General features: G+C 34.2%; 5 protein-coding genes across 5 annotated transcripts in view; 3 read left to right on the top strand and 2 right to left on the bottom strand.

Moving 5' to 3' along the window:
* Nucleotides 1-5,133: 5,133 nt before the first annotated feature.
* On the bottom strand, nucleotides 5,134-6,597 carry LOC124886716. The gene is made up of 4 exons (XM_047395656.1): nucleotides 6,403-6,597; nucleotides 6,252-6,307; nucleotides 5,878-6,166; nucleotides 5,134-5,742 (listed from the first exon to the last, which is right to left on the bottom strand). Exons 1-4 carry the CDS (start codon nucleotides 6,595-6,597, stop codon nucleotides 5,134-5,136), a joined length of 1,149 nt encoding a protein of 382 aa, XP_047251612.1.
* A 5,366-nt stretch (nucleotides 6,598-11,963) lies between these two features.
* Nucleotides 11,964-12,661, bottom strand: LOC124886502 (E3 ubiquitin-protein ligase RSL1-like). The gene has a single exon (XM_047395157.1). The coding sequence runs from the start codon at nucleotides 12,620-12,622 to the stop codon at nucleotides 12,014-12,016; it is 609 nt and encodes a 202-aa protein (XP_047251113.1). The 5' UTR covers nucleotides 12,623-12,661; the 3' UTR covers nucleotides 11,964-12,013.
* A 28,045-nt stretch (nucleotides 12,662-40,706) lies between these two features.
* On the top strand, nucleotides 40,707-41,231 carry LOC107879552 (uncharacterized protein K02A2.6-like). Its single transcript, XM_016726576.2, has one exon. The coding sequence runs from the start codon at nucleotides 40,707-40,709 to the stop codon at nucleotides 41,229-41,231; it is 525 nt and encodes a 174-aa protein (XP_016582062.2).
* Nucleotides 41,232-51,847: 10,616 nt separating this feature from the next.
* Nucleotides 51,848-55,178, top strand: LOC107840457 (E3 ubiquitin-protein ligase RSL1). Its single transcript, XM_016684322.2, has 2 exons — nucleotides 51,848-52,581; nucleotides 54,841-55,178. The coding sequence occupies exons 1-2, from the start codon at nucleotides 51,977-51,979 to the stop codon at nucleotides 55,016-55,018; spliced, it is 783 nt and encodes a 260-aa protein (XP_016539808.2). The 5' UTR covers nucleotides 51,848-51,976; the 3' UTR covers nucleotides 55,019-55,178.
* A 15,300-nt stretch (nucleotides 55,179-70,478) lies between these two features.
* Nucleotides 70,479-72,089, top strand: part of LOC107880007 (E3 ubiquitin-protein ligase RSL1) — a 3,510-nt gene continuing 1,899 nt past the window's right edge. Inside the window, exon 1 of the mRNA XM_016726930.2 lies at nucleotides 70,479-71,344. Within this exon, the coding sequence (XP_016582416.2) occupies nucleotides 70,725-71,344 (620 nt within the window). The 5' untranslated portion in view covers nucleotides 70,479-70,724. The remainder of the gene's footprint in view (nucleotides 71,345-72,089) is intronic.

The following is a 72,089-nucleotide window of genomic DNA, read 5'->3' as shown; positions in this document are numbered from 1 at the left end:
TATATTTTTTTTAATCATAGATTTGGATATACGAAGCCTTTCCCGCGCTCGGCAGGGAAAATGGTAAATCAACTGAAGACCCGCTACCCATTCCCGGATTGCTCAGATGGCACACCTCAAAAGGCGATAAACTAATCGAAGGTGATCCATATTTGAACGGATGGAGCACAAAGGTATGAAATATTTCTTCTGATGAATAATTTTACCAATATTGTGTTGCTAATCAATCACATTTGTCTATTTATCTGTAGAGAGTGCACCCGTACCTTATCCCTACAGTCCGTGAAATGAAGCAGCACTACATGAAAAAGTTTAAAGCATTTACAGACGAACCAAACTGTGCATTCATTGATGGCTTGAAGGCCTGTCTGGAGGGTGTGACTGTCATCACCTCATTGGAGAATGGTGAGGATGGGGATGATGATCGGGATTTGGGTGGAAATGATGTTTCAAAGCATGTCACTCAGGGTGCAGAGACAAGTAAGCCGAAAGCATCGGGAAAGACACCGATGATTGAAAATCTGGAAGAGCACGTGTTTAGGGTGGAGGACTCGATCAAGGACATCGTTGATTTCGTAAAAGAAGAGAGGCTGAGGAGAGAAGAAAAGGAGAGGCAAAAGAAGAGAGATGAAGCTAAAGATAATATCTGCTCTATATATTATAGAAGATGCATATTTTATATAATCTCTTTTACTTATAATAATAAAATCTATACCATTCTTCATCAACCAATATCTTAGTTTATTATAAATGATAAATACTTGAAAATGCAGGTGTGCAGGTGCAAAATCGGCATTCAGCGGCGAGGGCTGGCCGCGATGACAGCAACACCAAAGAAGCCCTCCTTGAGGTAGCAACTTTGGAACATGCCTCCATCAATACTGATGAGGTAATGATCCCTGAGGTTGCAGCTGTTGTAGAGAAGAAAAATTTGGATGAAGGTGATGAAGAGAAAGAAGAAGAAAAAAATGAAGAAGTTATTTGTGAAGAACAAAACAAAGCTGATGGATTAGCTGCTGTGGAGAAGGAGGATCATGATGAAAGCGGACAGGATGAAGATGATAAAAATGAAAAAAATGATTGTGAAGAAAAAAATAATGAAGGAAATGGAGAGAAAACAGAAGAGAAGAATGCACAGGAAGTAGAGAAAGAACCGCATAGAGAAGAAGGAAAAAGTGATGCACCAGAAAAAAAAGACATCGCGGAGAAAGATAACGAGAATGAATTTTCAAACTTGGATGAATTTCTTAATGAAGTTATTTAGGAAATCGACAAGATGATGGTGGAAATCGAAAATGTTGAATCTTTAGACAATTATTAAATTTTTATTTGTGGCTGATGATTATTTTTATTTTACTAGATAATGTTAACTTCTAACTTTCAGCTCGGGATGCGTAGAACTGAACAATTTTATTTTCTAAACTGCCTTTATAGTTTATGATAAACATTTTTCATTTCATATAATCTACGTATCATTGCTTTTACATGAATTGTGTTGATTATAGACTCTGATTAAAAGGTAAAGCATATACAGTAGAGTGATGTGTAGTCGATGAATGAAAAAGGTAAACCATTTATAATATAAGTAAAAAGTAGTCGATTAATAAAACATTCTAAATACATTCAATCCCATTACACCCCCATCACACCTTTCCAAAAAGCTAAAACCAATAGTAACCATAGACTATAAATTTCATGCCCTTTTCTTTTTCTTTAGTCATAGCCAACTTATGCTTAAGTTGATCCCTCTCAATTTCAACATATTTCAACTATCCTTTTAAGTGATCAATCTTGTGTTCCGATTCTCTATATAATGTCATTAGAAGATCTCTATTTTCTTCGGAATCTCTAAGCCTTTGAAACATTTCAAACTTTGCAATGCCTTGAAATTTTGACACCTCAGAATCGAAGGAAATCCACTTGAAATAAGAGCATCCACCATTATCCTAAAATAACAAGGATAAATTAGTAAATTGAATTATGAGATGAACACAAATAAATTTTTATTTAAATAAAAACAAACATTTCTAACTGCACAACTGTAGATTTTTTGCCCCGAGTTTCTGTCGGCGTGTGATGTTTTCAACACCGCAGGATTACCACAACGGTATAAGAACTTTTGTAAGTTTGAGATGACTGTGACATTGTTATTGTTGATGCAAAACTTGAAAGTCATGAATAAATGAACATGGAGGAGTCCAAAGGGATCCCTTTAATTAATATAGTAAGGCTATCAAAATCTGACCATTGAAAAATTCTACCCGTTAGAATTGTACTGTTGGAGAAAATTTAAATGGATTATCTTTTTTACTTCAAAGGTTCTCTAATGAATGCATATGTATTCTATTATCGACTGGGTGACTTATGACTTATATACTGATGTCAGTGTTGATTATCCTGTGTATTAGAATATTATCGATTAAGACTACAGTTGATTATAGACCTTTTATACTGTCTATGATCAACTTGTTGAATATATGGACGGCTTAAAATAATGGAAAAAAAAGGAGAAATTAAATAAAATAAAATTAGAGTTTGTCAATTAACACCAATAAAACATTGTAAAGAAATTTTGATGCATCAATTGTGACTCCCAATCACTTTTGGACGTGATCAAGTGTTATCTTAGAAACGGCGTAATCGTAGATCATTGAGATGACATAAAAATAAGAAGAAATAAAATAAAATAAAATAAGTATTAATCATACAAGCACTAATGAACGACCACTTATCATGACAAGAGATTAGACTTGTGTAATGACCATAAGGATGAGTGGTGGTTGTTACTTGTGTTCAATGGACAAGTAGTGTATGAGAACAAGGAGTCCTTCTCAATAGAGATGCTTGTTCTAGGTAATTGGTTATTACTACCATTGCCCTCCCCTAGACCCATTTGATCGAGTGTCCAATTGATTTGTAATCTTATATTATGATATTTAGTCATTTTACATTGTGTGAGTGATGTTAATTTATTTTATTTTATTTTATTTCTCCCTTTTTTTAATCTCACATTCTTTGAAAATAGACTTCTTTGGTCGATACATGACTAATAATAAAGTCTGATATAGATAAATCTATTTATCTATAATACACTCAAGATATCATAACAAGTCTATTTTCAAAAGAGGTGAGATTAAAAAAGGGAGAAATAAAATAAATTAACATCACTCACGCAATGTAAAATGACTAAATATCATAATATAAAATTACAAATTAATTGAACACTCGATCAAATGGGTATAGGGGATGGCAATGGTAATAACAACCAATTACCTAGAACAAGCGTCTCTGTTGAGAAGGACTCCTTGTTCTCATACACTACTTGTCCATTGAACACTCACAAGTAACAACCACCACTCATCCTTATGGTCATCACACAAGTCTAATCTCTTGTCATGATAAGTGGTCGTTCATTAGTGTTTTGATGATTAATATTTATTTTATTTTATTTTATTCTATTTCTTCTCTTTTTTATGTCATCTCAATGATCTACGACTACGCCGTGTCTAAGATAACACTTGATCACGTCCAAAAGTGATTGGGAGTCACAATTGATGCATCAAAATTTTTTTACAATGTTTTAATGGTGTTAATTGACATACTCTAATTTTATTTTATTTAATTTCTTCTTTTTTTCCCATTATTTTAAGCCGTCAATATATTCAGTAAGTTATCATAGACTATATGAGTGGTCAATAATAGAATCGTTTATAAGACGATAATCTCTCAATATACAGGATCATGAACACTGATTTCATTCTATAATTCACCCATGACACAGTCGATTATAGAATGTGTATTTACCGTAGTCTATTATTTATTCCTACTGTATTCAGAATGTAAATAAAATTTGCAAATCTTAAAACAGGGACTACTGAAGAAACACTAACAATGAAAGCTTTCATTTACATAATCCTACCATGAAAGCTTCATTAAGCAATGAACTACAAACCAAACAAAAAGAAACAACACTACACTAGGGGGACGAAGGGGGGGGGTGATGAGTTCACGGGGGTCCAGGTTGAGCCTCTCGGCTATGGCCCGAAGAAAATGAGCCATCCGGCGAAGCTATCTATCCAGTCGTCGTTGATCGGTGGCAAGACTCTCGAAAAGGAAATTCAAGTCACTCCGAAGCCTTAGCAACTCTATGTTGTTTATTGTTGACATTCTGTGCAATGGCCGTAGTGAATGCGTCCTCCTAGCCATCTTCTTCTCCCTTAAGTCTTTTTTCTTCAGAAATTGTGTTCAAAATCGACCATGGTCTCTCTAAATAGACCAGACCATGAGAAAATCGACCAATAAAAGCTTTACATGTGTTGATTGAAGGGGAGAAGCCGTGTGAGAATAAGAAATGAAAAGTCGCGGTGGTTGTGACAGTCGAGGCATTTACAATCCCGTCGTTTCGTGAAGTGTAATAATTACATTGAAAGGTTGAGTGTATGAGGAATAGGGTTTATGTAATAGACTACACGACTGATCGATGACAGACTATGTATTTTACACTATACCCCCTAGACAATGCATCGATGCATTATATATTTTGAGTCTAGTCGATATATAATGTGTATAGTCGATTTCAGAACTTGAAAAGATAGTTTTTGAATATCCACCCATTCCAATGCGTCAAAATTATTTCTAATTCAACATTATATGAAGAAAAGGGTTTGTTCAATAGACAACCAGATAGGTTTATTATATACTACGTACTGAACATTTACTTAATAGACCAAACACTGATATATTATATATTATGAGTCTTGTCGATTATTTAAGTCTAGAATCTATTTAGTACGTAGTATATAATATATGAACAGGAATCGATAATGCACAATAAAAAAAGTTGATTTTAACTGCAGTTCAGTGGTTTTCAAAACAGAATACACATTATATATTGTCCAGTGCATTTGAACGAACAAAAACATTCAATACAATGCCAATCATATTATCCTACGTTAAGGCTGCATGTTGTCTCTTATGTCCCGGCTTTTTGCACTTGGAGCATTTGTTTCTTTCCTTGTACCTTGAAGGCTCCAACACACCCTTAACGCGTTTCACCTTTCTCCGTCCGAGTTTGGGATCGAAGTCGGCTAAAAGAACTTGTATTTCAAGATACTCTCGCGCCACACTCCACTTCTACTCAAGTGGTGCTGCACAAATAGGTTCCAAGTATGCAATGAGGTATGATTCTTTCGAATATATTTGCGAAGAGTAGTTGTAAATACTAGTGCCGTATTCGTCCCCATGTTTCAAATGCAACGCTGCCATTGCATGAGCGCATGGCAATTTCATCAAGTCGTACTTTATGCAAGAACATGACCTTCTCGAAAGATAAACTTTTTTGGAACGACCGTAGCCAAGCACAGTGAATTCATCGGTGCTTCTGTTTATGTTGTTCACATATAATTTGTCTCTCTCGGTCATGTTTTCCCTCAAGATCGTCTCAGCTACGAAAACGAAGGTTGTCTTTGAATTGTTTACCTTCGCATACCTCTTCCTGAATATTTCTCCAAATTTATGTGCAATTAAATTGAAAATGGCCGCCACTGGATACTCTCCTTCATCGCACAACATTGAGTTGAGCGACTCGGCGATGTTTAAGGTCATGATGTTGAATCGATTGCCTGGAAAGTGAGCCCGACTCCACTTTTCAAATCCTACTTCATGCTCGAGGCAAGCTGCTGCGCTGGGGCATCTTTCTTTAAGGGCGTTGAAGTAGTCATTAAATTCTTCCAACGTGTACGCCTTGGCCGCATGGTAGTACAAATAGAGAGAATCGGAACAATGATGATTTATTCAAAGATTTTTACCGAGATGCCTCATACAAACACCGTGATGCGCAAGTGGGTAATGCCTTGCGAGGCCGTTGGCTATGCTTACGTGTCTATCGGAGATAATGCACAGCTCCGGTTCGTCGACAACAAAGGCCTTAAGCTTCTCAAAGAAGAAGCCCCACGACTCATCGTTCTCCTTATCCACCACACAATACGCTAAGGGATAGATATGATTCTGCGTATCTTGAGTGACAACGGAAAGCAGAACGCCTTTGTACTTGCCTAATAAATGCGTGCCATCAACGGCAACGACCTTTCTCATGTGTGCATATCCACGGATGGAAGCTCCAAATGCCATAAAGTAGTAAATAAACCTGCCAGACTCCTCATAGAACCTGAGGGAATTAATAGGCCCGAGGTTGAGGCCGTTGAAAATATATAAAAATACGGGAAGCACTGCATATCCATGCTCGGACGTACCTCGAACTATGTTCTTCGCAATGACGCCTGCCATCCAACACTTCTAATAACTCAGCCTGCAATGTAGCTCCTTAAATACAATCATCTCGATCTCTTTCGGGCTTGGACCTTTGTTGTCGACGAAAAAGTTCAAAATAAGTGAGGCAATGACCTCCACGGTGATATTTTTGTGCTTTTCCGTGACATGATCAACGCCACAAGTATGCTCTCCCACGTACTTGTGGACGTGAAACCAACTCGATTCTTCGATAGCACATGCGCGCAGCATCCACCGGCAAGTACGATCTACACACCTCACCCTCAAGTATTTTTTACTACTCTTCTGAGTTGTGTAATTGAACGACATTTTCACCGACGCCTGCTTCAACAAAAGTTTTAATGTTTTCTTATCCTTGAATGTTTGTCCTAAAAAAAGATTGGTGCCGTCCTAAAAAGTGTGGCTTCTTTGTGGTTCGAGTTGTCTGTCCTCACCCCCTCCACACTTTTCTTCTTCATAATCTTCAATATTATCCCATTCATCACAACCCATGAAATCGTATTCCGTTGATGTATCATCCATATTCGGGGGGTAGGGGTGGGGATGAGGGTGGGGGTGGGGCTGATGTGGAAGCTTCTTCTCGGGATCTTTCAAAAACTTTAACCCGCAATATAGGTCTGGAGTTATTAGAATCAACGCAAAGCATATATAATTCCACGTGTCTATTATTCCTTATGAACGTTGGATGGATTTTACCCCTCCCGTTCATCAAGTAACTAATTAACACCTCGCTTTGATCACAACTTAATTCACCTCTCTCCATTACGCTTTTAACCATGTCGGCGTGAACCGTTGCGACGAAGGGCAATGAATGCTGTCTCTTTAGATGCGATTTTTCAAACCCAACATTTAGGACTCTCCTCCCATTCACCAGAAAATGTATCACCAACAACCACGTAATCTATAATAGACATAATATACCTCGATAATAGTATTCAATAGAATTGAATAGTGGTTTATGCGCCTAGACTTAATTGACTGAAGTCGTTTTCTTCTTAATTGCTGTCCGTACAGTGCACGGTTGACCCTTTTTCGACGACCACCGTAATAATCCGACGAATTTTAGCTTACAAACAACCTAAGGAGTATTTGAATATTGCTATTGACCCAAGAATCGATTTTGAAATGTGGGACTGAATTTTAAGCTTTTTGTATGAAAGTGGAAGAAAAATTAGAGCTAAAAATAATCGAAAAAGGCTTATAACAATGGAGATAATGTCACTTTCCGATGGATGCCAGAAATTCGTTTAAAAATGACCGAAAAATTAAGAAAATTGCGCCAAAATAGGGTGGTTGCTAGTGGATTGGTTGAGAAGATTTGGAATTTTTTTTAATTATTTATCTAATATTTATATTTTTCAAGATGGACTAAAGTGTAGTTTTAACAAAATTAGGGCTGAAATGGAAAAATGAGCTAAAGTGTAAATTTTATAAGTTAAGTGTTAGATTTACATTTTATTTTTGTGGTCCCATAAAAATGTCTATTCTTCAAATTAAAAAAACTTGATGGATAAATGTCAAAAAAGATTTGGGAAGTGGACTTTTGTTAAACTTCCCAAGAGACATTATTAATGTATCCAACATCTTTGGCAATTAAATATTTACCTTGTCTTTTTAAAAAAAAAAGTAATACATCAATCAGTAATTATTTTCAAATTATAAATGTTGAGTTTCCTTGATGAGAGGAATTATTTTTGGTAAAATTATGATTAATATAGTATTTTATGGAGAAATTCCTCGTGTTCAATTTTTTGCCTAAGAATTTTTAGTCTTCCGTATGGCCATTTTTGTCCTCATATGTAGAGATTATGATACCAAATTCCAAAATTAAGAAGAGTAGATATATAATTACCCTACTGATGTCGGCTGAGATTTTTAAAAAGACATCTAAACTTTGAATTCAATTCATTACCCTATGATTTTTACTTAATTCGTTCAAACACACTATTTTTTGCTGAATCTCAGTCACAACAAGGAGAGTGAAATACATGCGCCAATCAGGTGCTGCCATGTGTCAAATACATTTTATTTATATTTTTTTATTGTTTTAATAAAATTTTACTTTTTATTTAATTTAACACCCCACCCCACTCATCCAGCAGCTCCCCCCAGCAGCTCTCCTCCACTCCCCACCCCCCGTCCAACACCCCCACCCCATCAGCATATCCCTCAAACACCCCAACCCCCCCTGTCACCATTCTCTCTCCCCATCTATTTTTTTTCAAATTAATTCAAAAAATAATTTTATGATTGAATTGAGAGTTTTATGATTGAATTGAGTTTTAAAGATAGTTAAATGATATGATTTAACTGAAAAATTGAGCTTTAAATGATATGATTTAAAAAAAAAAAAAAAGCTTCAGTGGAGGAGCTTTAATGGTGACATTGTGTTGAAGAGCTTTAATGGTGTTGAAGAAGATATTGTGTTGAAAAAGAAATGGTGAGTAGTTAAATGATATGATTTAATTGTAAAATGGAGCTTTAATGAATGATTTTTTTTAAAAAAGAACTTCAATGGAATTTTTAATGGTGAATTGAGTTGAAGAAGAAAGAGTGGGTGGATTGTGGGGGGGGGGGGGGGGGGGGGGGGGGGGGGGGGGGGGGGGGGGTTATAATTGAAAAAATATTACTTTTTTTGAAAAAAATAATATAAATTATAAATTAAATTATTTTACACGTGACAACTTTTAATTGGTCAAAAAAGTCAAATTTAAGCCCTTTGCGCGTGTATACACGCAGAGGGTCAAAATGGTGTGTTTGCAACGAAATAAAGAAGAATCGTGGGGTAATAGGTCGAAGTTAAAATTTAGGTATCTTTTTGTAAATTTCGGACAAGATCAGGGGTAAATTAAAAATAAGTTTCAAATTTAGTTTCACTAACAGTATGCACGTACAAGTTTTGTTTTGAAATTCAATAAAACACTATGGAGAATACTTACGATAGAAAATTACTTCCGAAAGAGGTTAAAGGTGCCTTTCATTAAGACAAATTGCAAATGCTAATTAAGTATAAGACTAAGATATGATAAAGCGTTTATTTTTTTGGTTAGTTGATCCATTTTAGTATAGTGTAGATTTAAAAGGGATCGTAGTTTTAATTCAAAATAAAATAAAATTTATATATCTTTTGTTGTTACTCATTTTGTTTGCTTTTGTTTGTGACTTTGTACGCTCCTCAAAAACAATTATTGATATGATTTAGGATTTGGTCGGTCTTGGAAAATAAATAATTAATGTTAATATAATCATGCAAAAATTAATTATTTTTCTTGACATGTTAAAGTAAAAGTGAAAATTCTATAATGGACAAATAAAAGTGAATGGCGGGAGTATTCCCCTATTCTTAAATTGCTGATGTAATGTACCACAAATATAATAAATTATAATTGAAAATTAAATGAACAAAAATTGAGTAAATAAAACTCAAGTTGAGGCATGAATATCTTGCTCTCTTTAAGGAGATTCAAGCTGCGACATAATCTACACCGATCAAACAATATATGAATATCTCTTACTATTCGTCGTATAACTCAAGCAACTTATGATTTGTTCAAGAGTTCAAAGCTCCATCAAAAAATATCTTCGTTCAGTATATGATTAAACACTTTCTTTCAGTATATGATTACTTTTTTTTACTCTTTTTCTATAGTGAATATAATTGAAGACTTAGAATATATTCTTTATCTCAATTTTTTTCTCTCACTATTCTCACTATAATATTTTTCCACATTTCTCATAGTATTTTTTTTCTTACACAATACAATCTTTCTCATATCCAACATAAAAAAATAAAAAAATAAAAATTAAAAGAAACATCACTTTTTATAAGTGAATAATTCTTCCTTATATTGAACATAGAGAAAGTGGGGTCGTTGTAATGTAGTAAGGTAGATCGATATTATAAGAGTTAGAATTACAATTCGGTAGAAAATGGATGATGAATAATGACTTAATAGTTATAAGAGTTACTATAAAGAGTTAATACATAGGCATGACCTTAAACTTGACACCAAATTATAACTTTGATTCTAAACTTTGATAGTGCACATGACCTTTAACTATTCAAAACTATACAAATATGACCTCCAATCTTACATGGCAAAACGCGTCTTCAACACACAAAACTGCGCGCGTCCAGTTTAAAATCTAAGGGCATAATACATAAATATGACCTTAAACTTTGACAGTGCACAAATATGACCTTTAACTATTCAAAACTACACAATTATTACCTTTAAATGACTCTTCATTATTATTTTTTTCATTATTTTTGGCTCAAAAATGAAAATGGCATCTAATTTCTTTTGTCATTGTGGAAAAAGAGCAATATTAAAGATTTATTAATTAGGCGGGTCAGCCTCATACAAAAAAATCGAACGGGTATGTATATATATATTATAAAGCAGAGGACGAATTTAAGTTATATAATATATCTAAATATTATTTATTTAAATATTAAATTAAAGATGAAACTATACTAATAATAAAAAAAATTATAGTTTAATAAAACGTTATTAAATTAATGTTACGAAGGATAGTAGTAGTAGTATATTAAATTAAGGTTATCAAATTAACGTAATTAAAATGTTATTAAATTAATGTTATTAAATTAACGAGGGGCGGACCTACGTGATTGTCATGGGATTCACCCGAACCCCCTCGGTAAAAAAATTACGTTGTATATATATAAGATAGAAAATGTATATTTATGTACGTATATTAATGTTGAACCACATAAAACAAGGCACTAAGATAGCCCAGTGATGTTATTTGCTCTTATTGGGTGCTTCCTTCAACCTACTGTGCGGGTTCGATCCCTGCTAGTGACTGTTTTTTTTTAATTAAAAAAAAATACCAAGTGTTGTTGCTATAGAAATAAATAAAATAATAATAATAATAATAATAATAATTTTTTTTTTAAATTAAAAAAAAGTTAGGTGCTGCTACTATAGAAATATATAAAAAAAACTATAATAATAATAATAATAATAATAATAATAATAATAATAATAATAATTAAAAAAAACGACGTTGTTTTAACACAAAAAAAAATAAAACTTTGACAGTGCACAAATATGACCTTTAACTATTCAAAACTGCACAAATATAACCTCTCCAAGTCAGCTCTTCTAACGACGTGGCACCGTGTGATTGGATTACCTTTCCACGTAGGCGCGAGTGAGACTCACGCATGGGGTTGCAAAATCGGAAGTCATATTTGTTCAGGTTTTGAATAGTTAAAGGTTCTATTTGCGCACTATCAAAGTTTAGGGTCAAAGTTATAATTTGGTGTAAGTTTAGGATCATCTTTATAATGTATTAACTCTACTATAAACTAATAACCATATTCACAACTAATTCATGCAAATTAAGAGTATTATTATTTTAAACATAAACATATCAAAAAAGCTATGAATGAAAAAAGTAGTACTAGTCCAAGACAGTTGATGATCATTGAATCAGGAGAATCACAACCACAACCACACAAGTGAATTCGAACTTGTCTTCCACACTCGTAGCAGAAATTAGCACTACACCTACATATGGATATACATACATGAAAACACAATCAGTAAAGTATACACTCAGGAAGATTTTGGAACAAATTTTGTCGTCAAAATATTTTCAAGTTCCTAATTTTTACCACAGTACTAACATCTAACACTAACCAAATTAGTAAAGATAAAAATATTTTGTTAAAAGAAGAAACATAGGAAAGTAATAGCTAGCAAACTGACCTGCATTTCACTATTTTGCAACCATCAGTTTTGCTAACAAACCTTCGACAGTTAGGACACCTCTTCCACTTGTTACGTTCAACAAGCACACCAAAAGCGACGTCGTTTATATCCATCAATTCCCCACCCTCCTCACACTTAAATCCAGCATGCCATGAAAGCTTGCACTGTAAGCAAAAAAATCTCTTGCAATTTGGACACTGCGATCGCTTCGCATTCCCTCCACCACACTCATCCAAAATCAAAGCAGAACAATTCCAATTCGGACAGTAACAATGTGTCAACCCTAAAACATACGACTCACACAGCTTGTCGGACCATTTAACAAACAGTTCAGGACCCACAAGATTCCGGCAACAGATTGGGTCCAAAAATTGGTTACAACTTAGATACGGACATGGAATTTCAACGACGTTGTCCTCAAGTTTAACGGAGATGTATTTTACTATACAGTCGATACAGAATGGATGGACGCAGCGATTCTGATTCTTAAATTTTTTATTAGGTAACAACATAGACTCCATACAAATTTCACAGCTGAATGGTTGGGGTTCATCTAGCAATTTTTGGCCTAGTTTCTGCAATGCGTTACCCATGGTTATATAGAACAATTTTACAGAGAATAAGTCAGGGTATAAAACCTGGTACAGTAAAAATCCTATTTATAATAGATAGATAGAATAAAATAAAAGTAGACTGAGGACTTAGAAAATCTATTTTAGTATGACTCTGACTCTGAAACCTATTTATATATGACTCTCGACTAGGAAACTTATTTTTTAAAAAGTCACATGTATTTAAGTTCATATTACTACGACGTTTTAAAATATCAGAAGCAAGAATATGGCTACAATAATAGTAGATGAAAAAATGGTTCATATTTGGTAATTAAATATTTATATATTTTCTTTCAAAACAATTACTAATTAATCAGTCAGTAATTATTTTCAAATTTCTAGGACTATCTAATTTATGGAGAGTTGAAAGTCTATCTATCGATTGTCAATATTTTTGTTCGGATGACCATTTTGTCCTTATAAGAGGTTATGATACCAAACTCGTGAATTAATTTCACTAACAATATGCATGTACAATTTACTGTGACTCTAAAATCGACTTCTATATGACTGACCAGGAAACCTATTTTTAAAATGTCAAATGTCTACCTTGAGTACATATTATTAGTACGCTTTAAAATATCAAAAGCAAGAATTAATTCCATTTGTTTGGTGTATGTTAAAAAGTGAATGAGATCACCATATACCAAATAGGATGTAAATGAACAAAAAAAATTGTAATGTAAAAAAAAAAAATTGAAGGCAAGAAAAAAATGTAGTTTTTCTATAAACGAAAATAGGATTAAATTAGTACCAAAATAGGCTTAACTCACAAAAATGTGAGTTATACCTTTTGTAGACACGTAATTTTTGATCCTCCTCGGATTCTAACTTATTTTTCGGTATTTATATTTATATTTAATATAATATTATTTAAATTCTTATTTTTATTTTTATAAATTTTAGTTAAGAAGTAATAATTAAGTAAAGTTAATTTTTAGATATTAAAAATAATAATATATGTTTTTGTTTTCTAAATTTTAATAAATAAATTAGTATTTATATTTATTATTGCTATTATTATTATTCTATTATCTTACTCATTCATTTATTATTAATAGATTTATTTATTTATTTTTAATTAAATAAAAAAAATGGAAAATTTTATTTTTAAAATTTAAATTACCTACCCTATCTGATAATAACTGTTCCCTCCTCTATTTTCCCCCTCAAAAATCTTGTATAAAAGGACTTTTCCCACCCAGACAAAAATTACGTACTATTCCTATACCATCTGAAAAACACTAAAAAAAAAATTATCATAAAACACAGAGAGAGAAAAAAACACAGTGAGAAAACTTGTAAGGAGAAAAACAAAGAAGGAAAAAGTGAAAGTCTGAAGTTGGAGTTTTCTATTCAAGTTTTTGGTGACAATATTCGAATCTTCTGTTTTAATTATCAGCAGGTTCTTATTCTATTTGTATCATCCACTTTATGAATTTTATAGTAAAACTGAATGATGTTTAAATTTATGTTAATGATTATATCCGATTATGTGAACTTTTATTATCATATATTATACTGTGAATCTAAATGTTTCTACTTATTCAGTAAATGTGTGTCAAAAATATAAACGCTATATGTTAATATTTAGTAAAATTTTAGAATGAAAGAAGAGCAGATGAATAGAAAATAGATAAAAACTATTATATGCACAAACAACATTTTTTTTTATAAGTTATATCCACCACATTATGCTCTAATTCAACACACTATTGATACAGCATCACGCATTATTTACATCCATATTATTATACACTGATACACTGGATTTAGATATAACTAAAAATAAAAAATGAAAAAATGGTAATAGAAAAAGAACGAGAGAAGAATGTGGCGAGGAACAATAAAATCTATCAACCCTTTCGTTGGAAATCCCCGAAATTCGCTGGAATTGACTTCCTTTAGCCACAGGCGTTGCCCTTTTTCCGATACCGGCCAGATCTGGCCGGAACTCCATAGAAGAGAATCAACCAGCCACGCTCCGCCTCCTTTCCTCTCCCCTTTCCCGTCGCCAACCCGCGACTCCCCTTCCCCGCGCCGCTCCGACCATCATCGTCCTTTTGTTTTTTATTGCAGCTTGCCGGTAAAATAAAGGAATCATCACCGAAAATACTATTTTCTCCGGTCGATACACCATTAAAAATTATTACGACTCCATTTTTGTTCCTTCACTAATTGATTCTGGCCAACAACTGACAGATCTGATTGGAATTTTTCCTTTCTCTAGCAAAACCTTTTAAAACCGGATAGTATTTTGTTGTATTTTTATTTATTTTGTTATGTTCTGTGTCGTGACTTTAGTATGAAAAGAAAGTGGAATTGTTTTATATCAAATCTCTTGTTATTTAAGATAGTCAAAATAGTAAAATAAGATTTTAAAAATGGTGAAAAAAAAATCTTATTATTCTATTTTGAAATTATCAAAACGTGTTTTCAACTTCAAGAAATGAATTATTTTATTCATTGTTACTATTAAAGTTTAATTGTTTATTAGTTAACTACTTTAGTCAAATTTTCTTTTAAGGTCAAATCACATTTCGAATAAATAAATTATTATGAGTTTACAAGAGATAAGTTTTCGTTTTCTAACGCTAGATAACTTTTAGACACAGTTTTAATTTTCGTCTCAGTTAAGAATGCGGCGTACGCATCTTCTCAAGACATTTAATATGTCAAGGATGCAATAATGCACCTTCATAAATTTTTTCTAAAATTAAATTTTACCGATCTATATATAAGACAATAGACATGTTTTAAAATGATCAAACTTAGGCCTCAACATAATTTATCAAAAATAGTTTTAGTCAAGATAAGTCAATAAAAGAGACCGTGCTAGAACCACGGGACTCGAGGGGTGCCTCACACCTTTCCCTCGGTCAACAGAATTCCTTACCCGGTCTTTTGCTTTCGCAGACCAAATAAGAGTCATTTCCTTTTGATTAGGGATTTAATAAGGTGACTTGGAACACCATTACTCAATTCCAAGTGGTGACTCTATTAATAAATTAATCCTTATTCAATACCGTCACTTTAACTAGAAAAATCCTTCGACCTCGAATCCGTTCGAGCAAAAAAAGGGTGTGACACCTCTGGCGAATCCATTGGGGAATAAACTAGAATTCGAGCTTTATATATTGACTTATATTTGCTTTAACTATTGTTGATATTGTGTTTGTTGGCCTTGTGTGCTACTTGTTGCTCATTTACTGCTTTGATATTATTTGAACTGTATTATATATTGTCTTCTCTCACGTACCCCCTCTGAGTCTCTGAAATAGGATAGAGAGAATGCAGCATATGCATCCCATCTTCTTTTTGAGATAGCCAGAGTGTCAAGGCACCTGGTGAAGGATATAGTAACCCATGTTAGGAGGGGTTTGGATCGACAACGAAGGTGGTGTTGCCCTGCTACCGACCAAGTTGTCCCTCCCCGGCTCGAATGTCCGCTCGGGTAAGCCAGTCTAGACACCTATCCCTATTAGGCATAAACTTAGAAGAACTAAAAACGCAGAATCTGATTATCCCTATTAGGTACCGCTTTATTTGCATCATATGCATTTGACTTAGCGGGACTCGGCACAAGGGCCGAGTCTGTCTAGGACAGGTGACCTAATTTCTAAAGACCAACATGTGTATCCTACGTGCTATTTGACATTTGCTTGGAAGGTTATTTATTTGTTGACCGGCTTTAGGCAATTTTAAAATGCGAGAGATTAATTTATCCTCAAATTTAGTCAATCATTTTTGAAAGAAAATTTTTACTTTTAAATAAAGAATATTTTTTTTAATTTTTTTTTAAATATATAGCAATACAATTTTTACAATCTTTATGAACTACGAGGGTCTGATTCTCACATTTTAGTGGGATATGTAGGAAGTCCTTCCCAGGATACGACCGTATATTTTGAAAAATTATTCATAGATTTATTGGGGAATATTTTGAAAATATGATTACTTTCATAATTATTTTTCTAATTCTCAAGTCCAATTTTTATATATATTTTAACAGCCCTGGATCTTTAGGGATCATGAGAGTAAGCTTTTTTTTTTTTTTAAAATAATAATAATAATAAAAAAAATATATATATATTTCAATAGCCCGGAATCTTTAGAGATCATAAGGCTTAATTTTTACAAAATAAATAAAAATAAAATATGTATTTTAACAGCCCAGAATCTTTAGGGATCATGAAGCTAAGTTTTTACAAAAAATATATATATATCAATTTTATACAACGTCATACATAAAACGGTTTTTCTATTTTTCTTTATTTCTGAGTCCTTTTATTTTATTTTTGTACGTAGAGAATATTGTCTTCAAACATATAGATAAAATTTTCTAGAAGTCTGTTATAGCAAAGTTTTTGATAGAGTCAATTTAAATAAGTATTTTTTAAAAAAATATTATCAATCTTGTTACTTTCACTTTGATTTTTGATAAAATTGTTCTTTGCAACTAAGTCCAAATAATGGTCGCACTAGGTTTTACAAGTTAAGTTATAAATTCTTTTCAAAATTAATAAATTATGTTATGTCTAAGTCTAGATATTTATTAATCTTATGTCCCTATCAATAGGTATAAAATGTTCCCCCCTGTTCGTGGAAAGCGTCCAAAGAGAAACAGAGATGGGAGTGTACCGTCTCAGGTTGTGGATTGTACCCCTTTGTAGCTTTGGTTGTGGTGGAACGAAATGGATACATTCGATTATGACGAGATACATAAGTATTTGGGTTTTTTGACGAGTATCATGAGAATCAACCCTAATAGGGAAGTGATTGTTGCATTATTGAATTTCTGGGACCGGAAGAATAATGTATTCCACTTCTCAGATTTTGAGTTGACACCTACTTTAGAAGAGATAGCGGCCTATGTTGGATATGGGGATATGCATCGAAAGAAACTTATAGCCCCAAGACTTATTTCAATAAATAGATTTTGCAAGCTCATGAACATACGGAATACGAAAGAAGAATCAATGAAAAAAGGTTGAGTTTCCTTGCAATTTTTGTATGAAAGATACGAAAGGCAAGAGGGGTTTGAAAAGTATGGTAAACAACTTTGTAATAAGGGGAGTTTTGAGGGTTTGAAAATTCACAGACGATTTGCATTCATGATAGCCTTTTTAGGCACTATGGTCTTCCCGAGAAGAGAAGAAAAAATCAATATTCGTTTAGCGGGAGTGGTACAACTACTGATTAAGAAAGATTACACTGTGATACCAATGATCCTAGCCGATATTTACCGTGCTCTGACTGTTTGTCAGAAGGGAAAAAGTTTTTTCTAGGGATGTAATATCTTGTTACAGATGTGGATTGTGGAGCATCTTTATCAATGTCCTACATTGACAAGGTTCGATCCCGAGTGATTTAATCGTATCAACAATTACTAGGAAAGGATGGAGAAATATAAATGTCCAAAAGAAATTGTCGATTGGGTTAAGCTTTTTTGTTCTTTGACAGAAGATAAAATCACTTGGAATCTCCATTGGCTCCCTTGGAGGCAAGTCATATATAGTTCTGTCATTCGTCCATTCTTGTAATTAATGGGTATTAGAGGTGTTCGACCATATGTTCCATTGAGGGTTCTACATCAGCTAGGTAGACGTCAAATAATTCCCATAACGGAAAACATGACTGAGTTTGTATTTGAGTTCAGACCAGAGATTTCACTTCCAAAAGATTTGGCCCAACAGATTTGGGAGGGTTGCCGTATTATGGGGATTGAAACGATAGTCATAGAGCGTGAGAAAGGAGAAGTGCACTCAGATTACCATGAATGGTTTGAAGAACAGTCGAGTCCGCCAGTCAGACCAAAAAGATCGGTTAGGGGACCTATAGATCAGGAAACTGCAATAAGGATAGGAATTGAGAGATCCATGCGAGAACATCATGAGGTCAACCAAGCTTTAAGAGTAGAATTAGAGCATGCCAGGGCAAAAATAGACAAACAACAAAGGGAATTAACTGAAGAGAAAGCTAAGTCAGCAGATATTGAGGTTGCACTTCGGGGACAAATCAAGCTTGCTATCACTAGGGGGTCACACGTTGCAGAACTTACCGCATCTCGCCGATAACAACTGCAAGAAGTTGAAAAGAATATGCAAGAAGAATTTGATCGAGAGAGATCTTAGTGGATCCGTAAAAGAGGAATATTGCGAGAACAGTTGGAGGTTGCTTCTACTCGTGAACAACGTGCAAGAGAGATGGTTGATTTCCGAGATCGACAGGCCCAGGAATGGGATCAGGCTTTCAGTTCCCTTCGAGGGAAGTTCCGCTGTGTAGCACAGGATACTGCCAGAATGGGTTTGGATTATCAGTAGTTGGATCGTGAGGACTTTTTGGCACAAGTACCAGCTTTCGTACAGTGTCTCACTACTTCATTAGAGGACATATATTTGAGTTTGGGAGGACATATTAAACCGAAGTCTCCTTGAAGGGATAGTTTTTTTCTTTGTCATAATTTTTCATTTTTTTTTAGTTTTAAAACTTCTTGTTTAGATATTATGTCTTTTAGCTTTCAGATGTCAATTAGTAGGTTTTATTTTGGGAGTTGATGCCGTTATTTTGTTGTATTTATATTATAGAATGTAATGAAATTGACTGTTTATTTCTATATATATTACATATGTTTTACTTCACTTACTTTAAATATTTTATTTAATAAAAAAAAAAAAGACAAAACAATTTTGCTAAATTCCTCTCGAACTACGCAAGAGCTGATTCATGTCCTAGTATGATACGTAGGCAACCCTCCAAAGGGTTCGATCATAATATTTGAAAAAAAAAATACGCCTAAAAAGCCAGGATGAAACACAAAGCCTTCCATGATAGGTTGGAAAATGCATATAGAAGCATGACATATAACGTGGCATTATAATGTGTTAAATATATAACACTCACCCGTTTGCTACTTGGTCACAGAAAGATAAAGTTATTGGTGGTTGGTTTGTGGTTTAAACTGGTATCACATCCGTATAACACCAGATACAAGGGTAAAAGAAGAATGACCCACAGAGAACGTATAGGGTCTGATAGTGAAGAAGAGCAGAATCAGTTAATTTCACAGGAAGTAGCATCAATGGAAGAAATAAAGTCATTAAAACAATAGATGGCGGAGATGTACCAAGATTGGTTGAATGGACAAGCCCCGCCTTCTTCAATCCCTGAACTTTCAACTTTAAATTATCCAAATTCTGACCTAGCTCATACTAGCGATCCATTTTACCCACCAGGATTTGACCCATTTGTTAATATGTCTGGAGTTGCTGGTACTTCTACCATGCGCCCACCAAATTCGTCTATCGCAAACAACCCGCTTTTTACTTCTGTAGCACCAGTTACTGCAGGTACTCAACCGATAGTACCAAAGAATATGGGGAAACCAAGTCATGATATGTTATATCCTCCTGAAGTGACTTTCAAATCCCAAAATCCATCTTATCATGTTCATCAACATGATACTCCTATCGTGATTGGGAAGATTGCAAAGAATGAGGAACACGAAGAGATGGCTAGAAAAGTTAGAAGCCTAGAGCAGAGCATGAGAAATATGCAAGGATTAGGTGGACCAAAAAGTGTTTCATACAAGGATTTGTGTATGTTTCCTGATGTCCATTTGCCGATAGGGTTCAAAATGCCAAAAATTGACAAATATGAAGGACACGGCGATCCTGCAGCTCATTTGAAAAAGTTTTGCAATCAATTAAGGGAAGCAGGAGGAAAAGAAGAATTATTAATGGCTTACTTTGGACAAAGCCTTACAGGGATAGCTTCTGAATGGTTCATCGATCAAGACATTTCCTGTTGGCACGTATGGGATGACATGGCTTGAGATTTCGTTCAACAATTTTAATATAACATTGAGATAGTGCCAGATCACACTACGCTTGCCAACATGAGAAAAAAGATGACCGAATGTTTTTGAGAGTATTCCATCAAATGGAGAGAGCAGGCTTCAAGATTCAGACCATTGATAAAAGAATCTGAAATGATTGATATTTTTTTGCAAGCACAAAAATCTGATTATTTCCATCATTTGCTCTCTACTATCGAAAGCACATTTGCCGAAGTTATCAAAGTTAGAGAGATGGTAGAAAATGAATCAAGTCAGGAAAGATCATCAGCCAGGCCGCTTTGAAAGCAACAACACAGGCAATTCAAAGTGGTGCATGAAGTTTTGGGGGAAAGAAAAGAAAAGAGGATATAGCAACTGTTGTGATAGGTCCATGACAAAATTGGAGAGGTGCACTTCAACCATACGCACAAAATCCATTATATTTCGTTCCATCTCCACAATATCCTATTTACAATACACAACCATATGTTTGGGCTCCTTTTTACCCGCAGTGGGGTGCACCAGCAATCCAAAATCATCCAATGGCCCCGCAAGTTCAAAGAGGCCCTCTGAGGTCTAATTTTTGGCCTAGAGGAGATTTCAAAAGGGATAACATGGTAAAAGATAATTTCACTCCTGTTGGAATATCTTACATCGATTTATTTCATAGGCTGAGAAAAATGAATGTTCTAAACCCAATTGAGAGAAGGATCCCAAAACCTCCTCCGAAGAACTTGGACTATTCTAGAAGATGTGAATACTGTTCTGATGCCCCAGGGCATGAGACAGAGAAATGTTGGTATCTAAAAATAGCCATTCAAGAGTTGATTAATACCCAACAGATTATGGTAAAAAGTCCAGGCGCTCCAAATATCAATCAAAATCCGTTGCCAGATCATAATGAAACAAACATGCTCGAAGTGATACTCAGTGGTGAAGATGCTATGATTTTCTTTAAGCCATTCATTAAAATTAAAACTGATTCGGAAAAATTAGCAAATGTTGTAGATTTGACAAAAGAAAAGATCGCAGAAGCGGAGGTGGTGATAGAAAAACCCAAATCATCGAATGCTCCCTTGGGTCAAGTCAAATAAAGCCGAAACTTATTATTCCCGGAAGATCCAATAAGCCTCTCTTAATCATAAAAGGAGCTCCCATAGCTCCTATTGTTATTAAACCAGTGTCACAGCTGCCTATGGTTGATACCAAGGTAGTCCCTTGGAATTATGATCGTGTTGTGGTGATGCACAAGGGGAAAAAAGTGACTGAAGATGTAGATAAAGTGGGTGGATTAACTCGATCCAGAAGATGTTATGCTGCAGTAGAGTTAAGAAAGAATAAACAAGGCGGTGAAAAACGAATGACGTTCAAGAAACCTGTTACTGATGAAAAAGCTGAAGATTTTTTAAAGAAAATGAAATTGCCAGAATATTCTGTTATAGAACAGTTGAAGAAGACACCAACATAGATTTCTTTGTTGTCTTTATTGATACATTCAGAGGAACACAGCAAGGCTATAATGAAGATTCTTAATGAAGCATGTGTTCCCAGTGAGATTAAAGTGAAATCAATTGGAAAAAGTTTTTGAAAGGATCCTTGAAGCAAATAAGATTACTTTCTTAGACGATGAATTGCCTGTGGAAGGTACTGGACATAATAAAGGTCTCTACATTACTGTACAATATGAGCAGTCCATCGTCACTCGAGTGTTAATTGATGGAGGATCAGGTGCTAATATTTTTTCTATGTCAACTTTGCAAAAGTTAAATGTTAATGTGGAGAGAATTCGACCTAACAATGTATGCATCAAGGGTTTTGATGGATCAAAAATTGATTCCCTTGTGAAATAGAACTCATATTAACAATCGAGCCTGTGGATTTTGCTATGGATTTCCAAGTGCTGAACATTGATGCTTCATATAATATGTTATTGGGAAGGCCATGGATTCATAGGGCTAAAGCAGTCGCATGGGAGCTATGGGAGCTTTAGCCCTATGAATCCATGGCCTTCCCAAGAAAATACTCCGAGCAGGTTATTATTGGCTCACCATGGAGCGATATTCTATCAATTTCGTTCGTAAATGTCATGAATGCCAGCTACATGGAGACTTGATACATTCCCCTCCATCTGAGTTGCATACAATCACTGCTCCATGGCCTTTTGTGGCTTGGGGATGTCACACCCCTTTTTCACGTACTCAAAAAAATGGATATTTTAAGTTCGAAAGGGTTTTATTATTTAAGTGACAAGAAATGAAAATTTGTTTCGGAAAAAGATTATTTATATTTTTTATTCAGAGTCGCCACTTGGCATAATCCGGTGTGCCAAGTCACCTTTAGAAAATCCCTTTCAAAACCATTTGACTCTTAAACTGGTTTGCGAATAGAGATTTCGGGTAAGGAATTCTGTTGACCGAGGGGAAGGTGTTAGGCACCCCTCGATCTCGTGGTTCAACCACGGTCACTTGGTAGAGCGTATTGGCTAAATTGACGCTACAAAGGCATAAACCACACAAAAGCACGCAAAATAATCAAACAATACCAAAACAAAACAAAAATGTAAAGTCCAGTTCAATTATTACATTCGAAATAAAAATACTGAAATAACCTACACTAGTCCTAAACTATGCTTTACCCGATGCCTCGGGCCTTGATCATGAGCATCCTTTGCGTACAAAATTCTTTGGGGAATTCCCCGGTGAATAAATACAAACTACCTCGGGGCATTCCCCGGTTAACTGAATACACATTCCAAATACGATAAATAAAACATTCAACAAATATTCCAATCATTCCCACATTACACCAATCCTAAACTTGCCTACCCGAGCTTACCATTTGCATATCCAATTAGCGACCTAAAATCGTGACACTATCGAGTTCATCAACATTATTCATGTTTATTCCGAGTTGAATAAAAAGTAACAATAAAACCATCATTAACCCAAATTCATCATTTTATCAATATCGTAATTCCACCCCAATTTCTTTTATCAACCCATTAAAACATGATCAAACTCATTCCTCAAACCAACATAGCCGAATCACCAACGTCATGATCAATATCAATTAAATAAACCGATCAACTACGATAACTAAAGAGGCTCAAACTCACTGTCGAAAATTAACCGTCAAACTCAAACATGAACCACATAAATCAAGGATTCATCACAGATAAAATGAGAAAGATAGAGTTGAAGAATTTGGACCTTAATTTTATTTCAAATCAGATCGTTTGACTGAAGCTTCTTCACGGACTCAACGAATCTCGACTCTACAACCCGTCAGCCCTCAATTTGAGGAATCAGTTTTCATTGAACAGAGGAGCTTTGTCGTTCTGAAACCTTGAGCCAAACCTCAACAACGACCAAACTCGACCCCAAACAGTCTTATACCACTCGGCATCGCAAAGCAAAGCCCGAATCTAGCCCAAATAAAAGACGGAGATAACACTGATACGACCCTGTTAAAACGAATGAGACTAATTTCTAGGATTTTCGCCCATTTAATGATTTATTTTGCTGAAACAGGACAAAAACGTCGACTCAAATGCTTTTCCGGTAGATACCCACCGTTGGACAGTGACAGTGATGGCAACAGAGTAATTGGACACTAGTTTTATCGGATTTTAGAAGGGCTTTGGAGCTGGTTATTGTTGCTGCTGTATTTCCTGCTCTCCAGTGAGTTTTCTCGACAGATCTCCGGTGAGATCTCACCGAAAAACTCTAAAATCCCTCTATCCCGATCAAATCGTTCTTCTCCTCCATTTCTCCGTTTCTATTCCTCTCCGTTTTTCTATTCCCTCTCGATCTCTCTTCCTCTCTCAATCTTTCAACCTTAATATTCTCTCTGTGTGTATGCGTATGTGTGGATTTCGGTCAGCTGTGAAGGAATTGAGCTAACGAAAAGTGTCAAAATCCGGTGATTGGGTCGCCGGAACAGTGACCCAAAATCAAAAATAACTATCCCTCCATTTTTTTTGTCTGTGTATCGTGTGTGTAATGTAAATCGTGAAAGGGAGTGTAGATCGGAAGCAAAGAAGAAGATGAGTGTGTATTGTGTATGCTAATGGAGTGGTCCGTTTATGGAGAAGAAAGGCAAATAAAATTTTGAGATGTGCTCCTTTTTTTTTTTTTTGGTTCCTGATGGTCCTTTTTTTTGTGATTGTGAGAGTATATATTGTAGAGTGAATTGTGAGAGTGGGTGGGGTAGTGGGGTACACGCGGGTAGGGGTAAGGGGTAGGGTATGGGGTGGTGAGGTGGTGATTTGTCAGTTTCTTATTGGAGAAGGTTGTTAGGGTGTTAAAAGAATAAAAGTTTGTTAGGGATTTTGTTGAGAGTTACTTTTTTTTGTATTTTTGTGGGATGTAATCACGTGGGTGAGGGTACATGATATGATAAGGTAAAAATGACTAAAATTGAACTTTTGAGGGGGACAAAATCACGTGTCTACATCATGCCCCCTTTGAATGTAAACACGCAGTGTTTTCAGACAAAGAAGTAGACAACGAGACAGAATTTTGTCCCGACCATTATTCAAAGGAAGAAACAGAAGAAAGAAGGACTACCGGGTCTTGAATTAGGATAGCCTACCCACTCAAGTTATGAGGGGATCAAGTGACACGTATCTCCGAGGATTGGAAGAGGTGGGCTATACCGAGTTGGAGAGTCGAGTGAGGTTCCATCGAGGTTTCGGTCCGCGGATCTGTTATTACATTAAAATGAAAATTACAAGTTAAAACATAAATGAAATTACAAAATCCTATCTATACAGCTTCTGTTGGTTCTTGACTCGACTTTCATCACCCTATTCTTCAGGTGGGCTCCTGAATTGCAATTTCTTCCAACTTGTTGCTTGGCTTTCAATTGCTTCACTTTGTTGCTTGACTTTTCGTTTCTTCACCCTATTCTCCAGGCGGGCTCCTGACTTGCTACTTCATCACTTTGTTGCTTGACTTTTCATTTTCTTCACTCTGTTCTCCCGGCGGGCTCCGGACTTGCTATTTCATCACTCTATTCTTCAGGCGGACTCCTGACTTGCTATTTCATTACCCTGTTCTTCAGGCAGGCTCCTGAAACCCAAAATTAAAACTAGAAAAAAAATTATCCCAAACAAAATTATAGTAAAGTAGTATTTCATTTTGAAAGCGTTGTCCCATTTTCCAGGAGGGTCCTGAACATAAAGTAAAATCCCATTTTTCAGGAGGGTCCTGAACTGAAAGTAAATTCCCATTTCTCAGGAGGGTCCTGAACAGAAAGTAAAATCCCATTTTTCAGGAGGGTCCTGAACAGAAAGTAAAATCCCATTTTTCAGGAAGGTCCTGAACATAGAGTAAAATCTCATTTTTCAGGAGGGTCCTGAACTGAAAGTAAATTCTCATTTTTCAGGAGGGTCCTGATCTGAAAGTAAATTTCCATTTTTCAGGAGGTTCCTGAACAGATAATAAAATCCCATTTTTCAGGAGGATCCCGAACAGAAAGTAAAATCCCATTTTTCAGGAGGGTCCTAAACAGAAAGTAAAATCCCATTTTTCAAGAGGGTCCTGAACATAGAGTAAAATCCTATTTTCAGGAGGGTCCTGAACTGAAAGTAAATTCCCTTTTTTCAGGAGGGTCCTGAACTGAAAGTAAATTTCTATTTTTCAGGAGGGTCCTAAACTGAAAGTAAATTCTCATTTTTCAGGAGGGTCCTGAACTGAAAGTAAATTCCCATGGATGTGCATTTCCAATGGTAGCTAAATCAAGTGAAACAAATTTGCCCCTGTTTCAATAAAGAAAATTTGTCAGTTAAAGACTTAGTGATGGTTTGCAGATCTTGGTTTCTCAGGTATCTGCCCAGCACTCGTTCCTTTCATCTTTGTTCTAAATCGCTAACACTTGCCCTGTCTTGCCGCATCATCGACCCGGATCCAGATTGAGGGAAGTGAGTTCTGACTCGAACAATAGGCTTCCATTTTACCATGCCTCTAAGGTGCACCCTTTTCCCAAATCTGAATGCTTCCACGAATCCAACAGCCAGTCGGTTGATAGACTTCCTTTGTTTCGTGTTGAATTACGATCATATTTCTTTCTTGTGCTGTTCCTTGTTTTTTCCTCATATAATTGGAAAGGCTGGTCGTAAATTTTGAAATCCTTTCTCGCTTGTGTTGACACAGACTTGACTCAAAACATAAAGAAATGATGGTGACTTTTATTTTGATAAATGACATAAAAAGACAAAAAGCATGAATATGTAAATGAAAGAAAATGGCAATGTCCCATATTTAAAAAGAAAACTTATCTGAATACGACAACCAACTCCTATGAGTATGACATACATTTTGGATTGAGCTGCCTGATCTTCTTATCCAGACTCCCCATTTGTTGTTGAGTTTGTACCTTTTGCCACTGAGCCACTTCTTCAAATCCATTGGACTCATACATCACATTTGATTGACGATATCTTAAAAGGCTTTCGCCAATAAATCTCTTTCTTCTCACTTTTCACTTTTCTCTTGAACTCTCCATCGCCTTACGGTGCCCGTGAGGGTTTTCACCAATAAGACTCTCTCATTTTTATTTCTCTCCATGCACCATCGCCTTATGGTGCCTGCAAAGGTTTTCACCAATAAGAGTCTCTCATTTTCATTTTCTCTCAACTCACCATCGCCTTATGATGCCCGCGGGGGTTTTCACCAATATGACTCTCTCATTTTTGTATTTTTTTCCTGATTTCTTATGCTGAGGGAGACAAGCGGTATTTCACAATGTATCATCATATCCATCGCACGCTTAGCCTTAACATTATCAAAAATTGATCTGAAGGACTTTCTTTGGTTGTAACTCTGCTTTTGTTTAAGGTTAGAAAAGATGGTAAGAGGCTCAAACGATACTTGAAGTGGGGGTGAGACTTACAAATTTTGGAATCGACTCAAACAACACATTAACTCATGCCCCAGTTTTGTTGACTAGGTGAATCTTAGATCTTTATTTGGTTGGACCGAGCTCGAAATAGGGCAGCCTACGTATCTCACTCCCTAGAGAGGAGAATCAGGTCGCACGTAGTTCCATTAGACTGTTCTTTGTTTTGATTTAATTTTGATTTTTTTTCTTTTTTTTTTATTTTCAAACTCTTTTTTTTATTCTTATTTTCTTGACACTTATCTTTGACTCTATTTTGATTCCAAAAGAGAGATATGAAAAAAAAAATAAAGCTCAAACGGGTAAACAAGGGATAACACAATGTTTGGATAGAAGAACAAAATGCCTTCATCATATCAATCTTAAAAAATGCAAGTACTAAACATGCAATAAAATCAACAAAGGATCAAATATCATACATAGTGTCTTTTGACCGCATCAGCATTGAACCTTCAATATCTGTCAAATATAAGGCTCTATTGGGCAACACTTTCTTCACAGCGAAGGGACGTTGCCGGTTAGGGGAGAACTTACCTTTCGCTACAACCTGGTGAGGAAGGATACGTCTCAATACCAACTGACCAACTTCAAAATTCCTGGGACGGACCTTTTTGTTATACACTCGAGCCATCCTCCTCTGATACAACTGGCCATGACACACAGACGTTAGCCTTTTTTCCTCAATCAAACTCAAATGTTTCAGTTGGATTTTTACCCTTTCGTCATCATCAATCTCTGCTTCTACCATAACTCAAAGAGAGGGAATTTCAACTTCTGCAGGGATGACTGCTTCTGTCCCATACACCAATAAATATGGAGTTGCCCCTGTTGAAGTGCAAACAGTGGTGCGATAATCTAGCAATGCAAACGGCAATTTTTCATGCCATTGTCTAGACCCTTGTACCATTTTTCGCAGTATTTTTTTTATGTTCTTATTGGCGGCTTCTACAGCACCATTGGCCTTTGGGCGATATGGAGTAGAATTTTGATGTGCGATCTTAAACTGTTGACATACTTCTTGCATCAAATGACTATTGAGATTGGCAGCATTGTCTGTAATGACCGTCTTAGGAATTCCAAATCTACAAATGGTATTGGCATGAACAAAATCTACCACAGCCTTCTTTGTCACTGACTTGAAAGTTACTGCTTCTACCCACTTTGTGAAATAGTCAATGGCTATCAAAATGAATCTATGCCCATTTGATACCTTCGGCTCAATCGGTCCAATCATATCCATTCCCCAAGCCACGACGGCCATGGAGAGGCCATTGCATGCAACTCAACAGGAGGAGAACGTATCAGATCACCGTGTACCTGACATTGATGACATTTCCGAACAAATTGAATAGAATCCCTTTCCATAGTAAGCCAGTAATAACCTGCTCGAAGAATCATCTTTGACAAGACATGACCGTTCATGTGCGACCCACATACTTTAGAGTGTATTTCAACCATGATTGCCGAGGCTTCTCTTGCATCTACATACCTCAAAAGTCCCAAATCTGGGTCCTCTTATACAGATTCCCCCACTTAAGAAAAATCCATTAGCCAAACGCCTAATAGTCCTCTTTTGATCGTTGGTGGCACATGCTGGGTGTTCTCTTGACTAAATGTACCGCTTGATATCCAAGAACAAAGGTTCTCCATCGAGCTCTTCTTCAACCACATTACAGTAAGCATGCTGATCGAGACTCTGTATATGCACAGGATCGATGTAGGCTTTGTCAGGATGTTGGAGCATTGAAGACAGAGTGGCTAAAGCATCAGCAATTTCATTATGAATCCTTGGAATATGCCTAAATTTTACTAACACAAACCGTTGACATAGCTCTTGCAAGCATTGTCGATACGGGATGAGCTTTAAATCTCGCGTTTCCCAATCACCTTGAATTTGATGGATGAGAAAATCCGAATCTCCCAACACCAATAATTCTTAGACTCCCATATCAACAGCTAACCTCAAATCAAGAATGCAAGCTTCATACTCTGCCATATTGTTAGTACAGTAGAATCGAAGTTGTACTGTCACGGGGAAATATAGTCCCAATTCAGGGATAAGAACCGCACCTATTCCGACTCCTTTCATATTGACAGCTCCATCGAAGAACAATCTCCAACCTGGATTAGCATCTATAACAACTTCATCGACACACGACACTTCTTCATCAGGAAAATATGTCTTTAATGGCTCGTACTCTTCATCGATGGGGTTCTTCGCAAGATGATCTGCCAAGGCTTGGGCTTTCATGGCGGTTCGAGTCACATATACAATATCAAACTCGGTAAGCAATATTTGTCACTTTGCCAATCGACCCGTTGGCATAGGCTTCTGAAAGATATACTTCAAAGAATCCATGCAGGAGATGAGATAAGTAGTATAGGATGAGAGATAATGCTTCAACTTCTGTGCTACCTAATTTAGGGCACAACACGTCCTTTCAAGAAGAGTATACCTGGCCTCATAAGTGGTGAACTTCTTGCTAAGATAATAAATAGCCTGCTCCTTTTTGCCTGTGACATAATGTTTACCCAGGACACAACCGAAAGAATTGTCCATGAATGATAAATATAAGATCAAAGGCCTACCAGGCTCTGGGGGTACCAGCACGGGCGGATTTAATAAATATCTTTTGATTCGATCGAACGCTTCCTGACATTCTTCAGTCCATTTTACCACAGCACTCTTTTTCAACAACTTGAATATGGGCTCACAAGTGGTTGTGAGTTGAGCAATAAACCTACTAATGTAGTTCAGTCTACCAAGCAAACTCATCACCTCCGTTCTATTCTTGGGCGGGGGCAAATCCTGAATGGCTTTGATTTTTGAGAGATCCAATTCAATTCCGCGACGGCTGACTACAAACCCCAACAGCTTTCCAGATGGAACTCCAAATACACATTTTGGCGGGTTGAGTTTGAGATTATACCTGCGAAGCCTTTCAAAGAACTTTCTTAAATATTTAACATGGTCGGCCTGACTTTTTGACTTAATAATCACATCATCCACATAGAACTCAATCTTCTTATGCATCATGTCATGAAACATAGTGGTCATGGCTTTCATGTATGTTGCTCCAAGATTCTTCAAACCGAATGGCATCACTCGATAACAATAAGTTCCCCATGGTGTGATAAAAGATATCTTCTCCACGTCTTCATCATCCATAATAATCTGGTGATATCCAGCATAGCAATCCATAAAAGAGGCAACCTCGTGTTTAGCATAGTTGTCTAACAAAATATGGATGTTGGGCAGTGGAAAATCATCTTTCGGACTGGCTTTGTTCAAATCACGGTAAACAACACACACTAAACTTTTTCCATCTTTCTTTTGTACGGGAACAATATTGGATAACCACATGGGAGAGCGAGCCACTCGAATTACTTTGGCTTCAAGTTGTTTCATGATTTCCTCTTTGATTTAAATACTTACATCTGTTTTAAACTTCTTCAACTTCTGTTTGACAGGAGGGAACGCGGGATCAGTTGGCAATTTATGAGCCACTAATTCAGTGCTTAAACCAGGCACATCATCATAAGACCATGCACAAACATCCTTATAATCCATTAATGCTTGAATCATTTCATCTTTTAGCTGTGGAAAAGCATGTACACTGATTTTAGTTTCCCTAACATCTTCTTGATCCCCTAGATTTATTGGCTCAGTCTCATTCAAATTAGGATTTGGTTTGTGTTCAAACTGTTCCAACTCTTTGCTTATTTCTTCTAGTGCTTCTTTTTCATCATATTCCCCATCCTGCTTCATTACATCTGGATTAGTTTGGATTTTAAGATCAGGCTAAAAATTTCGCATGCATGTCATGTCATTAGAATCAGCATAAAGAGAACTATGTAAGATAATAAAAACAAAACATATTAGACACGAAACAAAAGGGACATTGCATTTCATTAAATAAAAGATAGAAGGGTTTAAACATAGATACCAACATAACATAAACAAACTAAAATCTGAATTACAACCCTGAAATAACTCGGATAAACAGAAAGAAAAACAGAATAAACTACCAAAACTCCCTCCTGACGGGGAGAGGAGTGACTTCCCAATTATTGAGCCGAACAACCGGACCTATGAATTGCACGTCTATCGTATGGTACTTTCTCCTTCTTTGACTATATCAACTTCAATGCAAAGGTTCTGGAAGTCATCAACCAATTCAACCTCAAATTCAACATGCTTCGTGACACCGCTCTTAATAAATGATTCACTGAGTAGTGGCGTTGGGCGAGGGAGTGACCATATTTCCTTTTTCCTTCCCTTGGCTTTCTTCAGATCTTCAGCTGTAAGCTCAAATCCCAGACCAAACGTGCCCACGTTCTCACTCGGACATATGGGATGAACTATATCGTACAGAGATGCTCCCAAACCCTTTCCTGGCTCAAATCCGTATTTCCAAAGTTCACTCACCATCATGATAGAAGCAGAAGACAATTGCGGTCCCGGTATAGCCTACCATTCAAGGATACGATTCACTGGCACTGTATCAAAAATTTGATAGACGAATGTCTCCTCTATGTTATTTGCTTCAATAAGAGACAAGGGAGAATCTTAGTAGGCCGAAAAATCTCCTTCACCATGAATAGCTATTTCTTGCCTGTCATGCTCAAACATAATCATCTGGTGCAGTGTATATGCAATCGCATTGGCCTTATGGATCCACGGCCTTCCCAACAACAGATTGTAAGAGAAGTCTACATTCAATACTTGAAACTCTATGGCGAACTCAACAGGCCCTATGGTCAACATTAGTTCTATTTCGCCAATGGAATTTGATTTTGCACCATTGAAAGCCCGAACACATACATTGTTGGGCATGATCCTGTTAGCACCAATATTCAACTTTTACAAAGTAGAAATAGGGCAAATATTTGCACCTGAACCTCCATCAATCATAATATGAGAGACGTAGAAATCTTCACACTTCACTGTAATGTAAAGGCCCCAGTTATGCCCTGTACCTTCAACAGGCAATTCATCATCAGAAAAGCTGATCCGATTGACCTCAAAGATTTTTCCAACCATTTTCTCAAGTTGGTTGATTGTAATCGCCCTAGGAACATATGCTACATTTAATAATTTCAGTAAAACATCACGATGCTCCTTGGAGTGCAACAACAAAGATAAAAGAGAAATTTGAGCAGGGGTTTTCTTCAACTGGTCCAATATCGAATACTCTGGGAATTTCATCTTTTTCAAAAATTCTTTAGCTTCTTCTTCGGTGATAGGCTTTTTGATAGATAACTGTCCACTTACTGTTGGCTTGGACTTTCTTAAGTTTTCAGGCACAAAGCATCTTCCTGACCTAGTCAAACCCCCTACCTCATCTACATCTTCCACAACTTCTTTCCCGTGATAGGTCATCACAGTCCGCCCATAATTCTAGGAAACTCTTTTCGTATCAACTATCGGAGGTTGGGTCACCGGTTTGAGGACCATAGGCACTGCCAGTGCTCCTTTCACCGTCAAGATGGGCTGACTCAGAGCTCCCACCACTGTTAACTTAGGTTTATCCTGACTTAAATCAACATACCTTCTGGCGCCTTGTACTGTGATCAGGGGTTTCTTTGTACTTTCTAGGGATTTATCTTCTCTCATTCCTTCTCGGTTTAATGACATTGCTTTCAAAGACTCCGCTACATTCACCGATTTCTCCTCAATGGTCTGTATCTTGATAATAGGCTTATAACCCCTTGGAGACTCTTTCCCATCATATATCAATTCTAACATATTGGCTTCATCATGGGTTATCAGCGGATTCTGGTTAATGTTTGGACCCTTTGGCGCCTGGACCAGCATCTGATTTATGTCAATTAAATCCTGGACAGCTCTCTTTAAATGCCAGCATTTATCGATATAATGGCCTGGCATATCAAAAACGTACACACACCTTAAAGAATAATCGAGATTCCTCAGCGGTGGATTTGAAAGCCTTTCTTGAATTGGGCTTAAAACCTTCAACTTCCTCAACCTATCAAACAAACTAGCATATGACTCCCCAAGAGGTGTGAATTGATTTTTGACCGCCTTCTCTTTCTTATACTCGGGCCTAGGATGAAAACTGGGTCTGGAGAGGTTTTGGTAATTTGGTGAAGCGAATGGGCGATTTTGTGGAGCTTGCGCGTGCCATTGCGGGTAAGAAGGGGTTTAGGCATATGGCTACGCGCTATATACTGGGTACGGGGGTGGTGGAATGAAATATAAAGGGTTTTGTGGAGGGTAGTAATGGTGGGGAGGAATATATGGAGCTTGGGTGTAGACTTGGGATTGAGATTGGGGATAGGGGCGAGGTGGTCTTTTGGGATAGGATTGGGTTCCAGCTACAATAGTCGCCACGTCCTCTTTCTTCTTTTTACCTCCAAATGCGCCAGATCTACCTTGAATCGCTTGTGTGGTGGCTTTTAAAGCGGAAAAACTCACTATTCGGCCGATCTTAATTCTGTCCTCTATCATCTCCCCCATTTTGAGGACTTCCATAAAAGACTTTCCCATTGCCGGAAGTAAATGCTGAAAATAGGTCTCATCATGCGCCTGAATGAAAACTTCTACCAACTTACTTTTTTTCATTGGAGGCTTTACCCTGGCAGCCTGTTCACGCCACCTTATCGCGTATTCCCTAAAACCTTCAGTGCTCTTTTTCTTCATGTTGACTAAGAATTTTTCATCCGAAATCAGGTCGATGTTGTACTGAAAATGTTGAATAAATGCAGAAGCCAAATCATCCCAGCTGTTCCATTTATCGATGTCTCGATCAATAAACCATTCTGAGGCCAGATCAGAGAGACTCTCGCAAAAGAAGGCCATGAGCAGTTCTTCCTTTCCTCCTGCAGCCCTCAACTGGTTGCAATAACGTCTCAAGTGTGCAACGGGGTCACCGTGTCCTGCATACTTCTCAAACTTAGGCATCTTGAAACCGGGGGGAAGGTTGATGTATGGGAACATGCAAAGATCTTTATAGGAAACACTCCTATAATCTCCGATACCTTGCAAATTCCTCATAGCTTTTTCTAAACTTTTCAATTTCCGGGCTATGATATCCTGTTCCTCTGTTGTGACAGGTTTCTCCGTATCAAATGCAGGCAGCTGAGTGTACCCACACGGTTCATTTATTTGCAAAGCAGGCTCAGGGGCATAATACTGACTATCTGGAACCTTCAGTACTGGCTCACTGGCAGACCTAGGAAGCCTCATTGTGGGACGCACAGCATATATGAGAGTTTTATATGGTGGCGAAGCCACGAATATCGGGGTGATCGGTGGCGTTGGCTGAGCTGCTGGTCTTGATTGGGGAGCTGCCAAGGGCACACCAGAACTGCTAGGATAATAATGTTGCGGAGTGACTCAGTAGGAATAGAGAATTGCGCCTGAGAGAACGGTGGGCAGTTAGAGATATTCCCAAGACCTTCAGGGAGCGGAGGAGGAGGCATTCTGCTGGCCCATGCCCGGTGTAAATCTATCAATTGTTGCCTGAGCCTTACTACCTTATCATTGTGTTGAGAACTTTCTTCCCTGTGATCCTGATCTGGGTCAATGAGCGAATTTTCAATCTCCCTGCTAGCCATGGCGAGCTTTGCTTTGGATCTAGTGAAGTATGGGTGACTAGCCAGAGTGCTGCAAACCTACCACTGTTATCTGAAAGAACATGCTCATCAAAGACGACATCCGTTAGGATTAGGGCACACAACAAGTATGGGAATCACATTAGTAAAATTGTCCTAAATTCATGCTCATTTCTACCAGCTTTTGAGGGTAGCGAGGTCATTTTAACATCATCCTAATTTTGTCTACACTTATTTTTTTATCTATACTGATTATTATTATTATTATTTATTATATTTTTTCGTATCCATCTCCGCTCTTTTCTTTTCTCTCGTTATCTACCTTTATTTTATCATTCTTTATGGCTTTTGTTTTTCTTTAGAAGAGGAAAAATAATGAAAAACAACGAAACAAAATGATTAGATCGAACCCAAAAGTAGGTTGCCTACGTATCATGTTTTACATGAATCAGATCTTACGTAGTTCGGGCAGCATGTGCATAAACATTACCCACTTTTTTTTTGCGAAAATAAAAATAAACAAACCAAGGAAAGACGTAACATCAAAACATTTTGAAGAAAGAAAACAACAAAAACGTACAAAAGTTTAGGACCACTTTAAAACTAAACAACAAATACGAAAAAAAATTATAGACCCCTAAGACGACGTAGGTGAAATTACTAATAAAGACTCTACTACCAAAAACAACTTGACTTTGACTTAAAGCAGACACCACCCTACAATGACAGATACATAAAAGACTCAAACTGAATAAAGATAAGAAGTGCTCTTTCAGACTGATGCTCTACGTGATAACCCTGGCTTATATGGACCTGCCTCTGAAGTTCTTTTTCTCCCATTTAAACTTTGTAGCATATCCTGTAAAGACACCCTAATATTCGGAAGAATCTTCGGGCTCGTATTCCTACCACATGAGAAGTGCACCTGGAAAGATTATTCTGACACCTTTCTACCGTCTTGAACAAATCTGCTAGCTGAACCCTCAGTGTTTCCACTTTGGACCCTACACTTTCATCGTGATGATCGTCTACTATGCATTCTTCCTGTATTCTCCCTCTAAGCTGCGCTAGTAAGGGTTGAATGATACCCCGAGGGATAGATTGAAACCAAACCTCATATCCCTGAGTGTGGCCCGGATTATCCAAACTTTCTTTGAGTGTGTCCACACCCAGCTTTGTTGCATGCTTCCAAAACTGCTCGTACTTGCTCTCACCTAAGGCTTGGTCTTTGAAGTACTCAACATTCTTCAAAAGATCCACTGCTGGTGGCACGTCCTGCAGCTTACCCAACTAGCGCATTACCCTAGAAGGACTGTATGGTCTAGTACAATTGAGCCCTAACATAACTAAAGGGAACTGTGTCTGACAACCCAACAATACTACCTTAGGTCGAAGCCACAGATAAGTCCATAAAATTTTATCCCTGGTTCTCGACTCAAAAAATTCAATCCAAGCGTCGACTTCCACGAGTAACAAAAATTTATCCAAATGCAACCTGGAGTCCATGGCTTTCACTCGATTGGGAATACAACGATCTAACACGTCTGGTCTAACTAAAGAAGGGGCATGCAAATGCTTCATCATCCATAATTGCAATATCAGGTTACTGCCCTCAAAAAATCTCCTTCCCCCCTTCACTTCGGTTAGAGCCTTATATATTTCTGTTAAGATCATGGGTATGAGAGTGAACCTGCCCTTTTGATTAATGCCCTTGTTGTTTTGATCCTCATGAAATAGGGTCATCACCATAGATTGCAAACGGGTATTAATACGTCTTTCTTCTAGTGGAAACACTAAAGTACCTAACAAAGCGAGGGTGAAGACTTCAAGACGCTTTCTCTCCCACTTCTCCTTAGTCACATGAAATTCATCCCAAAAACAATCAAAACCTTCTAAGGGCCCGAATCTAGCGAACAAAAAATCTAGGGAAACCCACGAGTCACTTAAACAAACCAAACGCATATCCTTACTTTTTAAACCACAAGACTGCAAAAATCTCACGCCAGTATGATTTCGTGCTCGGATCATGTCCTTCTCGATATAGGGCAAATGCAACAAACCGGATATTTCTGCCAAAGTAGGAGTCATTTCACATTTCCCAAACCTGAATACCAAACTACTCAGATCCCAAAACGTCAACAAAGCCTCTATTAAATCTGGATGAGGGGAAACATGCAGAAGTTTCGTAAGATCACCTAATATTTTAACCAGTTTTTGCTGATCAACATAGTTAAACATTTCCCACCATTTGATTAACTTTTTGGGTACCTTGACAACCATCAGAACTCTAGACTTGGTGGACAAATCCATCCTGTAATAACACATAAGACGTTATCTCAAAAATTCGACAGGATTAGAAGATTCCCAGCCCTTGGGATTTTGACGCCAACATATGTCGATGGGACAGACCACATTCATGACTCCAATTTGTCGAACAGAAGTACTGAGCGAAATCAGTCTACTTGGCAAACAACTCTAGATTACGGGGCGAGAGACCTAGGCTAATACTAAGACAAAGGCTAACACAAAGAATTACCGGACCCACCGAGGGTTGCCAACGTATCCCAACCCAAGGAAAGGGAATCAAGTATGCGTAGCTCATCCAGATTGGACAATTAACGATTAACTAATAAATTGACCCTAACTTAGGAGACACTACCAAAGACAAATGAAAAAAAAACTTTTGGATTTTCAGCTAGACACTTTAACTAAGACTGACACTACCAATTATGAAGGAAAAAATCTTTTTGGTATTGTTTTTTTTAATGAATAAGTAGAAAAGGCAAACAAAACTTTTTTTCTTTTTGAGTTTTTGGATTGTGAAGAACCAAAGCCATAAAGAATTCTGAAATAAACTACGACATCCCTTTTTTTCTTTTTCATTCTTTACGACTTACCTTTTCTATTTTTTCTTTTTCGTTTTTGCCTACGCACCTTACTCCTAAAAATATATTTTTTTTTCAAAAATCAGTCCGTCAAATGACCATGTTACCCTTAAAAATGCAATAGTTAGCACGTAGGGATGCTTTAGAGGTGAGTCTCCTACAAAGGACCATGTGGTTCCCGCTAGGTCTCTGTATGATGCACATAAGCATGACCTAAAAGCTGACCTACGTTGTGGTTTACTAACAAGGCTGTTCGGGGGAGCGTATGGTTGATAGTGGCTGCTTTGCTTTCCACCTACTCCATAACACCGACGGCTCCCCCCCTAAAATAAGGGTGACTCAATTAGAGGTTGTGTACAACACGTGTACTACGAACTTGTTGCAAAAAGAAGGTCGGGGGGTGGACTCATGATGACAGATATAAAGCGGTAACGCATAGGATAAATTCTATAAACAAAGAGCACGAAAAAGCACAAAAGTGAAAATAACACAAACAATAACCACAAACAACGCTTATACACTCGTAATGCCAAACAAATCCGATACGACTCCAAAAATAGCTCGAATTCTAAAAACTTGTCATTGAAGTCCCCAGCAGAGTCGCCAGAAGCTGTCACACCCCTTTTTCACGTACTCAAAAAAATGGATATTTTAAGTTCGAAAGGGTTTTATTATTTAAGTGACAAGAAATGAAAATTTATTTCGGAAAAGGATTATTTACATTTTTTAATCAGAGTCGCCACTTGGCATAATCCGGTGTGCCAAGTCACCTTTAGAAAATCCCTTTCGAAACCATTTGACTCTTAAACTGGTTTGCGAACAAAGATTTCGGCTAAGGAATTCTGTTGACCGAGGGGAAGGTGTTAGGCACCCCTCGATCCCGTGGTTCAACCACGGTCGCTTGGCAGAGCGTATCGGCTAAATTGACGTTACAAAGGCATAAACCACACAAAAGCACGCAAAATAATCAAACAATACCAAAACAAGACAAAAATGTAAAGTCCAGTCCAATTATTACAACCCGAAATAAAAATACTGAAATAACCTACACTAGTCCTAAACTATGCTCTACCCGATGCCTCGAGCCTTGATCACGAGCATCCTTTGCGTACAAAATTCTTCGGGGCATTCCCCGGTTAAATGAATACACATTCCAAATACGATAAACAAAACATTTAACAAATATTTCAATCATTCCCACATTACACTAATCCTAAACTTGCCTACCCGAGCTTACCATTTGCATATCCAATTAGCGACCTAAAATCGTGACACTATCGAGTTCACCAACATTATTCATGTTTATTCCGAGTTGAATAAAAAGTAACAATAAAACCATCAATAACCCAAATTCATCATTTTATCAATATCGTAATTCCACACCAATTTGTTTTATCAACCCATTAAAACATGATCAAACTCATTCCTCAAACCAACATAGCCTAATCACCAACGTCATGATCAACATCAATTAAATAAACAGATCAACTACGATAACAAAAGAGGCTCAAACGCACTGTCAAAAATTAACCGTCAAACTCAAACATGAACCACATAAATCAAGGATATCATCACAGATAAAATGAGAAAGATAGTGTTGAAGAATTTGGACCTTAATTTTATTTCAAATCAGATCGTTCGACTGAAGCTGCTTCATGGACTCAACGAATCTTGACTCTACAACCCGTCAGCCCTCAATTTGAGGAATCAGTTTTCATTGAATAAAGGAGCTTTGTCATTCTGAAACCCCGAGACGAACCTCAACAACGACCAAACTCGACCCCAAACAGTCTCATACCACTCGGCATCGCAAAGCAAAGCCCGAATCTAGCCGAAATAAAAGACAGAGATAACACTGATACGACCCTGTTAAAACAAATGGGACCAATTTCTAGGATTTTCTCCCATTTAATGATATATTTTGCTGAAACAGGACAAAGACGTCGACTCAAATGCTTTTCCAGTAGATACCCGTCATTGGACAGTGACAGTGATGGCAACGGAGTAATTGGACACTAGTTTAATCGGGTTTTAGGAGGGCTTTGGAGCTGGTTATTATTGCTGCTGTATTTCCAGCTCTCCGGTGAGTTTTCCCGGCAGATCTTCGGCGAGATCTCACCAGAAAACTATAAAATCCCTCTATCCCGATCAACTCGTTCTTCTCCTCCTTTTCTCCATTTCTATTCCTCTTCGTTTTTCTATTCCTTCTCGATCTCTCTTCCTCTCTCAATCTTTCAACCATAATTTTCTCTCTGTGTGCATGCATATGTGTGGATTCCGATCAGCTGTGAAGGAATCGAGCTAACGGAAAGTGTCGAAATTCGGTGACTGGGTCGCCGGAACAGTGACCCAAAATCAAAAATGACTATCCCTCCATTTTTTTTGTCTGTGTATTGTGTGTGTAATGTAAATCGTGAGGGGGAGTGTAGATCGGAAGCAAAGAAGAAGATGAGTGTGTATTGTGTATGCTAATGGAGTGGTCCGTTTTTGGAGAAGAAAGGCAAATAAAATTTTGAGATCTGCTCCTTTTTGTTTGTTTTTTTTGGATCCTGATGGTCCTTTTTTGTGTGATTGTGAGAGTATATATTGTAGAGTGAATTGTGAGAGTGGATGGGTAGTGGGGTACACGCGGGTATGGGGGGTAGGGTATGGGGTGGTGAGGTGGTGATTTGTCAGTTTCTTATTGGAGAAGGTTGTTAGGGTGTTAAAAAAATAAAAGTTTGTTAGGGATTTTGTTGAGAGTTACTTTTTTTTTTGTATTTTTGTGGGATGTAATCACGTGGGTAAGGGTACATGATATGATAAGGTAAAAATGAATAAAATCGAACTTTTGAGAGGGACAAAATCACGTGTCTACAGAGGAATGGACGTAATTGGACCAATTGAACCAAAAGCTTCGAATGGACATAGGTCCATCTTGGTAGCTATTGATTATTTCACGAAGTGGGTGGAAGCAGCGACTTTCAAGTCAGTGACTAAGAAAGTGGTGATTGATTTGATTCACTCCAATATCATTTGTCGGTTCGACATTCCAAAGATAATTGTCACAGATAATGCTGCGAATCTCAATAGTCATCTGATGCAAGAAGTGTGCCAGCAATTTAAGATTATGCATCGAAATTCAACTCCTTATCGTCCAAAAGCGAATGGAGCTATAAAAGCTGCCAACAAGAACTTAAAGAAAATACTCCGTAAGATGGTGCAGGGTTCCCAACAATGGCATAAAAAGTTACCTTTTGCTTTGTTGGGTTATTGTACTACAGTTCGGACTTTAATTGGTGCAACTCCTTACTTGTTAGTGTATGGAACTGAAGCAGTTATACCTGTAGAGATTGAAATTCCATCTCTTCGAGTAGTTATGGAAGCTGAAATTGATGAGGACCAATGAGTCAAGACTCGTTTGGAGCAATTAAGCTTGATAGATGAAAAAAGATTGACATCATTATGTCATGGACAACTGTACCAGAAGAGAATGATACGAGCATATAACAAAAAGGTGCGCCACAGACATTTTGAAGTTAGTCAGTTGGTACTAAGACGTATCCTACCTCATCATCTTGAAGCCAAAGGCAAATTTTCTCCTAATTGTCATGGACCATTCATGGTGAAGAAAGTGTTACCTAATGGCGCATTATATTTGACTGATATAGAAGGCAAAATGGAAGGAATGCCGGCCAATGTTGATGCAGTTAAAAGATATTATGTATGATATTCATGTACAATTATGTTATATATGTTTTGTACTTACATTTTTAAAGATTTGAAATGATGAAGGCATTTTGTTCTACTATCCGAATAATATATCAACCACCCCTTTGAGCTTTTATTTTTTCGTACCCCTCTTTGGAATCAAATTAAAGTCAGAAAAGAAAAAAAAAAGAAAAAAAAGTTGAAAAAAAAAAATCAATCAAAAATTAAAATCAAACAAGAGAATGATGTTTCCTGAACTACGTTTGACCTGATTCTTGTTATAACATGATACGTAGGCAGCCCTACTCCGGAGTTCGGTCCAACCAAAAGAAAATTCAAATTACCCAGAATGAGATAAAACTGGGGCAAAAAGTTTATTTCCTTAATAAGAGTCGATTACAAAAGTTGTATGTTTCACCCAATGTTATATAAATTTTTGAGCCTCATGCCGACCTTTCTTTCTAACCCCTATCCAAAAGTCAAGTTACAACCAAAGAAATACCTTCAGATCAATCTTTGAGAAAGTCAAGGCTAAACATGTTATGAGTGCATGATATTTCATATTTTTGGTGTTTATTTAAAAAAAATGAAAATGAGAGTCATATTGGTGAAAACCCTTTTGGGCACCATAAGACAACTGTGAGCTGAGACAGAAATAAAAAGGATATAGGCTCGTTGGCAAAAACCCATTGAGGTGCCACTAGCCGAAGAAAGGTTGTTATCAAGAAGGAACAAGTTCAAGATTGACTTAATTTCAAGCTCAATAAGTGAACAAAAGTTGTAATGATTGGTGTGGGTAGATCTGGTTGTTTGATTCAAAATGCATGCCATAATCACCAGAATCGGTTTTCCCATTCATATAAGTTTTCTCTTAATTTTGAAGAAGAGATGCCCATTGTCTTTTTCTTTTTGTTTTATTTTAATTTTTGATTTTTTGTGTCCTTGTCATTAAACAAAAAATTTTCATTGTCTTTTGAGTCAAATTCACGTCAAGTCGAATGAGAAAGGACTCCAAACTCGCTACCAACTCTTTTAAGGATACAAAGCAAGACAAAGGGTCGATGCATAGAGATAACTTTTCAAAGTAAAAGTAAGGTACTCAAGATGATTGTGATTTAACCATTTTAAACTCATGAAAATCTAAGGGATGTATTGGAAGTTAAACTCAAAAGCATCATACAACAGAAATATGATTTGAGTTGAGGATCTCAGTAGTCAGAATTCTGAGTTAGAGGCATAACAATTCAATGAATTTTATCATGGATTGGAAAAGAGTTGAGCATGACAAGTGCGAGAGCGGCCACTTCAAAAGCCAAATGCCACAAACCAACCACCACATTTTTTAAAATTCACAATTTTTCTTTATTTGGAACAGAGATGAAATAATTGTTTTCAGATAAAAGATGCAATTTCATACTTCTCTCAATGCAAGAAGCATGATTACAACATCCGAAACTGGATCTTGGTCATGATAAACTTTATTCTTTGTGAGGTATATTAAGATCCAGTGACACATAAATTTTTCCAGTACAAACTGGGGTAAAAATTTTATTTCTGTTGTATGGAATTTATTTTATGTTCAGGACCCTCCTGAAGAATGGAAATTTATTTTATATCCAGGACCCTCCTGAAGAATCGAAATTTATTTTATATCCAGGACCCTCCTGAAAAATTGGATGTTATTTTTCGGTTTTATTATTTGCTTTGAGTCCAGGAGCCCGCCTAAAGAACAGGTTGAAGAAATTGCAAGTCCAGGAGCCCACCTGAAGAACAGGATGAAGAAATAGCAAATCCAGGAGCCCGCCTGAAGAACAGGGTGAAGAAATCGAAAGTCAGGAGCCCGTCTGAATAATTGGATGAATTTTCAAGTTCAAGTCATGAAGATTTGAATCAAGATTCTAGAGATTGCAATTTTTACTTGTATTTTTCATTTTTGATTTTTATTAGTCAGTTGAATGTGAAAGCAGAAGTCGTCAATCGAAAACTCAACGAAATCTCACTCGACTTTATTTTTTTATTATTTTTTTTCTTTCACTCCATATCACATTTGAACTACTCGTGACCCGATTCCCTTATAACCCGGAATAGGTAGGATGTTCAAAAACTAGGACTCGATCATATTTTAATTTTATTTTTAATTTTTATTTTATCCTTACCTTTCAAATAATTGGAGCGTCAAAAATCATATTGTCTACTTCTTTGTATGAAAACTCTTCGAGATTTCACACAAAAAGGGACAAAAATGTAGACACGTGATTTTTGATCCTCCTCGGATTCTAACTTATTTTTCGGTATATATATTTATATTTAATATAATATTATTTTAAATTCTTATTTTTATTTTTATAAATTTTAGTTAAGAAGTATATAATTAAGTAAAGTTAATTTTTAGATATTAAAAATAATAATATATGTTTTTGTTTTCTAAATTTTAATAAATAAATTAGTATTTATATTTATTATTGCTATTATTATTATTTTATTATCTTAGTCATTTATTTATTATTTATATTTATTTATTATTAATAGATTTATTTATTTATTTTTAATTAAATAAAAAAGAAGTGGGAAATTTTATTTTTAAAATTTAAATTACCTACCCTATCTGATAATAATTGTTCCCTCCCCTATTTCCCCCCTCAAAAATCCTGTATAAAAGGACTTTTCTCACCCAGACAAAACTACGTACTATTCCTATACCATCTGAAAAACACTGAAAAAAATTATCATAAAACAGAGAGAGAGAAAAAAATACAGTGAAAGTTTGAAGTTGAAGTTTTTTGTTCAAGTTTCCGGTGAAAATATTCGAATCTTCTGTTTTAATTATCAACAGTTCTTATTCTATTTGTGTCATCCACTTTATGAATTTTATAGTAAAACTGAATGATATTTAAATTTATGTTAATGATTATATCCGATTATGTGAACTTTTATTATCATATATTATACTGTGAATCTAAATTTTTCTACTTGTTCAGTAAATGTGTATCAAAAATATAAACACTGTATGTTAATATTTAGTAAAATTTTAGAATGAAAGAAGAGCAGATGAATAGAAAATAGATAAAAACTATTATATGCACAAACAATATTTTTTTTTTATAATTTATATCCACTACATTATGCTCTAATGCAACGCACTATTGATACAGCATCACACATTATTTACATCCATAGTATTATACACTGATACACTGGATTTAGATATAACTAAAATAAAAAATGAAAAAATGGTAATAGAAAAAGAACGAGAAAAGAATGTGGCGAGGAACAATTAAATCTATCAACCTATTCGTTGGAAATCCCCGAAATTCGCCGGAATTGACTTCCTTTAGCCACAGGCGCTGCCCTTTTTTCGATACCGGTCAAATCTGGTCGGAACTCCATAGAAGAGAATCAACCAGCCACGCTCCACCTCCTTTCCTCTCCCCTTGCCCATCGCCAACCCGCGACTCCCCTTCCCCGCGCCGCTCCGACCATCATCGTCCTTTTGTTTTTTATTGCAGCTTGCCGGTAAAACAAAGGAATCATCACCGAAAATACTATTTTCTCCGGCCGATACACCATTAAAAATTGTTACGACTCCATTTTTGTTCCTTCACTAATTGATTCTGGCCAACAACTGACAGATCTGACTGGAATTTCTCCTTTCTCTAGCAAAACTTTTTGAAACCGGATAGTATTTTGTTGTATTGTTATTTATTTTGTTATGTTCGGTGTCGTGACTTTAGTATGAAAAGAAAGTGGAATTGTTTTATATTAAATCTCTTGTTAGTTAAGGTAGTCAGAATAATAAAATAAGATTTTTAAAATGGTGAAAAAAAAAATCTTATTACTCTATTTTGAAATTATCTAAACGTGTTTTCAACTTCAAGAAATGAATTATTTTATTCATTGTTACTATTAAAGTTTAATTGTTAATTAGTTAACTACTTTAGTTAAAATTTCTTTTAAGGTCAAATCACATTTCGAATAAATAATTATTATGAGTTTACAAGAGATAAGTTATTGTTTTCTAACGCTAGATAACTTTTAGACACAATTTTAATTTTCGTCTCAGTTAAGAATGCGGTGTACACATCTTTTCAAGACATTTAAAATATCAAGGATGCAATAATGCACCTTCATAATTTTTTTCTAAAATTAACTTTTACCGATTTATATATAAGATAATAGACATGTTTTAAAATGATCAAACTTAGGCCTCAACATAATTTATCAAAAATAGTTTTAGTCAAGATAAGTCAATAAAAGCGACCGTGCTAGAACCACGGGACTCGAGGGGTGCCTCACACCTTTCCCTCAGTCAACAGAATTCCTTACCCGGTCTTTTGTTTTCACAGACCAAATAAGAGTCATTTCCTTTTGATTAGGGATTTAATAAGGTGACTTGGAACACCATTACTCAATTCCAAGTGGCGACTCTATTAATAAATTAATCCCTATTCAATACCGTCACTTTAACTGGAAAAATCCTTCGACCTCGGATCCGTTCGAGCGAAAAAGGGGTGTGACACCTTTTTCTATAAACTAAAAGGGGATGACGGAGTTAAGTTTTATAAAAAGTGTGAAATTTACTTTTTCATGAGTTATCCTTCTTATTTATACTAGTTTAATTGCACGTGCCTCGCACGTGATATTTAAATATCTAGGCGAATAATTTTTTATTTTCAAGCACGAAACAACAATGATGTAGGACCAATGATTAACAAGCAACAAAATTTGTATCAGGAAGGGGGGACCAGTGGAAAATCGATGTGGAATTTGTAGGATTTGGAGGTGAATCGGATGAATAAAGGTAAAGGATCCAAGAAAGGAAAAGTTTTTATGTTCAATATACAACTCACTATTTTTGTGAGTCTTATATTTTTTATAAATATAACTCATTTTTTTGTGAGTTATATATAAATAAGAAGGATAACTCACAAAAAAGTGAATTTTACACTTTTTATAAAATTTAACTCCGTCATCCACTTTTTGCTAACCGAAAAAAGGTATAACTCACTTTTTTGTAAGTTAAGCCTATTTTAATATGAATTCGGAGCCAAAAGGGCTTTTTTTTTTAACAAAAATACTAAAGGAGATAATTGATTTCGAAAGAAAAAAAAAGAGAGAAAAATCACTGAGAGGTCGGCGGCTTATAAGTCGCCTGGCCGGCTAGCCCACAGCGACTTAGAAGTCGCCGAAGTATCAGCGACATATAAGTCGCCTAAGCATCAGCGACTTGCATGGCAAATCAACCATTCTACATGTGAGGTAGCTATGTCTTTTTTCATATAGGTGGTCAATTTCATGGTATTGGCACATATTTCCATTTCCAAATATTAACCAAACTTCAGAAGAAACTTTTTAAATTTGTGTGAAACATGAACCTGTTTATAATTGAATCACATACAATTTAATGTGTGGTTCATAACAACAAAGAGTCAAAAGGTGCAAATGAATAAGTCATCAAAACATTATATACTTGTACATATATTTACTTTGAAATTACGAGAATCAATTTTTTACAAATTAAAGGATGGGTTTAATTAGTGTTAAGGATTATGAGCATTGTCTCAAATCAAACGCAAGTCCACTTTCATAGTTTCATAGGACTCTTGAAGCCACTTAATTTGTGGTTATCTCAATTCTCAGTCAATCACAAAAAATAAAGCTTGATTTGATCATAGATTTTGAAATTGAAACTCGAAAATTTGAAGTTGTTTTTAGACTTTGGACATGCATTTTATTTGAAAAATAAATAAAATTTTGTGAGTAAAAGTCACAAAACTATCATATATTCAAAGTTTATGGTCAAATAGATATTTCCTCATTTCTAAAATACTTGTCACAATTTTCTTTACGAAAGTTATTTTAAGATATATTTTTTTGTTATGTTGATATGAAAAAAATAATAATTTACAGTACTTTTCGTATATTGTTTGAATATCTAAATTTTAATTTTAGAACATCTAATTAGTGTAATCTTCAAATTAACTTGCAAAAAATTAAAAGTGACTAACAATTTTGAGAAGAGAAAGTATTTGAAAATTGACTCTCAAGGAGAGAAGAAGAAAAGTGAGTGGAGAATGATATCATACGGTGGGTCCCACAATTCACTTTAAATTTCTTGCTCAAAGTTGTATGTGCTCTCCTTCTTGCAAGTCGCTGATGCTTTGGCGACTCGTAAGTAGTTGTGGGCGGCGATTTATGAGTCGCTAACTCCATAACGACTTGTTTCTTTTGATTTTTCTAGAAATTAATTTTCCTTTTTAATATTTTTGAAGAAAAAAAAAAAAAGGAGCCCTTTTAGCTCTAAATTCACTTTAATATTATTTTAAATACATGACATGTTTTGGTCTAAGTTTGGAGAAGTAGAAGTAGGAAAAATAAGTTCTCAAATAACATTTCATATTAATGATATACCCTTTTCCTTTTAACACACCTCATATTCAGTTCCACACTTGTAACCCCATCCCCACTACCCCACACCCCTACCTCTCATCTCACACCTCTCTTCTTTTGTTCTGAGTAAGCAAAATATATTATCTTCAAATCATATTCTTGAAAAACATTTTCTATCGTATTGAACACGTCCAAGTTTTATTTTGGTTGAACCTAATATCTTAAAAATTCATAAGAATAACTATTTTGATTGAAAAATGAGTTACCTAATAAATTTCAAAAAGAAAAAGAAGTGGGAGTGTTACGTTAGTTTTAGGATTTTAGTTTTCACAAAATGTGATATGAAATTAATAAGTTTTAGAGAGCATTTCGTTTTAAGAAGTGTATAAATGTCATTCAATATTTGAATATTTTGATCAATCAATAGTTGTATTTTTGCCCTTTTATAGTAACAGAAATAGATTAATTAATGATTGTTGGGAACTTAGAATGTGTTAATTTGGTGCTAATTAAAGAGCCTCAGTACTCTCCACGCAAACGCAAAGAAAACAAAACAGATCGGTGTTTTGTGCCGTTTCAAAGAAGTTCTATCAAGAATCCCACGAGTTTCACAAAGCCTTAAACCCACACTATTTTACATAAATAACATAAATATACATCTTTAACTTATCATATTTATATAGATTCTTATTCTTATAAAGTAATATAAAAATCTCAGCTAATTATATATCTATCGAAAGCTAATTATGTATCTCAATAAATCCAACGGCAAAAATATATTGGGAGCTAACTATGTATCTTTACAAGAAAAAATATATCTTCATTGGATAGATTAAATATCTTGATACATCCAAAATCGGAAAAGATTATATCAGGAGCTAATTATAATGTATCTTTACAAAGAAAAAATTGTTCTTTGTTAGAGGTATCAGGAGCTAATTACATATCTCGACGAATTCAAAATCGAAATTTTAAGTAATTCTATAAAACATCAGAATTTTCGATGATTAAAGTTCAAAATATCGAAATTTATGTTGTTTGCCCTAATCTAAAACCCGCTCTTAATTGCAGCAGAATTAGTGCATTTAAGCTACTTTGGATGACAATAACCAACACTATATATAGATAAATTTTAACAATCCAAAACATATTGCAGTTTTTAATCATTCAATGTTTATGCTAATTAGCACTCCTATTCTTAGAGATAAAGGTGACACGTTTCATATTTTAATTAATTTAATATACAAACATTAAAGTGTGAATATAGTTATATTTCTCTTATCATATTCTTTCCTTATTTAGTACGATAATTGCCATGCACTTTACTTAAAGCGTGTAGGTACCAAAAAATAGAAAAAGAGGAATCATCGCAGAAGTTTCCTACATTTATTAACCTGTATTTTCTCACTAATTCAATAAAACAGAAATATTTTGTATTTTTACCAAATCTTTTTTTCCATTTTTTTTCTCCTATATGAGTGTGTTATAAGTTGAACGAAGTTTCTCAGCAAATGCAAAGATCGCTTCCGAATTTATCTTATATCCTTCCTTGTAAATTACTAACTCCAAACTTATATCTTTCTTTCTGTCAAAAATGGTTAAAAAAAAAAAAAAGGAAGAAAGATTTAAGTTTCGAGTACATACGAGGGTGAAAATGACAAGTAACTTTTGTGTGTAAATTGAATTGCTAAGGTAGTGGTCGTTTACATTTTCTGTTTCAACTTGTTTGTCATATTTTGCATTGATATAGAATTTAAAAAAGTAGAAAAAACTTAAATTTAAAAATTATTAAAGAGGAAAAGAAATGATTTTTTTGAAATAGACTAAAACAAAAGTAAGAAAATTAAATTGAAATGACGAATATATGAAAATTTTTTGGGGTGTAATACTCATTACTATATGGTTAGTGAATAGTTCTTGAACTTAAGTAGTGGTATTTAAATTGTAGTGGTCTTCTTTTTGTGTCCTACAAGATTATTGTTTGTGACAAATTTCAATTAGGCTGAGACCTGAGTATTAAATCATGAAAAGTACTCGCTTACTCCATTTTTATTTGTGCATTGATTTGATAAGTTAGAATAATAAATAGAATGATAAGTTTATTATTATATCACAAGTAATAAATTTTTAAATCACAAACTTATAAGTTACTTTAATGATTTCAAATCAATATACAATAATTATTAAGTTTCTTGTTAAATATTTTAAATTGATTTGAGCAACACGGGTTGAGTTTTTGTGAAATCGCACACGGCAAGCTTGCACTCTTGAAATGTAATAAATTACTGTAGTATTTTAGGAACTACACTTAAAATGACTATAATTAATACAAAAAATAAATTAAATAATGAATTATTTCATAATTTTTTAAATAAGGCAAATAAAAAATTACATTTTAATAGGAAAATAAAGGATAAGTATTTAAAAAAAGAAAAGAAAAGGGAAAATGTATCATTTCCACCCTAAACTATAATCGAAAAGTCGAATCCACACCTAAACTATATAAGTGACTTATTACACACCTTAACTATAAAAAAGTGATACTTTTTACTCCCTATAGATCTGACGTAGAAAATACATAATTATTTAAATAAAAATTGACGCGTTTAAATTAAAAATTAATGCAAAAAAAATTAAAAAAATTAAAATACTCCTCCCCAACCCCCAGCAACCATCCCCCCCCCCCCACCCCAAAACAATCATCTTCTTCATCCCCCCCCCCCCCCCCCTCCCTCCACCCCCAAACCATCATCTTCTTTATCACACCCATCCCGAAACTCCAACCCCAACCCTAAACCATCTTCTTCTTCATCACCCCCACCCCAACCAACACAATTTCTTCATCACCCCACCTCCAAATTTCAACCGCATCCCCAAATAACACAATTCATCCTCCACCTACATCGAATTAATGTCAATTTCACAATGAACAAAATCAAATTGTATTTGATGTTTAAACGGGTAAAAACAAATTTTATAAAAAAAAAATATAAAATTTTGTAGCAAGAATGTTTTTCAGTGAATTCTCGTCGGAAAAATTTGATTCATCGTCGATTTTCTCCTCTTTGTCTGTTAATTATTAATCCATCCAAAAATGAGGCTTGATACCATTTTTTTTTTTTTTACATTACAGCTAAAAACAAATAGAAAAAGTATGGAAATGTGTTGGCCATTACCATTTAAAACACAAAGGCCAATAGTCGAGTGACCATTTTTTGAAACAATAATAGACATTATAGCTGAGAATTTTTTAATTTTTTTTTTAAGAAAAGACGATGGGTTACGGATGAAGAACAATGTTAGAAGAAATTAATTGTTATAGTAATTTTGTTGGTGGGATAAAGTTTATGCTGGTAAGTATGGTGTAATCGAGGTAATGGAGGTTTTGGACATTAACAACAATAGAGGTTTTAGACATTGAAGAAGAAGGGAAAAAAATTAAATTAAAAAGAAAAAAGAAAAAATTATGAAAATAATAAATTTATTATTTTTTCGGATTATGCTGACGTGGTGCTGACGTGACAACGCGTGTAAAACACCCCACAAGTGGTGTAATTCTTGAAAGGGTATAAAAAATATCACTTTTTTATAGTTAAAGTGTGTAATAGATTACTTATATAGTTTAGATGTGAATTCGACTTTTCGACTATAGTTTAGAATAAAAACGATGTTTTTTTCCTTATTTTTTCGGATTATGCTGACGTGGCAGCGCGTGTAAAATACTATACCACATGCAGGTGATGTAATGTATGACAGGGTGTAAAAAGTATTATTTTTTATAATTAAAATGTGTAATAAATTACTTATATAGTTTAAATATGAATTTGACTTTTCGACTATAATTTGGGGGTGAAAACAATTTTTCTCTTAAAAAAAATAAAAAATTAACATGTAAATGACTTATGATATTCCAAGTCCACGTAAGTTCGGCTAATTTGGAAAAGAAGGCGTAACTGCGAAAGTCATACGTGAAGGGAAATTTTATGGAATAAATTATTATCCATAAATTGAGCCTTCCTTTGCTCATTTCACTCACAATTTTTGACACTAATAATCATGGGAAACACACTTCAAAAAACTGACCAAAATCAAGAACAAGAATTACCAGATGAATCTGAACCATTCACCTGCGAAATTTGTATAGAGCCTATGTTATTACCCAACAAAAAATTCAACAATCAAAATCGCTGTGTTCATCCCTTCTGTATCGACTGTATAGTAAAATACATTTCCGTTAAGCTCGAAGACAACGTTGGCAAAATTCCCTGTCCATCCCTAAGTTGTGATCAATTTTTGGACCCAATTTCTTGCCGGAATCTTGTGGGTCCCCAGCTGTTTGTTAAATGGTCGGACGTGTTATGTGAGTCTTCTGTATTAGGGGTACCACAATGTTACTGTCCGCATAGGAATTGTTCTGCTTTGATTTTGGATGAGTGTGGAGGAAACGCGAAGCGTTCGCAGTGTCCAAATTGTAAGAGGAGTTTTTGCTTTAAGTGTAAGCTTCCATGGCATGCTGGATTTCAGTGTGAAGAGAATAGGGAATTGAGGGATACAAACGATGTCGTTTTCGGTGTGCTTGCTGAGCTTAAAAAGTGGAAAAGGTGTCCACTGTGTCGGCATTTTGTTGAACTTAGTGAAGGTTGCAAAATTGTTAAATGCAGGTTAGTTTTATTTCCTTTCTCTTAGGTGTTTTATGTTAATACAGTTGTATGAAAATATACATCTTGAAAAAAAAATAAAATTATATTTATAGATTAATTCTGAGGTTTGAATCATAGGGGGGTCTTGACCTTTTGGCTCTTTGGCACATTGTTTTGGTATATAACTACAAAAATTTTCTAACCCTGTAGTAGTAGTTCATATAATTCTCTCTGTTTTTATTAGAAAATTAGGAAAGCCAGCCTCGTATAATTGGTAAAGTTGTTGTCATAGCGGAAGTTTTAGTGCACTAGATTATTACTTTTTAATTAGAAGTTAGGGAGAAACATATACTTGAGCAGAGCATGTAGAGGTCCTTGACTTAATAATTTTTACGTGCATTGATCATGAAAAATATCAGGCCCACACATAAATCTGCATCTTAAAGACCTAATTAAATAAATGAAAGTATTCTCTCTTTAAGAACAAGGGTACGTTTAGAGTTGTAACGGGTTTCAAATTGTCCAGTCACACTATGAAGGTTTGGGAAAGGGTGATTTGAATTGAGGTTGAGGAGGATTGCGATTATTTTCGAGAATTAGTTTGATTTCACGCCAGGTCGCTCAACTACCGAGGCCATTTACCTTGTGAGGAGGTTAGTGGATGAGTATAGGGAAAGGAAGAAGGAATTTCACATGGTGTTCATCGATCTTGAGAAAGCATATGACAAAGTCCGGGAGGTTCTGCGGAGGTGCTTGGAGGCTAGAGGTATGCCCGTGTGAAGACGATCAACTCTTAGTCCGGTTTTATTCGCCTTGGTGATGGATGTATTGACGCGGCGTATTCAAGGGGAGGTACCTTGGTGTATGTTATTTGCTGATGATGTAGTGCTAATTGATGAGTCCTGGGGAGGAATTAATGATATGTGGGAGGCTTTGAGACAGACCCTAGAGTGTAAAGGGTTTAGGTTGAGCAGGACCAAAACGAAATACGGAATGTAAGTTTAGTGATTTGACGAATGAGGCTGACGTGGTTGTGAAGCTGAATTCTCAGGCCATTCAGAAGAGAGCTAGTTTCAAGTATCTTGGGTCTATGATTCATGGAAATCATACTCAACACAAGGTGTCTTGTTGTTGAATTGGAATTGGTCTGTATAGGGCGGAAGTTAGGGATTGAAGCACAAGTAATCGATTGGTAAGGTTTTAACTCCTAGGAAAGTGATGTGGACAGAAAAGACGGGATCTTTAGGATTTAGTTTAGCTATTACAACTAAAGAAAGAAAATGTATGTAATATTAATTTCTCCCCTGCATCCATGGCTCCCTGAACTTCTGGACCAAAAAGAAGTTGTTTGGCAGCAGAATTCTTACCTATCAATAGGTTAATGGTCTCTCATTTCACTATATATCTAGTTATTAGTTTTCTTAAAAGACTTTTATCTCTTTGTCGTGGCATTCCGTTATCTTCTTAATGGGATTTTAAAATGGTGAAATGTCAATAATATGAACCAGGACTTGCATATATTTGTATCTTGACAGACGGGGCTAAATTGCTAATATGTTGTTGATTAGCAGCTTCAAAATAAGGGATGAAAAGGCCTATCAAATCTTAGGCCTATAAATGTTCCACAATGTTAGGCTTAGAGGTATGAAGGGCACATCGAGTTTGTAGATTTGTAGTTCTCTAATAGGAGCAGAAGAAATATCTTATACATGATAAGAAAGTAATACAAGCGGAAATTTTTGTCTTGTTACTGCTCCAACTGATATTTACTCGTAGTAGCCAGACCTTTTCCTCACATAGTTTTCAAGTATCTAGCTCTAATTGAATGCTTATTTCCTCAAAAAATGAAATTTTTGTGTTTATTTTTACTTCGGAAAAGAAACAAGAGAGAAGAAAACGGTTATGAACACTAAGAAGGGATTTTACGTGAGATCATGAAGCTTGACCTCTGTAAATTCAATTTTGGATCTCGTCTTCCTGTAACTAAGTTATAAAAGAAAACAGAGCCCATGAAGCTAAATCAATGATCTGGGAGGAAAGAAGTTGCTCTTTAGATCTACGTTTTCAAATATACCCAGGTTTATGACATAGATATCAGCATATGTGAGATGTTAAGTGTCTTATATTGTCCGTGTTTAATTCCTGACAGTGAGTGCTTCTCATAGTTCTGCGATTTGTGTATCACATCGAGATGGAGTACTCTCCTATGCAATTCTTACATTCTTCTTCTGGTTTCAAGTTTCATACTTTAAATCTGGTACTCTTTTCATTTGGATGTAGGTGTGGTGCCAATTTCTGCTACAGCTGTGGAAGAAGAGTTTATCGACATTGGTGTACTTGTGATGCTGCTTCCTGGTTCTGCATAAGGGCCGTCCAGTTCTTTTGCATTCTTTTTGTTATTCTAGCTATCCTTTTCGTCTGGTGGAATTTCCAAATTAGTAAAAGGTCTAAAAACTAGACTTGTGTATTATAGATATTTGCTTTGAGGTTCAGTGAGAAATATTATAAATTTTTTATTCAGCGCAGAAAATATAGCATAAACAAGAACACAAAAACCTCAACAAGTTTGAATAGATGAAATCTAAATATAAAGTTGTCATGAATTATTGACTTGCTAATTCAAAATTAAATCAAAAGCCAACTATGGTTTTCTGTTGCTACAAGTTTGCATCTATGGTACTCCTTCAAATATGAATTTTTAGTGTGCAGATCTGTATAAGGTATAATTATGCTCTGTTAAATGACATTATATGTACTAGCAACTTCTAATTAACAGCATGTAAAATTATGGACATGAAATTTCAACGATGTTGGATTTGTCATTGTATATCACTCTTTGACTATATAATAAATTTACTTTCTCCGTTTGAACATTTTTTATTTTGCACGAGGTTTAAGAAACCATTAATAGAACGTTCACCCTTTATTCATATTAATGGACGTAAAGATAATTTGTTTAAACTTTCAAAGAGTACATTAATTGTAGGAGAAAAATAAGAAAATTTTAATTAATTCTATATTAACTTAGTTATTGATCAATAAATTTGAAATATTTATTTTTAGTAAGATGATCAACTAAGATACTATGAAGCATGTAAAATTTAAAAAGTACGCTGAAAAGTAACTTTAATTAACAATAAAGGTAAATTTGGAACTTCTCCCTGAGATTTTTGTTGTCACTTATTTTTTAATTAAATTTTTATTTTTAATTGTTATTTTTGTCTTTTTGACACATCAAAAAAAAGATAATTTTTTTTTTCTATTTACCCTTTAACATTAGGGTAAAATTCACAAGTAGCATACTTAAGAGCCTAATTACTAGTTTTATAGCAACAGTTTCATAATTACATTTTATAACAACTTTTATTTTGTATTTTTAAAAAATGTTGCTGTAAAAATACATCTACCAAAAAATTACTGCACTTAATTAACTGAAATTAGTTGAGTTATATATGATATAATTACCAATCAAGTAAATATGTTGATTCCTTTTCCATTTAAAACACTTAAAAAACGTGACATCCGTTATAATCAAATAATTCAAATTTCAGTTTTTCACCATTAACAGCTGCATATTTTTTTTTTTCAATTTCTTCTAAACCAACCCTGTATTGCTTAATCAAATTGAACTGATTCTTATGCGAAATTAACAGCAATTACAAAACGAATCAATTATTCGATTGAATCAAATTCAATTGTTGATTCATCTGTTATATTTGTTTGAATTCAACTGTCAGTTGAAAATTCAACCATTACTGTTGTTCAAGGTACATAACCATTATTGCTATTCAGTTCACTTTTTTTTACCATTACTGATGTGCTTATCAAGTTTTAGTTGTCGTCGTTAATTTGTATGTGAAAAAATTGTAAAACAAATTATAGTTATAATCAAGACAGCAGTAAAATTGGAATTCAAGTATCTGTTGCAAATTTCATCTTTAAAGTTGTTTCAATGGGAAAAAAATCAGTGTTCGACTCTATTTTTGATGATCGTTTGTTGTTATATTGATTGTTTTAACAGTAGAATAATTGTAAACAACTTTCGAATTGAAATACATTCAATTTTTTTTTTAAATACTAGATAATTGATTGAACGAATGTTTCTGTTGAAGTTGACGTTATTCTATGAACCCAGATAAAAGTATAAAATATCTTCGTCCATATGTATTTTTGATGTGTTTAATGATAACACTGCATATGTATTTTTGATATTGTTAATGGTAATGGTGCATATGTATTTTTTATTTTGTTGTAGGAATTTTGATACATAAATGTATATTTGCAAAAATATTTAAGTTTAAGGTAATCTTGTGTGTATGTATTTTTTTAATCGAGATGTTGGTTGTGTATCTTTGTTTGCACGTAATTCTGAAAAGTGCGTGTTGTAAGAAGGGGTATTTGACAAATTGGTATGTAACATATCAAATTACAAATTAGTTATGCTCCAAATGTATTTTTTTGATATGCTTAGTTTTAACACTGCATTTGTATTTTATATGCGATATATGTAAACACTGCATATGTATTTTTATTTTGCTTGTTGGAATTTGAGAGTATAAGTGTATATGTGATAATATGTTTGGTGCCTGTTTTACTTTCGTTTGATCAAATAGTTTGTGTATTTTGTATTTTAGAAATGGGAAGCATATCAGTCCTTGTGAAGCACTCTGGTCGATGGACGTACGAAAAGAACTTCGAAGAATATGTCACTGATGCTATACTGTTGAGCACATCAGCCACATTTGTTGAGCTGCACGATATTTTGGCATCTCACTTAAGTGTGGATTTAACCATCAAACGTATTCTAGTGGAATATCAAATCACTCTTAATGCAGGGCAGATAGAAATACATAACGATATGAGTTTAAAAGTGTTTATATTGCAGAAAAAGTTGATACAAGACATGAATTGTCTTCCTTTTCATGTAAGCATTTTGGATAAAGTTGTAGGGAGCAACTTGACAAGTTCATCTATATGTGTTGCTGAAAGAGGAATCAACTGTAACAACTTGAAAACAGTGATAAATACAACAAATGAAGGAGCTTTGGCAGTTTATGAAAATACAAAAGCTTTAGATGTTTTTGAGATGGATCCTGTTGAGGTGATTATCTCAGACCCACATCATAAGCATGTTGAGGAAGACCAGGTTTACTTGAGAAAAAGAATTTTAAAGTCAGTCATGAAGGACTATTCAATTAGGGAGAAGTTTCAAACGCGCAGTAAAAGGTCAAGTAAGAAAACGTAAGTACATTCTATACCTCTCTGATCTTGTTTAATATTGGTTTGGATATGTATTTTTAATGTAATAAATTATGTTGCGTGCAGGTATACATTGTTTTGCAAATCAAGAAACTGTGAGTTTTTAATGCATGCATCAGGAATAGGAGAAATATGAATGTTTAGAATAAGAGAATTTAGAACTCAACATACATGCCCGGTGAAGGACAATATCTATCCAAAGGTGCATGCAACTAGTATGTTGATAGCTGGTCTGGTTAAACAGAAATTCAAAAACCACAAAAAAAAATACAGTGCGAAGGAAATAAAAAATGACGTGAAGGAAGATTTTGATATGAATTTGACATACACTTTATGTTGGAGGGCAAAGGAAAGAGCGTTAGAAGAATTGAGGGGTAAGCCATCAACATCTTATGGGAAACTGTCATCATACTTATATGTTCTAAATACTACCTATCCGAATTCACATATAAGAATGAAGAAGACAGATGATAATGCGTTCTTGTATGTATTTATTGCTCTACATGCATTCATTAAAGGATTCGATTATTATAGACCAGTCGTAGTTGTTGATGCTAGTCATCTGAGAGGAATATATGCTGGAGCATTTATAACAGCATGTACAACAGATGGAGCAGGTTAGTATCATTTAATTACTATAACTGGTTGTATTTTTTTTTTTTGGCTTTCTGTTGTAGAGTTGAAAAATACATCCAATTCATATACATATGTGTATATAATTAGATATATGTTCAAAGTTTTCTGAATGAAACATGTAAAATTGATTATGTTTGATAGTGAGGTTGATATAAATTTTATTATATGTAATTGATACAATTTCTGGTAGATGAAATATACATTTTAATTGAACTATATTGTAATAAATACATATTGAGTTCCTAACTGTATTTAAAGCGGCCTGTGCAGATTTATTTTATATGCGCAGGTTCTATATTTTCTTTGGCATATGTTGTGCTTGATTCTGAAAATTATGAATTATGTATACAGGTCATATATTTCCTTTGGCATATGGTGTGCTTGATTCTGAAAATGATGCATCTTGAACGTGGTTCTTCAAGAATCTAAAGGAAGCGTACGGGGTTAGACAAAACATGTGTGTTGTGTCTGATAGGAATCCAAGCATCATAAAGGCTGTTGGTGATGTGTATGAAGATGTTCCACATTATGCATGTATGTGACATCTATGGGGTAATGTGAAAAAACTTTACAGAAAGTCACACGATGCATTGTCTGAGATATTTTATACAATGACCAAATCATATTCAAAGTCAAAATTTCACATGTTAATGGAAAAAGTTGAGGCAGCTGATATAAAGGTGAAGATATATTTGGAATTGGCCGGTTATGAAAAGTGGGCTAGGTCTTATGCAAGAGTTCACAGAGGATGGACTTTGACTTCAAACATTGCAAAGTCAATAAATGGAGTACTTGTATCAGCTAGAGAACTGCCAATTTTTGACTTTCTTGAGGAAGTTTGATTACTGTTTGCAAAATGGAATTGTGCAAATAGGCAGGAGGCTTCATATACCTTCACAACACTCATTGGAAAGTTTAATGACATACTCAGTGAGAACGAGGCTTTGTGTACCCGTATGACGGTATGACCTTTTTGATTTGTGAAAATTTTAATTATGGAAACATAAATATGAAAGGATAAAATGCATAAAGTATCAATGTGAAAATACTTTCCATGCAGTTGTAAATAAATGAAAAGATAATACATAATATGTATTTTGCATATGTATATTGTTGTATTGAAAATTACTAACAACTGCATATGTATTTGGCTGCTCTATAAAAATGTACTCTGCATATGTATTTTTATTACATAAATATTTTTTTATTTTTATGTCAGGTTATACCAGCCACAAAATATGTATATACGGTACACGACAAACAAAAGCACTTCATTGTTTGCATCAAAGAAAAGAAATGTTCATGTAATGCTTTTCAAATAGATGAGATACCATGTGTACATACTTGTGCGGTGTTAGAAAAAAAGAATTTTGAGAAGGGGCCATACTATTCTGATTTGATTAAACCAAAAACAATTTTGAAGACATGATGTTTCAATTTATCCGTTGCCACACAACGATGACTGGATAATTCCAGAGACCATACTTGCTGAAATAGTACTGCCTCCAAAATACAAAAGACCTCCAGGAAGACCTGCAAAGAAGGATCGTGGAAAATCAGGCCGGGATATGTTTGGAAAGAAGAATATCAACTCATGTGGTGGTTGTGGGGCTAAGGGTTATAATAGGCGCTCTTGTAGGAAATATCGCAAATGATACATTTCTTTTTCTGTATTGTTTCTTAATTTTTTTTTTCTTTTTTATAATGATGAACTAATTCAGTTTAGTTAATGCATTTATGAATCATTTGACAATTAAAGACAATAATATCTGAATAATGGAGTTATATATGTTTCAAAATCTGTACATTACATATGTATTTTTAAGCAGCAGTTCATATGTATTTTTGACATAGTAAATATATGTTAGGTTAAAGGTGGTAACTTTGATTAACAAAACAAGTATATGATTCGTAATTGTTCAAAGTTTTAAATATATGTGACATATAAATATATGTTTGAATTGCATAATGTTATTACTGCATATGAATTTATACTGTAAAAATACATTTGATGTATAATACAAATGTATTTTTCTAAAAAAATATAATCACTGCATATGCATTTTGTAACTATAGACAAACCTATAACTTCATAAAAAAGTCAAATTTATCTTTAATTCAAATTCTCAAGTATAATTATTTTAAATGAACACATATCAAAAATTAAATATTAGGTTTGATCAATATGTATTTTTCAACATCTTTATATTAACACGAAATATGTATTTTTTGAGAAAATATTTATAACGTATAATCCATATGTATTTTATAGCAAAATATCAACACTGCATATATATTTTTTAAATAACTGCATTAAAATGTCAAATTACACTTTAATTTAAATCCTAATTTATAATTATAGTTAATGAAAATATAGTAAAAATGCATATTAGGTATGTTGTAGTTGTACTTTTTAAGTGTTTGTTTCTAATATTTCATATGTATTTTTTTGCTGAATAACAATTGATTTATACTACATATGTTTTTTTTAAGGATAATATGAAAACTACATATGTATTTTTTAACTAAATCTCACAGTAAAATGTTGAACTCCTTAAATCTAACACTACATGTTGTATTTAACAATATAGGAATGTGGTGAAAAACTTTAAAGAACAACAACAACATACTAATATACATATTAGGAATGATCCATAAGTATTTTTGAAATATTTGATTTTAACACTGCATATGTATTTTTATACGATATATGTATTTGTAAATGTAATATAAAAACTACGGAAGTATTTTTTAACAAAATCTCACCTTAAAAGGTAGAACTCCATGAAATATGAACAAATTCAAAACATATAATTAGTCTGTACAATCAAAACCTACATCTATAAACTAGTTTCTAAAGTACAAAAAGTCAAAAATCAATAAACCATCATACATCAACAACTTCAGTGACACTAGTTATTCTACTTTGCCTTGCAGGCCTCACGGGTGCTTCGACATAACTAATGGCATTTGCTTCTTATTTTCGGATCCCATAATCCCACAAAAGTGAAGCATATCTTGTACGGAGTGCGTTGGGGTCGAACTCAGACGCAATAACTTTGTGACAGTAAGAAAGGCACTCTGCATACATAACCATAAACACACCACAGTCCCTACAAAAAAAAAAAATTGATTAAATGGTGAAATATATTTTGTACAAAGATACAATTTCGGTATATGTAATTTCAAAACTTACAAGCTTCCACTGGGTTGTTGAGGCAAATCATCTTGAAATAAAACATCAAACATATCTGAGGATTCTTTGTCTTTATATCTTGGATGGCTTTGATGATCAATCCCTTTCTTAACATAGAAATCACATGCTTGGAGACACAATGAAATAATCTTTGCTATTTTCTCGATCTCAGCAAGAACAGCCGCATAATGACCACTGGATTGATTCATATGAATCATACAAGAATATACACCTCTCTGAAAATGATAAAATCGCGAGAACCCGGTGATGTTTTTCCTTTGTATTGATCGAAATAAAAATGTCTTCGACTGTATGCCATGGCACTGCGGCATGCATACGGAACCCATTGATGTATTCCATAAGATGGTGCTCCTGACCTCCATCTTTAAGATTGGGATTATTCATAGAATATACACCATTCAACGATCTAATTACGTTTATAAAGTTGCAATCAACTGTACAGTATTTGTATGATTTGTTTGGCTCATTTTTGTACGAACTGTGCGGACCATACTTCGACTCCTTCCTCAAGTAGTAAAAGCAGACATCAATATGCTGCATTAATGAATACGACAAACTTTAGAGCATTCAAAAAAATTGTATTCTAAATATTACAGTCTATGCAAGTAAAAACTACATATGCAATTTTTTATATTAATGTAGATGACTTGTGTATCAAAAATTGCATTCTTAAAGTTCAGTTACATGTAGACAATGTTATCTACATAGTATATGCAACAGTATTTGATGTAGTATACTATATCATACTTTGAATTCTTAAAAATACATACACGTTAAACCAAATGTATTTCAATGTAACCTAATATGTATTTTTAAGTATTGTTACAGACAAAATGGAAAAATTTTCATTTCAAAATAATATACTAACCAAGTCTGTCCATGTCTGATCTGCAAATCCCATCGTATAGAACCAGTTTTTGCCTTCCACAGTCTCAACACCAAAATGCATCTTTGAAATTTCTAATTTTCCCCCCTTATAATGATTCACTTTTCATTTCCTGTGTATTTTAAGGATTTGGTAAACCATGAAAACATGTATTGATACAAAAAAATAATTTTTTATAATAAAATGTTTTATTTATATATTTAATATACATACATCTTTACATAATTTTAAACATTTATATTATTTTATATATAATACATACACTTCTACATTATTTTTTATACCTCCTCCCTCTTTGAAAAATTTAATCTAGCCGGTACTACACTTGTGGATTCTGAAGGATGCCTAACCTCTTTCCTTCGGAATAACTTGAACCCTTACCTAGAATCTCAATTGGTTTTTCGCAGACTAAAAATATTAATCACATGTTAATACTTCAATAGGTTTCCTTATTTTCCTTAAAAATTAGGTGGCGACTCTGTGAAAATTTTTATTCTTTTAGAGTCCATAACGTCGTGCTCGTTTTGACCTTTGTAAAAATAGGGTATGACACCCGTTGCCACACAAAGATGAATGGCTAATTTCATATATCGTACTTGGTGAAGTAGTACTGCCTCCAAAATACAAAAGACCTCCAGGAAAACCTGCGAAGAAGGATCGTGAAAAATCAGGCCGAGATATGTTTGGAAAGAAGAACATCAACTCATGTGGTGTTTGTGGTGCAAAGGGTCACAATAGGCGTTCCTTTAGGAAATATCAAAAATGAAACATCTCTCTTTTCATATTATTGTTTAAAATTTGATTTTTATTTTTTATTTAGTTGAACCATTTTTTTTTAATCATCATTTGACAAGTGAACACAGTTACATCTGATTTCTGCATATGTATATGTTGAAACATCTGAACATTGCATATGTATTTTGAATGTGCAGTTCATATGTATTTTTAGCATTGAATATACATGTTATGATAAAGTTGATAACTTTAATTAATCAAACACTTATTTGGTTTGTTATAGTTAATTGATTTAGCCACATATGACTTATTATGCAAAATCTTAGCATAGTATATGTGTTTATACGATAAAAATATATTTAAATATATAATACATATGTATTTTAATAAAAAAATATTAACACTGCATATGTATTTATGTAAAATAATATTTCACCATAAATTATAGAATTGTAGTAAAAGTTCTAAATTATCTTTAATTTCATTGTTTAGTTATAATCATATTAAATGGACAATATGATTTATAATTTCACCATAAATTATGAACAATATGTATTTTACAAAAACGTATTATTAACACTGCATATGTATTTTTATGCTAAAATTTCATTTATAATACTTTCATATTTTTTAGCAAAATATGAACACTGCATATATATTTTAACATAATATTAACATTTTTTAACTAAAAATTTAAGATATATTTTTTGAAATGCTTAGTTATAACATTGCATATGTATTTTTTTCATTTAAAAACAAAAGATATGTATTTTTAAGGCATAAAAATTCCTGCATATGTATTATCAGAATAATATGAACAATACATATGTATTTTACAACAAAATCACACACTAAAATGAAGAACAACATAAAAGACTCATATTAAACTTGAATTAGTACTATTATAATCTATAATTAGAACCACTTCAAAACATCAAAATTAGTTTGCATAATCAATTCCTACATCCATAAATCAGCGTCTAAATTATATAAAGAAATAAATCCATCAGTCATCATACATCAAAAATTTCAGTTACACTAGTTATTATATTTTGCCTTGAAGGCCTCAAAGGTGCTTCAACAATACTATGAACATTTAATTCTTGTTTTCTGGTCCCATAATCCCACAAAGTTGCAGCATATCTTGTACGGAGTGCATTGGGGTCGAACTCAGTCGCAAGAATTTTGTGACCATAAGAGAGACACTCCGCATATGTAACCATATAGACACCACAATCCCTACAAAAAAAATTAAAAAAAAAAAAACACATATGTGCTTAAATATATATTTTTAAAAAATAGATTTTTGTTATATGTAAATTAAATAACTTACAGGTTTTCGCTCGGTTGTTGAGACAAATTCTTTTAAAATAATACATCAAACATATCTGAGGAGTCTTTGTCTTTGTATCTTGGATGGTTTTCAACATGAATTCCTTTCTTAACATAGAAATCACAATGTTCAAGACACAATGGAATAATCGCAGCTAATTTCTCAATGACATCAAGAACAACCGAATAATGTCCAAATGATTCATATGAATCATATAGGAATATGCACCTCTCTGAGAAAGATAAAATTGCTAGCACCTAATGATGTTTTTCCTTTATATTTACTGGAATATAAATGTCTTCCACTGTATGCCATGGCACAACAGCATGCATACGAAATCCATTTATGTATTCATTAACATGTGCCACATGTACTCCAGCCATAAGGTTTTCAGCATCCGCAGAATAAACATCATGGAGAGAACTAATTATGTTCATAAAGTTGCAATCTACTGTGCTGAATTTGTAAGACCTATTGGGGTCATACTTTGACTTCCTCCTCAAGTAGTAGAAGCAAACATCAATATGCTGCAGTACGTAAGAACAAAAAAATTTAATATAATTCAAACTATTTGTATACTAAATGTAGCATGTGTATGTTATATAAAAATACATATGTAAGTTATAGTGCATTACATCCTTTCTTATATAATAAAAAATTACATAAAAAAATACATATTTGCACCTGCATATGTATTTACTAACATAATATATAATTTAATTACTGCTATAAATGTAAAAAAATATTGTTAAAAAAAAATACTAACCGAGTCGGTCCATGACTAATCAGGGAACCCCATTATGTAGAACCAGTTTTTATCTTCAACAGTCTCAATTCTGAAATGCATCATTAGAATGGTTGATTTCCCCCTTTTGTAATGATCCGCATTTTACTTCCTGTTTTGTGTTAATAAGTATATGTTAAATCATGAGAAAATGATGTAACTTAAAAAAAAAAAAATTAAAACTGTTCAATAGAAATACCTTTTAGCATGAACTTTGAGAAGGTCTGCATAAATCCAATCCCTAAACTTGTTGACAATTTTTGTATCCACAATCCCATCAATCGGATGATAAACAAATGGATGTTTCTGTGGGAATATACGTATGTGTCCTTCCGAGCTCTCTATATAGTTATGCAATACAAAAACGTAATTATTAAAAAGTATTTGTATAAAATGTTACATTGTAAACTAAATATATAACTAATTGTACTTACCAGCAGCTGAACCAAATTTCATCGTGTAAGGTGACTCTTTGAATTTGGATGGTCGCCTAATCCTTAACTTAGCAGTAGGAGTTTGAATTTCACGATTAGCAGAGAATTGAACAATAATGCTTTTACTACTGTATACATTCAAAGTAGGAAGCAAGTCATCAGGGATTGTGTCTTGTGAATCAGGCAAAACTGTTTCATCCCTTTTTTCATCAATGGTTAAGTCTTGTGTTTTAGGAGTTGTCATAATCTGCTCCTCCGTACCAACATCAACCTATCCGTGCATATCTGCTTTAGAGCTCAAACCAACGTTCTCTTTGTTTTTCTTCAAAATTGAAAAAAAATTTAATTTTTTATGTCTAAAATAACCCACATAATCTCAAATATATTCATAATACATACCTGACAATGCTCTTGAACAACAGATTCGGACTTCTTATCATTAAAATGTTCATCAATTTGTTCTTCTTCCAAAGTTGCCAATGAATGTCTCGTGGTGCTTTCTCTTCGGTATGCATTAAGACTTGGTAACAACTCATTTGGAATTGTAAACTGCGAATTAGACAAATTTGTATCATCCAATTTCTCATCAGTAATCTGCAATAGAAATAAAAAAAAAATATATAATTGTCTTATGGATTGTTATGATTTTTACATGACATAAACTGAAGTGCAATTCATTATACATACTCGATCATCATGATGAACAATCTTCTCAGAAAGATTATAATCCAAATTTATACTTCGGAGAAGCTCATCAGGGATTAAATGTTGAGAATCAATTTGAATGTTTGTTTTATCTGGATGCAAATCAATGCACCCCTTGCAAACAATCAAAAAAATTAAATCAACTTCAAAAATAAAAATTCAGTTGTATATATTTATACAGGACTATATATATAAAATAACATATAACTGTTACAAAACAAGTAATTATATTTGTGCACTCAAAAGAATAATAATATTTTCGTTATTTTTTACCTTTGTACCATCCTGATTCTCATCCAAATTTTGATCAACAATAGGACTGAATTATTGTGGTGATGTTTCAACACCAGCATAATCCATCTGTTGTGCTTCAACCTCAGTATCTTCATGTTGTTGCTACAAGTATAATTTGAATAAATTACTATTATTTGATTTCACTTGATATGTATATAGCAACCCGCTGAAAAAAAATACTGTTGGAAAATACATTTCTTGACACACAACATATGTATTTTGCATATATTGCATACGTATTTTTTCAAAATAAACAAATATGTATTTTTTGAATAAACTCCATATGTATTTTTAGTAATATACTGCATATGTATTTTTACAAACTCTATGTGTGTATTAAACAAAATACATTTCATATGTATTTTTTTATATCAAATCATATGTATTTTTTGTGTAAACTTCATATGTATTTTTAGCAATGTACTGCATATATATTTTTTCATATACTCTGCATATATATTTTTTTAATAATGTGGCTATTATATAATAATAAAACTTTTACCTTGCTATGACCATTTTTTTGAACTTTTTCTTCACTAATTGACGAATTCGAGTAAACTCTTCACGAACTCCTTTAAACTTTTGACGAACCTGTATTCATACAAATTCATTAAACACATATTTTTTAATGTAAAACAAACATTTGACAAAAAAAATTACCCCTTCGCGAAATGCATCAAAAACTTTCTTAGAAATAAATTTTTCTTTCTCAACATGACTCTCACGCTTTGACGCGGCTACTTCCTCTACATGACTATCTTCCTTTGACTGTACCTGAGGAAAAATAATCATAACTTTTTTCTTCCCTTCCTTTGTTTTTGAAGAAGAAGTCTATCGTGTTGGAATTGGCTTGATTACTGGTGTCTTCATTACAACAACCTTGGCAGCACGATGAGGTGGAGTCCTCGTTTGGGTATGCGCGTCATCAATATTCACTTGCTTTTTCCCTGCAGGTTTTGTTCGCTACTGGGGTTGATGAATCCATCTTCTGTTTCTTCTTTGAACGCCTATTGATCTTCTTTGGTGGTGGATCCTGGAAGTCATCGTCAGAATCAACTGAACGTTCATCTTCAGTTACATCCTTCTTTGGTATTTCAAGCTTTGCCATTTCGATTTCAGTTGGCTCTATGTTCTTAAATACAACCTACGAATATGTTAAATAATATGTTATAGAATTGAAAATGAAATAGAATATATGTATACAGTACATATCAATGCATATATATTTGTTCACAACAAACCTTGTCATTGTTCTTGAACATAGCATTCATCAAAAACTCATAATGTAGATGAGGTACAATCGTCTTCCAATTTAATAATCGAGGAATCCGATTCTCAACCTTCAATGCAATTTTTGGTGGGACATTTGAACAACACTCATATAGCCACACTTGAATAGTCAATGACATTCCCTGAATCAAATAAAATTTGCCCCCATCTTTCAGCCGGTTGTTCAAACTTCTAGCCAAATCTTCAAAAGATAAAGAACCCCATGGAAAATCCTTATATCTACCACTATCTACCAAATCAAAATGAAGATGGGGTATAACAACAGTGTCAATGTTAGACAACACAAATGAATGTAGGAAATACAAAATTGCAAATTTCTCAGCATCCTCATCATTATTCTCCCCCCATACTTTCTCCGAGAATGCTAAAAATAGTTGCCTTTTCTGTATAATTTCTGCCCCATTGAAATACTTTTCAATCATCCTATTTGGTACACCCTTATCAAAAGTATAGTCATACCTATTAGACACACAATTCAATTCGATTATGATAGCAAATTTCATGGGAGTAAAACTAAGAGAGATGCCATTAGCAGATATCATAATCCCAGAAGAAGAACTACCCTTCACCTCAAGCGTCAGAACACATCTACACAACTGTGCTTGCACTACACACTGTTTCTTCTTCATAAAATAACCAAAAATGTTATTCTCACAAAAGTTTTTAAACTGTTCCTTGTTTAAAATTGCGCGTATGCTTCCATAAATATCATTGTCACTGTACAAGCACATGTGCGGTGTAAATCTTGAAAGCTTTCTGACAAGGAATATTTCGTCCTGCATCACCTATACAAAGTAAAACTACCACTTCTTAATCAGTAAACAAAATTCAATCAAACAAAAAAAAACATATAACATGCATATATATTTCAGATGATTAAAATGCATATGTATTTTGATCAACTCATAAATGCAACCAACACTGAAAAATACATATCAAATGTACTAAAAAAACATATAAACAATAGACTGTTATGGTATTTGAACTAAAATAACATGCATATGTATTTTAACATTGTAAAACATACAACAAACACTAAAAAAACTACAAATACTCAATATGCATATCAACTACACTAAAAAAACATATATGTCAAAATTATTCAACTATACTAAAAATACAATTCAACTATACTAAAAATACATATCACCTATACTAGAAAAATATATATCCAAAATACTATTAATGAGTAGTTAATTTCAACAATATATTTTCACATAATCCCTAAATATCATCATAACAGAAAATACATAATTACTTGAACACTAAAAAAAAATATTTAAAAACAAAAAAAATACCTCTTCCTCACTTTCTTCTTCAGATTCATCTTAAGATTTCTCAACCTTGTCTTCAATTTCTTTAGATTTCCTTTTCTTCTCGAGTTGTTTTTTAGTTTTCTGTTCCTTTGGAGAAGGAGTTTTCTTCAACCCTTTTCTTTTTAAAATTTCCGTCATCTTCACTTCGTCGATACAGAACTTCGACCTAATCTCTTTCGATATACCAGATTTCCTTAACTGTAAAGGATTTGAAACAGTAATTACTAAATCTTCTTGAGTTAACTCAAGACTAAATGATGATGCATCATACACTAATTTCATATTCCTTGTACCACTGTTTATAGGTGTTTTTGCAGTGTGTTCATCCATTAAAATACAAAACCCTTAAAAATTAATTTTTCGATGAATTAGAGTAGGCAAAAAAAAAATAAATCGTTCACATGCAAAATACGATTCCTAATTACCTGAAATATGGGAAGCAAATCCTTATCATGGATCGTGCAAAATGCAATAAGATTGAGGAGAGAGTGATGGTTAATGGCGGAAAAACAAGAAAAAAAAATAAATTAAGGAAAGATAATGAAGGAGGAGTGAAAAGAGGGATTTTCTCACAGTAAAAAATTTTAAGCGGCAAAAAAATAGAGACCACTTAAAATAATGCTACATATGTTACAGAATGTAATTAGGAAAAAGTGTTGCTATTTTTTATAATTAAGTACTTAAATATGTTAATATATGTATTTTTACCTTAACATTAAGTGTTTATTGTTCAAATTGATTTCAAGATACAATACTAAACATCAATTAATTGGAATACCATGATAAAAATGTCATGTTAATAATTATTTTCTTAATAGATGTGTCAAGTCAAAATATAATAAATAAAAAGTAAACGAAAAAAATCAGTAATAAATTATATTTCCATGTCATATAATTAATTGTACGCATGATATTTATGAAATATCAAATCGACTTGTGTCTAGTTAAAACAAAGTTATATATGGTAATTGGTATGCGTTCAATTAAATCAGGACTAAATTTGTGTAAGTGAAAATTTTGAACACATTTGATTTTACCATAAATAAAATAATTTTTTGACATGCTATGATGTTCCAATTCCATGAAAGTTGGGATTTGAGAAAGAGGCCGAAACTGCAAAAGTGATACGTGGAGGGAAATTTTATGGAAAAAATATTACTACTCCATAGCGGCTAGTACTCCCTATAAGAAGACCCCAAAACACTGACCTTAGCTCACACAAAAACTAATACAAATTCCGAACACTTCACTTTCAGAATTTTGGCTTTAATAATCATGGGAAACTCAGTACAAAAACTAGACCAAAATCAAGAAATAGAATTGCCAGTAACTGAATTACCAGATGAGTCTGAATCATTCACCTGCGAAATTTGTATTGAGCCTATGTTATTACCCAACAAAAAATTCAAGAATCAAAATCGCTGCGTTCATCCCTTTTGTATCGACTGTATGGTAAAATACATCTCCGTTAAACTCGAAGACAACGTTGGCAAAATTCCCTGTCCATCTCTAAGTTGTGACCAATTTTTGGACCCAATTTCTTGTCGGAATCTTGTGGGTCCCCATCTGTTTGTTAAGTGGTCGGACGTGTTGTGTGAGTCTTCTGTTCTAGGGGTACCACAGTGTTACTGTCCGAATGGGAATTGCTCTGCTTTGATTTTGGATGAGTGTGGAGGGAATGCGAAGCGTTCGAAGTGTCCAAATTGCAAGAGGAATTTTTGCTTTCAGTGTAAGCTTCCATGGCATGCTGGATTTGCGTGTGAAGAGAATAGGGAATTGAGGGATGCAAACGACGTCGTTTTTGGTGTGCTTGCTGAGCGTAAGAAGTGGAAAAGGTGTCCACAGTGTCGCCATTTTGTTGGACTTAGGGGAGGTTGCAAAATTGTTAAATGCAGGTTAGTTTTATTTAATGACTTTTTCAAAATTCTTCTCTCACGATTTTGTCTAGTATTTTAATGAAAGTACAAAAAATTTGAATCATTTTTTTTTATCTTTGCGCTTTTAATATATTATAGATTATAGATGTAGATATATTTTTATGAAAATATTTATCTTGAAAAAAAAAGAAATTATATTTATAGATTACTTGTGAGGTTTGAATTATAGGGAGTCTTAGACCTTTTGACACTTTCGCACATCGTTTTCGCATAAAATTATCAAAAAATTTCTAATCTTGTCGTAGTTCGTACAATTTTCCTTTCTTTTTATTAGAAAATTAGGAAAGAGAGTCTTGGTGTGATAGGTAAAGTTGCTGGCATCTAAGTTGATCGGGTTTGGGTGCGGGTGTCCGACACGGGTACAGATCTAGAGGTCGGATTCTTCACGATTTCAATTTAAAGATTTGGGGATATGGATCTAGGAATGAATACGGGTGCGGAGATTCCGCGAAAAATAATTTAAATATCTAAAAATAGAATTATAAAACATAAATTATGAGATATTACATGGAAAACTTGAGGAGAAAATATTGTTCAAGAAGAAAATTATGAAAGGAGATAAAAGGTAAAGCATTAACATAGAAATTTCTATATATAAGGTATTCCCTTTTCTTCGATTCCACCTTAGTTTTTGTTTTGACTAAAGAATTTCTTAAATCTGTTCGGATTTTCCTAGTCGATTTTGGTCAAAGTACCCAAAATT

Source organism: Capsicum annuum, chromosome 8 (genome assembly GCF_002878395.1).
Source record: "Capsicum annuum cultivar UCD-10X-F1 chromosome 8, UCD10Xv1.1, whole genome shotgun sequence".
NCBI lineage: Eukaryota > Viridiplantae > Streptophyta > Magnoliopsida > Solanales > Solanaceae > Capsicum > Capsicum annuum.
Note: the sequence above shows the minus strand (reverse complement) of the source record. Positions and strands in the feature narration are given on the sequence as shown.

Excerpts from the sequence above, each read along its gene's own strand:
- LOC107840457 (XM_016684322.2), top strand. The coding sequence starts at position 51,977 with ATGGGAAACACACTTCAAAAAACTGACCAAAATCAAGAACAAGAATTA. Across the intron at positions 52,582-54,840 it reads TGCAAAATTGTTAAATGCAG|GTGTGGTGCCAATTTCTGCT; the intron begins GTTAGTTTTATT and ends ATTTGGATGTAG.
- LOC124886502 (XM_047395157.1), bottom strand. The coding sequence starts at position 12,622 with ATGGGTAACGCATTGCAGAAACTAGGCCAAAAATTGCTAGATGAACCC.
- LOC107879552 (XM_016726576.2), top strand. The coding sequence starts at position 40,707 with ATGGACGTAATTGGACCAATTGAACCAAAAGCTTCGAATGGACATAGG.
- LOC124886716 (XM_047395656.1), bottom strand. The coding sequence starts at position 6,597 with ATGTCGTTCAATTACACAACTCAGAAGAGTAGTAAAAAATACTTGAGG. Across the intron at positions 6,308-6,402 it reads ACAAAAATATCACCGTGGAG|GCTGAGTTATTAGAAGTGTT; the intron begins GTCATTGCCTCA and ends GCTACATTGCAG. Across the intron at positions 5,743-5,877 it reads GCATTATCTCCGATAGACAC|GCGTACACGTTGGAAGAATT; the intron begins GTAAGCATAGCC and ends CATGCGGCCAAG.